This window comes from Coregonus lavaretus (assembly GCF_964263955.1).
Source record: "Coregonus lavaretus genome assembly, contig: HAP1_SCAFFOLD_711, whole genome shotgun sequence".
NCBI classification, from domain to species: Eukaryota; Metazoa; Chordata; class Actinopteri; order Salmoniformes; family Salmonidae; genus Coregonus; species Coregonus lavaretus.
In genome coordinates, this window is record NW_028161764.1 from 159,376 (window position 1) to 220,904 (window position 61,529).

General features: G+C 44.3%; 3 protein-coding genes across 6 annotated transcripts; 2 read left to right on the forward strand and 1 right to left on the reverse strand.

The window, feature by feature from the left end:
- Positions 1 to 8,608: 8,608 nt before the first annotated feature.
- On the reverse strand, positions 8,609 to 18,936 carry LOC311120119 (T-complex protein 1 subunit beta-like). Its single transcript, XM_084194738.1, has 15 exons — positions 18,872 to 18,936; positions 17,571 to 17,645; positions 16,063 to 16,128; positions 15,770 to 15,881; positions 12,863 to 12,939; positions 12,504 to 12,616; positions 12,087 to 12,289; positions 11,504 to 11,604; positions 11,109 to 11,236; positions 10,568 to 10,791; positions 10,122 to 10,250; positions 9,810 to 10,013; positions 9,450 to 9,591; positions 8,965 to 9,007; positions 8,609 to 8,920 (listed from the first exon to the last, which is right to left on the reverse strand). The coding sequence occupies exons 1-14, from the start codon at positions 18,872 to 18,874 to the stop codon at positions 8,977 to 8,979; spliced, it is 1,608 nt and encodes a 535-aa protein (XP_084050864.1). The 5' UTR covers positions 18,875 to 18,936; the 3' UTR covers positions 8,609 to 8,920; positions 8,965 to 8,976.
- Positions 18,937 to 19,428: 492 nt separating this feature from the next.
- On the forward strand, positions 19,429 to 44,066 carry LOC311120117 (cleavage and polyadenylation specificity factor subunit 6-like). Of its 4 annotated transcripts, none has more exons than XM_084194734.1 (12): positions 19,429 to 19,512; positions 23,296 to 23,505; positions 23,763 to 23,866; positions 24,100 to 24,242; positions 24,587 to 24,754; positions 27,424 to 27,537; positions 28,824 to 29,334; positions 29,752 to 29,889; positions 30,485 to 30,600; positions 34,336 to 34,489; positions 34,988 to 35,191; positions 43,462 to 44,066. In XM_084194734.1, exons 1-11 carry the CDS (start codon positions 19,453 to 19,455, stop codon positions 35,184 to 35,186), a joined length of 1,917 nt encoding a protein of 638 aa, XP_084050860.1. In that variant the 5' UTR covers positions 19,429 to 19,452; the 3' UTR covers positions 35,187 to 35,191; positions 43,462 to 44,066. The 4 variants fall into 4 exon arrangements, with proteins under 4 accessions (XP_084050860.1, XP_084050861.1, XP_084050862.1 ...); XM_084194735.1 differs by having other exon boundaries at positions 35,003 to 35,191; XM_084194736.1 differs by lacking the exon at positions 29,752 to 29,889.
- A 4,433-nt stretch (positions 44,067 to 48,499) lies between these two features.
- Positions 48,500 to 53,836, forward strand: LOC311120110 (YEATS domain-containing protein 4). Its single transcript, XM_084194725.1, has 7 exons — positions 48,500 to 48,721; positions 49,014 to 49,133; positions 49,227 to 49,293; positions 49,399 to 49,493; positions 49,826 to 49,915; positions 50,051 to 50,138; positions 52,171 to 53,836. Exons 1-7 carry the CDS (start codon positions 48,671 to 48,673, stop codon positions 52,338 to 52,340), a joined length of 681 nt encoding a protein of 226 aa, XP_084050851.1. The 5' UTR covers positions 48,500 to 48,670; the 3' UTR covers positions 52,341 to 53,836.
- Positions 53,837 to 61,529: the final 7,693 nt, after the last annotated feature.

Consider the following 61,529-nt stretch of genomic DNA (forward strand, 5'->3'; position numbering starts at 1 on the left):
TGAAAACCTGCTCCAGAGCACTCAGGACCTCAGACTGGGGTGAAGGTTCACCTTCCAACAGGACAACGACCCAAAGCACACAGCCAAGACAACACAGGAATGGCTTTGGGACAAGTCGCTGAATGTCCTTGAGTGGCCCAGCCAGAGCCCGGACTTGAACCTGATCGAACATCTCTGGAGAGACCTGAAAATAGCTGTGCAGCGACGCTCCCCATCCACTCTGACAGAGCTTGAGAGGATCTGCAGAGAAGAATGGGAGAAACTCCCCAAATACAAGTGTGCCAAACTTGTAGCATCATACCCAAGAAGACTCGAGGCTGTAATCGCTGCCAAAGGTGCTTCAACAAAGTACTGAGTAAAGGGTCTGAATACTTAAGTAAATGTGATATCAGTTTTTTATTTATAATACATTTGAAAAGATTTCTAAAACCCAGTTTTTGCTTTGTCATTATGGGGTATTGTTTGTAGATTGATGAGGGGAAAAAACATTTTAGAATAAGGTCGTAACATAACAAAATGTGGAAAAAGTCAAGGGGTCTGAATACTTTCCGAATGCACTGTGTGTGTGTGTGTGTATGTATGTGTATATATATATATATATATATATATATATATATATATATATATATACATACATACAGTGAGGGAAAAAAGTATTTGATCCCCTGCTGTTTTTGTACGTTTGCCCACTGACAAAGAAATGATCAGTCTATAATTTTAATGGGAGGTTTATTTGAACAGTCAGAGACAGAATAACAACAACAAAATCCAGAAAAACGCATGTCAAAAATGTTATAAATTGATTTGCATTTTAATGAGGGAAATAAGTATTTGACCCCTCTGCAAAACATGACTTAGTACTTGGTGGCAAAACCCTTGTTGGCAATCACAGAGGTCAGACGTTTCTTGTAGTTGGCCACCAGGTTTGCACACATCTCAGGAGGGATTTTGTCCCACTCCTCTTTGCAGTTCTTCTCCAAGTCATTAAGGTTTCGAGGCTGACGTTTGGCAACTCAAACCTTCAGCTCCCTCCACAGATTTTCTATGGGATTAAGGTCTGGAGACTGGCTAGGCCACTCCAGGACCTTAATGTGCTTCTTCTTGAGCCACTCCTTTGTTGCCTTGTCCGTGTGTTTTGGGTCATTGTCATGCTGGAATACCCATCCACGACCCACTTTCAATGCCCTGGCTGAGGGAAGGAGGTTCTCACCCAAGATTTGACGGTACATGGCCCCGTCCATCGTCCCTTTGATGCAGTGAAGTTGTCCTGTCCCCTTAGCAGAAAAACACCCCCAAAGTATAATGTTTCCACCTCCATGTTTGACGGTGGGGATGGTGTTCTTGGGGTCATAGGCAGCAATCCTCTTCCTCCAAACTCGGTGAGTTGAGTTGATGCCAAAGACCTCCATTTTGGTCTCATCTGACCACAACACTTTCACCCAGTTCTCCTCTGAATCATTCAGATGTTCATTGGCAAACTTCAGACGGGCATGTATACAGTGGGGAGAACAAGTATTTGATACACTGCCGATTTTGCAGGTTTTCCTACTTACAAAGCATGTAGAGGTCTGTCATTTGTATCATAGGTACACTTCAGCTGTGAGAGATGGAATCTAAAACAAAAATCCAGAAAATCACATTGTATGATTTTTAAGTAATTAATTTGCATTTTATTGCATGACATAAGTATTTGATACATCAGAAAAGCAGAACTTAATATTTGGTACAGAAACCTTTGTTTGCAATTACAGAGATCATACGTTTCCTGTAGGTCTTGACCAGGTTTGCACACACTGCAGCAGGGATTTTGGCCCACTCCTCCATACAGACCTTCTCCAGATCCTTCAGGTTTCGGGGCTGTCGCTGGGCAATACGGACTTTCAGCTCCCTCCAAAGATGTTCTATTGGGTTCAGGTCTGGAGACTGGCTAGGCCACTCCAGGACCTTGAGATGCTTCTTATGGAACCACTCCTTAGTTGCCCTGGCTGTGTGTTTCGGGTCGTTGTCATGCTGGAAGACCCAGCCACGACCCATCTTCAATGCTCTTACTGAGGGAAGGAGGTTGTTGGCCAAGATCTCGCGATACATGGCCCCATCCATCCTCCCCTCAATACGGTGCAGTCGTCCTGTCCCCTTTGCAGAAAAGCATCCCCAAATAATGATGTTTCCACCTCCATGCTTCACGGTTGGGATGGTGTTCTTGGGGTTATACTCATCCTTCTTCTTCCTCCAAACATGGCGAGTGGAGTTTAGACCAAAAAGCTATATTTTTGTCTCATCAGACCACATGACCTTCTCCCATTCCTCCTCTGGATCATCCAGATGGTCATTGGCAAACTTCAGACGGGCCTGGACATGCGCTGGCTTGTGTAGGGGGACCTTGCGTGCGCTACAGGATTTTAATCCATGACGGCGTAGTGTGTTACTAATGCTTTTCCTTGAGACTGTGGTCCCAGCTCTCTTCAGGTCATTGACCAGGTCCTGCCGTGTAGTTCTGGGCTGATCCCTCACCTTCCTCATGATCATTGATGCCCCACGAGGTGAGATCTTGCATGGAGCCCCAGACCGAGGGTGATTGACCGTCATCTTGAACTTCTTCCATTTTCTAATAATTGCGCCAACAGTTGTTGCCTTCTCACCAAGCTGCTTGCCTATTGTCCTGTAGCCCATCCCAACCTTGTGCAGGTCTACAATTGTATCCCTGATGTCCTTACACAGCTCTCTGGTCTTGGCCATTGTGGAGAGGTTAGAGTCTGTTTGATTGAGTGTGTGGACAGGTGTCTTTTATACAGGTAACGAGTTCAAACAGGTGCAGTTAATACAGGTAATGAGTGGAGAACAGGAGGGCTTCTTAAAGAAAAACTAACAGGTCTGTGAGAGCCGGAATTCTTACTGGTTGGTAGGAGATCAAATACTTATGTCATGCAATAAAATGCAAATTAATTACTTAAAAATCATACAATGTGATTTTCTGGATTTTTGTTTTAGATTCTGTCTCTCACAGTTGAAGTGTACCTATGATAAAAATTACAGACCTCTACATGCTTTGTAAGTAGGAAAACCTGCAAAATCGGCAGTGTATCAAATACTTGTTCTCACCACTGTATGTGCTTTCTTGAGCAGGGGGACCTTGCGGGCGCAGCAGGATTTCAGTCCTTCACGGCGTTGTGTGTTACCAATTGTTTTCTTGGTGACTATGGTCCCAGCTGCCTTGAGATCATTGACAAGATCCTCCTGTGTAGTTCTGGGCTGATTCCTCACCGTTCTCATGATCATTGCACCTCCACGAGGTGAGATCTTGCATGGAGCCCCAGGCCGAGGGAGATTGACAGTTATTTTGTGTTTCTTCCATTTGCGAATAATCGCACCAACTGTTGTCACCTTCTCACCAAGCTGCTTGGCGATGGTCTTGTAGCCCATTCCAGCCTTGTGTAGGTCTACAATCATGTCCCTGACATCCTTGGAGAGCTCTTTGGTCTTGGCCATGGTGGAGAGTTTGGAATCTGATTGATTGATTGCTTCTTTATACAGGTAACAAACTGAGATTAGGAGCACTCCCTTTAAGAGTGTGCTCCTAATCTCAGCTCGTTACCTGTATAAAAGACACCTGGGAGCCAGAATTCTTTCTGATTGAGAGGGGGTCAAATACTTATTTCCCTCATTAAAATGCAAATCAATTTATAACATTTTTGACATGCATTTTTCTGGATTTTTTTGTTGTTATTCTGTCGCTCAGTGTTCAAATAAACCTACCATTAAAATTATAGACTGATCATTTCTTTGTCAGTGGGCAAACGTACAAAATCAGCAGGGGATCAAATACTTTTTTCCCTCACTGTACAGTTGAAGTCGGAAGTTTACATACACTTAGGTTGGAGTCATTAAAACTCGTTTTTCAACCACTCCACAAATGTATTGTTAACGAACTATAGTTTTGGCAAGTCGGTTAGGACATCTACTTTGTGCATGACACAAGTAATTTTTACAACAATTGTTTACAGACAGATTATTTCACTAATAATTCACTGTATCACAATTCCAGTGGGTCAGAAGTTTACATACACTAAGTTGACTGTGCCTTTAAACAGCTTGAAAAATTCCAGAAAATGATGTCAAGGCTTTAGAAGCTTCTGATAGGCTAATTGACATCATTTGAGTCAATTGGAGGTGTACCTGTGGATGTATTTCAAGGCCTACCTTCAAACTCAGTGCCTCTTTGCTTGACATCATGGGAAAATCAAAATAAATCAGCCAAGACCTCAGAAAAGAAATGGTAGACCTCCACATGTCTGGTTCATCCAAGGGAGCAATTTCCAAACGCCTGAAGGTACCACGTTCATCTGTACAAACAATAGTACGCTAGTATAAACACTATGGGACCACGCAGCTGTCATACCACTCAGGAAGGAGACGTGTTCTGTCTCTCCTTGGAGAGTTCATCAATGAGCTTGACGCCTTGATAAGTTCCTTTCCTGAGGATGGCTCACCCCTCACAGTTCTGGGTGACTTTAACCTCCCTACGTCTACCTTTGACTCATTTCTCTCTGCCTCCTCCTTTCCACTCCTCTCCTCTTTTGACCTCACCCTCTCACCGTCCCCCCTTACTCACAAGGCAGGCAATACGCTTGACCTCATCTTTACTAGATGCTGTTCTTCTACTAATCTCACTGCAACTCCCCTCCACGTCTCCGACCACTATTTCGTATCCTTTTCTCTCTCGCTCTCCTCCAACACTACTCTCTCTGCCTCTACTCAGATGGTAATGCGCCGTCGGAACCTTCGCTCTCTCTCTCCCGCTACTCTCTCCTCTTCCATCCTATCATCTCTTCCGTCTGCTCAAACCTTCTCCCTCCAATCTCCTGATTCTGCCTCCTCAACCCTCCTCTCCTCCCTTTCTGCATCCTTTGACTCTCTATGTCCCCTATCCTCCCGGCCGGCTCGGTCCTCCCCTCCTGCTCCGTGGCTTGACGACTCATTGTGAGCTCACAGAACAGGGCTCCGGGCAGCCGAGCGGAAATGGAGGAAAACTAGACTCCCTGCGGACCTGGCATCTTTTCACTCCCTCCTATCTACATTTTCTTCCTCTGTTTCTGCTGCTAAAGCCACTTTCTACCACTCTAAATTCCAAGCATCTGCCTCTAACCCTAGGAAGCTCTTTGCCACCTTCTCCCCCCCGCATCTCTGCAAGTCTGGCAGACATATCAGTGTGGATGACGGATCACCACCTCAAGCTGAACCTTGGCAAGACGGAGCTACTCTTCCTCCCGGGGAGGGACTGCCCGTTCCATGATCTCGCCATCACGGTTGACAACTCCGTTGTGTCCTCCTCCCAGAGTGCAAAAAGCCTTGGCGTGACCCTGGACAACACCCTGTCGTTCTCCGCTAACATCAAGGCGGTGACCCGATCCTGTAGGTTCATGCTCTACAACATTCGGAGAGTACGACCCTGCCTTACACAGGAAGCGGCACAGGTCCTAATCCAGGCACTTGTCATCTCCCGTCTGGATTACTGCAACTCGCTGTTGGCTGGGCTCCCTGCCTGTGCCATTAAACCCCTACAACTCATCCAGAATGCCGCAACCCGTCTGGTGTTCAACCTTCCCAAGTTCTCTCACGTCACCCCGCTCCTCCGCACACTCCACTGGCTTCCAGTTGAAGCTCGCATCTGCTACAAGACCATGGTGCTTGCCTACGGAGCTGTGAGGGGAACGGCACCTCCGTACCTTCAGGCTCTGATCAGTCCCTACACCCAAACGAGGGCATTGCGTTCATCCACCTCTGGCCTGCTGGCCACCCTACCTCTGCGGAAGCACAGTTCCCGCTCAGCCCAGTCAAAACTGTTCGCTGCTCTGGCACCCCAATGGTGGAACAAGCTCCCTCACGACGCCAGGACAGCGGAGTCACTCACCACCTTCCGGAGACACTTGAAACCCCACCTCTTTAAGGAATACCTGGGATAGGATAAAGTAATCCTTCTACCCCCCCCCCCCCAAGCATACTTGACCCCAAGCATACTTCCAAAGTTGTAGCAAAATGGCTTAAGGACAACAAAGTCAAGGTATTGGAGTGGCCATCACAAAGCCCTGACCTCAATCCTATAGAAAATGTGTGGGCAGAACTGAAAAGGCGTGTGCGAGCAAGGAGGCCTACAAACCTGACTCAGTTACACCAGCTCTGTCAGGAGGAATGGGCAAAAATTCACCCAACTTATTGTGGGAAGGTTGTGGCAGGCTACCTGAAACGTTTGACCCAAGTTAAACAATTTAAAGGCAATGCTACCAAATACTAATTGACCCACTGGGAATGTGATGAAAGAAATAAAAGCTGAAATAAATCATTTTCTCTACTATCATTCTGACATTTCACATTCTTAAAATAAAGTGGTGATCCTAACTGCCCTAAGACAGGGCATTTTTGCTAGGATTAAATGTCAGGAGTTGTGAAAAACTGAGTTTAAATGTATTTGGCTAAGGTGTATGTAAACTTCCGACTTCAACTGTACATAACTTTTAAAAATATATTTTCCACTAACCCTACCACTCCTCCCCTAATTGGAGTAAACTAATGGACAACACTTAGGCTTCTACTTCCAGCTTATACATACTATATATATTTTACGGACACAATCTATTTTACAATAGTTATCTTTTGTTTTTACTCCTATCCTTTCGCTACCCTTATGGGGGCCCATAATACATACAAATACCCTCAACCCCTCCCATCCATTTCTGAAGACCATCCATTTTGATTTCTATTGACCATATATTTTTAACTTGTGCTGTTTCACAAAAGTTCTGAACCTTCCTATTCTCATAGTTTCTACAGATTGTAAATTTAAAGAAACATTTTTTGCTAAAAGTATTATATTATTGACCAATTGTCTATGACTTAACCCAGTAATGCTATCTGCAGTTAGCTCCAGGTAAATGTTGCAATTATTCAGCCATTCCTGGACCTGCAACCAAAAACAAGCTACATATGGACAGTACCAAAACAAATTATCGAATGATTCGGTCTCTTCGCAGCTAAATCTGTAGAGCTGGGATGGTTGTATCTCCCATATATACAGTATTACATTCTATTGGGTGCAAGAGTTTTGTATAATTTTAATTGAAATATTCTACGTTTTATATCCGGCGTCATTTTGCTTATCAGTTCATTATCCATGTGCCATGGAATCGGTACATCAAATCTCTTCCAAACTATTTTGCAATCTATATGGCTCAGCTGTCAATTTATTGGTCCTTAAAACGAAACTGGTACACTTTATCACAATTTTGGTCTTTATTGCAGGGCCAACAGACAAGTTCCTTAGGCATTCCCCCTTCCTCTTTTTTTGTGGTCATGCTGCAATCAGTTGGTTGTAATTTTGGGTAGAGCAGACTTCTCCATATATTTTTGTTAGCTGCATGTGTGACACCAGTCCTATTTATGCTATAATTTACAAAGATTAAACCTTTTTTTGTTGTTGTATATTTGAGTTTGAACCACAATATGTTTTATTTGTTCTGTCTTTTCTGGTGGATTCAACTGAAATTGCAACCAACTTTCTATGGCATGTTTTAAAAATAGCAATATTCTGGAGATTATTTATTTTTCAAATAACCTAAAGAGGTTGTAATCTGAATAAAGGGAAAAAGGCCATTCCTGAACATATGGTGAGACATTCTTACTAATCTGCTAGAGAACCAGTTCGGATTTAAGTATAACTTTTGTATGATTGACTCCTTTAGTGAGAGGTGTAATGCTTGAATATTTAAATAAAATTTCTACCCCCACAAATTCATATTCATTATATAAATAGGCCCATTTAATTTTGTCTGGCTTGCCGTTCCAAATAAAATGGAATCTTTTTTGCTCATATAATTTAAGAAACCGGTGGCTAGGTGTAGGCAAGACCATAAGCAAATTGGTAAACTGGGATATGACTAGAGAGTTTATCAGGGTGATTTTTCCAGACAGGTATTTTCCTTCCTATGGTAGCAAGATCTTATCTATTTTTGCTAACTTTTATAATTTTTTGTTGTTGTAAGAATTTATTTCTTTCGGGATATGTATACAGAGTACGTCCACCGTCCACCGTCAGACCATTTTATTGGTAAACTACACGGTAATGTAAAAGTAGTATTTTTTTAGTGATCCAAGACGTAACATAGTACACATCATAATTTGGTTGTAATCCAGAAGTATCTAGATCCTCCGAGGCTGTGGATCCAAAATGTGGATTTAAAACAACACATGACACATTTACATTTAAGTCATTTAGCAGACGCTCTTATCCAGAGCGACTTACAGTTAAGTGAGTGCATACATTTTCATACTGGCCCCGCCGTGGAAATCGAACCCACAACCCTGGCGTTGCAAACGCCATGCTCTACCAACTGGGCTACACGGGGGGCCACCTTTGTTTTAAAGCCCCGGATACATCAATATTCTTAATATAATGTTATAGTACATCTATACTCTTAATATAATGTTATAGTACATCAATATTCTTAATATGTTATAGCACATGAATACTCTTAATATAATGTTATAGTAGATCTATAAGTCTTCTAAATACACATTTCAAACTAAGGCTCACAAGGCATAAAACATTCCTCAGACATGGATTCAGAATGAGTTTTATTATTATAACAGTAAACATGCCCATACTGACGGTCTGACCTCTGCAGTGCTTCATAACACAGCATTACACCCCAACGGACTAAAGGAGCGTTTAGATTTGCACTAACCAAAACCAGACTGAAGCTTTTATTTTTGAGGTACGGTACAGAAAAGATGAGGATTTTTTATTTTGAAGTGACGAAGTACGGTACGTAGCCTTGGACAGGAATATCATAAATACAGGCTTCTCTGTTCCCCTTCCCCTACCAGCAACTCCTGTTACCCCTCTCTCCTCTTCCTCACCCTCCTCTTCCTCACCCTCCTCTTCCTCCTGGGGGTATTAACAGGGGTGGTGGCCTCCTGGGGGTATTAACAGGGGTGGTGGTCTGGTACTCGCTTCCTGCAAGGGGAAAGGGGGAGGAATCAGTAAAAGGAGGATGACAAATGTTTTCAAGGGATGAAACAATCTACTCACCATTTCAGAGAGGTAATCGAACGATCAACTTACAAAATGAGAACAACTGCACTTGCAAGTGGTATTTTTGACAGCCTACTGCAAAGCAGATTGGGATAACACTGATTCTCCAGCCTAGTGACTGCTAGCTGTAGACTTGACCTATCACAATGAACCAGCCACTGAGGATAGAACCAGAAGACAGGGAACATTCTGGCAGCGAAGACACTGGACCTGTCACCCCTCCATAACATACAGTACAGGTGAACAGGGAGACGGCGTGCATGCCAAGAATGGAGGTTTAAGTCAGGTATTTGGACTGTACCTACTGCAAGGATTGTGGGATATCTGGAACAATAAAAGATACGTGCAGGGTGTTTGTCCTCACCTGGGAGCGGACTTGATGATGTTGTCGACACGGAGGATCATCTCTGCAGCCTCCGCAGCAGACAGCAGAACCTGTCTCTTCACCTGGAAGCTCTCGGTCACCCCCATCTCTGACATGTCACCAATGGTGCCCTGGTTCATATCTGAGGGACAGACAACAGACAGAGACATAAGCCTAAGTGTGATGGTGCGATGCATCCGACTTGAGCATTCAAATCTGTTTTAATTCATCTGGCCCCCTGTTCAAATAAATGACGGGAAGAGGAAAAAGTAACAGGTCACAAACAGGAAGGAGAATGAGACACAGGCCAAAGCTAGGTCTGAAACATCTAGGAGTCCAGCTATAGTAGACTGCACTCACTCAGACCCATGGTGGTCTTCCCCTCCTGGTGAGCAGCTCTCAGCTGGGCCACCAGATCCGCACTGTCGTAACCGGCGTTGTCTGCGATGATGGTGGGCAGCATTCTAAGAGCTTTGGCGAAGGACTCCATGGCAACAGCCTCTTTGCCTGGCGTCCTGAGGGCCAGGTCTGTCACTACCTTAGCCATCAGCATCTCAGAGCAGCCTGGAGGGGACAGCAGCGTGGTTATTCTCACAGTGGGTTCAGACAGTACAGGGGGACTATTTCCCCCCACGGTATCCACGTAAATGGGCAGTGTGTATAGCCCCTCACCTCCTCCGTAGACGGTGCGTGTTTCCTTGACGGTCTGAGCCAGGACACAGAGGGCGTCATGGAGAGATCTCTCAGCCTCATCCAGGATCTGCTGTGTGGCTCCTCGCAGCACCACGGTACACGCCTCACCTGGGAGAGGAAAAACAAAAAAAGAGAAAGGAAGGAAGGAAGGAAGGAAGGAAGGAAGGAAGGAAGGAAGGAAGGAAGAGAGGAAGGAAGGAAGGAAGAGAGGAAGGAAGGAAGGAAGGAAGGAAGGAAGGAAGAGAGGAAGGAAGAGAGGAAGGAAGGAAGGAAGGAAGGAAGAGAGGGAAACCAAGAGAAAAAAAGAAACATGGTCAGTACTTACAATCAGAGAAAACACTACGAAGACAAAGTCTGACCATCGAGCCATTGTCCTACTATAAATCATTTCTAAAATCAGCCCGTTATGTTGTATCATCACTGACCCATGGCCACTCCCGAGAAGTGGATGAGGGTGTCCTCTCCGATCATCACCTCCTCTATCAGCTTGCAGTGGCCCAACTTCACCAGCTCAGGGTGGTCGAAGGTAGATGTGATCTCTCCCCCGGTGACGAGCGCCAGGCGCTCCACTCCTGAGAAGTCGGCGTGTTCTATGGCCATGACACCCGCTGCCGCAAACAGCTGCTCTGGGTAGTTGTAGATCAGCTGTCTGTTGATCCATCACTATTGGTTACTAAATGACTCAACTCACCCACGCATGCTGGAAACACCTTGTTGAATGGGTGTACTTCTACTTATTAAGTGTGTATTCTACTGTATCTTAGTTCATGCCGCTCTGTCATTGCTTGTCCATATATGTATATATTCTTAAATCCCATTCCTTACCTAGATTTGTGTGTATTGGGTACATGTTGTGAAATTGTTAGATATTACTGCACTGTCGGAGCTAGAAGCGCAAGCATTTCGCTACACCCGCTATAACATCTGCTAAACGCGTGCAGGTGACAAATAAAATGTGATTTGTACCTGTTGATGAAGCAGTTGATTCCGTGCTTGAGGATCCGCTCCACCTTCTCCTTCATCTTCTCTTTCTCAGCCATCTCGATCTCCGCCACCTTGGCCGTGGAGTCCACACGCACTCTGGAGCCAAAGATCTGACAGCGGATCACACAGCCGGTTGGTTAGAAACGGGACGGGAATTTTCATACGTTTCCACGACACTTCTTACAGGCTAATAAGGAGGTGAGAGTATCGGGGGGACGGATTTAATTCCGATTCTGTAAAAGGCAAAATTCAAAAATGTTCCTTGTTGCTTTTCAAAAGAGAAAAAATTTGGAAATGGGGAGTTTCAGTTTACTTCCTGAATGGATCAAGAATGGATCGTCTGTAACCCCAAGAGAAAAGCATATAACAAGACCAACCTTGATCTTATCCGTGTCCATGCCAGTGTTGGAGATGAGAATGTTAACGTTCTCTAGCCTCTTGGGCTGATTCACACCAATCTTCTTGTCCAGCAGAAAGCCTACAAAGAGAACATAGAAACACATGAAGCTACATTAGACACAACACAGAGTAGATGTTTGAAGAATCTGTCCTCTAACCAAGAGTGGTTTGTTTATACGGTACACTAGTTTTGTGCACAAACGCAACATTAGCTGTAATGACCGTCTCATATAGCCAGTTGTTGCATCGGCCCGATGTTGATTTAGGAGGTTATTAACCAGTTATAACAGCACAGTATGAAGCTGCTAAACCTTCTCAATCCTCCAAGAGCACTGGGTCAGACTAGAGCTCTCTGGACGTATTCATTAGGTCACACCGTAGCAAAGGTTTTGCAACGTGGGGGGGAAAAAACGGTTTCTTATTGGTCAACTTCAGGTAATCCCTCCCCTGTTTTCAGTCAGTTTTCTTCCGTGTGGTACCTAATGAATACCACCCAGATGAGACCAACTGCCGTTTTCTGTCAGAGGCAGAACACGCATCAGCACCCCCCAGTCGTCTCACCTTCGTCCAGGTAGGAGTCGATGAGGCTGCCCCCCAGCTTCTTGATGACGTGGATGGCTTCCAGGTTGCCTGAGCTCTTCAGCCTGAGCACAGCCTCCACGGCCAGCTTGGCAAAGTGGTCCTTGTGGTGGGTCAACAGCTTGGAAGACAGGGTGGTGCGGGAGATGTTCAGAAGGTCCTCCTGGAACTTCACCTGGTCGTTACTGAGAAGGGGGAGGGATGGTCATTTGGACAGCTTAGCAATGTGATGTGTGAAGTCTTTCTTTATGGCTTTGGATGGGTAATCACGCTTCTATGTAAGAGTTTATTAAAAACTCATAACATCTCATGACATCAGCTGAGTTCAGTTCTGTGCTAGTTACCTCGTAGTTAAACCTGCCATTATATTCTAGAAATGCTTCATCAGTGTAGGCCTACCCATGGTCCACAGCAGCCTCCTTCAGGGCCTCCCGGGCTGCCTGGGTTGCCTTCCTCCAGCCAGAGATGATGATCTGGGGGTGGATCTTCTTGGCGATGAGGAGCTCAGCTTCCTAAAAGACAGACACCAGGGTTGTATTCATTTGGGTACACCGTAGAAAAACGTTTTGCAAACGGGAAACGGAAACAAGCATTTCTTATTAGAGCATTGATAGCTAAAGGAATAGTTACCAAAACAATGCACTTTAGCTGGTGGTGATAATGGTTTTACTTTGAAGAGTTAATCACAAGTAGATAGCTATGTGAAATACAGTATTAGCTAGATGTGCTAAAGTGGTTAAGTAATCATCCACTCTTACCCTGAGCAGCTCAGCAGCCAGTACTGTGACAGAGGTTGTGCCGTCTCCAACCTCATCATCCTGGGTCTTGGACATGTCTGGAAGACAGGAGGACTAAAGGATCAGAGAGGGTCTTGGACATGTCTGGAAGACAGGAGGACTAAAGGATCAGAGAGGGTCTTGGACATGTCTGGAAGACAGGAGGACTAAAGGATCAGAGAGGGTCTTGGACATGTCTGGAAGACAGGAGGACTAAAGGATCAGAGAGGGTCTTGGACATGTCTGGAAGACAGGAGGACTAAAGGATCAGAGAGGGTCTTGGACATGTCTGGAAGACAGGAGGACTAAAGGATCAGAGAGGGTCTTGGACATGTCTGGAAGACAGGAGGACTAAAGGATCAGAGGAGGACTAAAGGATCAGAGAGGGTCTTGGACATGTCTGGAAGACAGGAGGACTAAAGGATCAGAGAGGGCCTTGGACATGTCTGGAAGACAGGAGGACTAAAGGATCAGAGAGGGTCTTGGACATGTCTGGAAGACAGGAGGACTAAAGGATCAGAGAGGGTCTGGGACATGTCTGGAAGACAGGAGGACTAAAGGATCAGAGAGGGTCTTGGACATGTCTGGAAGACAGGAGGACTAAAGGATCAGAGAGGGTCTTGGACATGTCTGGAAGACAGGAGGACTAAAGGATCAGAGAGGGTCTTGGACATGTCTGGAAGACAGGAGGACTAAAGGATCAGAGAGGGTCTTGGACATGGCTGGAAGACAGGAGGACTAAAGTATCAGAGAGGGTCTTGGACATGTCTGGAAGACAGGAGGACTAAAGGATCAGAGAGGGTCTTGGACATGTCTGGAAGACAGGAGGACTAAAGGATCAGAGAGGGTCTTGGACATGTCTGGAAGACAGGAGGACTAAAGGATCAGAGATGGTCTTGGACATGTCTGGAAGACAGGAGGACTAAAGGATCAGAGAGGGTCTTGGACATGTCTGGAAGACAGGAGGACTAAAGGATCAGAGAGGGTCTTGGACATGTCTGGAAGACAGGAGGACTAAAGGATCAGAGAGGGTCTTGGACATGTCTGGAAGACAGGAGGACTAAAGGATCAGAGATGGTCTTGGACATGTCTGGAAGACAGGAGGACTAAAGGATCAGAGAGGGTCTTGGACATGTCTGGAAGACAGGTGGACTAAAGGACAACAACAGTGTCCAGAAAGACAGCATAGCACTGCCTTGGGGAGCAGCATTATACCATGTGCAGGCCTTTCATGTATTTCTCTACAACTACATAGTTAAACTGGTGAACATCAACACTCACCAACCAACTACATAGTTAAACTGGTGAACATCAACACTCACCAACCAACTACATAGTTAAACTGGTGAACATCAACACTCACCAACCAACTACATAGTTAAACTGGTGAACATCAACACTCACCAACCAACTACATAGTTAAACTGGTGAACATCAACACTCACCAACCAACTACATAGTTAAACTGGTGAACATCAACACTCACCAACCAACTACATAGTTAAACTGGTGAACATCAACACTCACCAACCAACTACATAGTTAAACTGGTGAACATAAACACTCACCAACCAACTACATAGTTAAACTGGTGAACATCAACACTCACCAACCAACTACATAGTTAAACTGGTGAACATCAACACTCACCAACCAACTACATAGTTAAACTGGTGAACATCAACACTCACCAACCCACTACATAGTTAAACTGGTGAACATCAACACTCACCAACCCACTACATAGTTAAACATCAACACTCACCAACCAACTACATAGTTAAACTGGTGAACATCAACACTCACCAACCCACTACATAGTTAAACATCAACACTCACCAACCAACTACATAGTTAAACTGGTGAACATCAACACTCACCAACCAACTACATAGTTAAACTGGTGAACATAAACACTCACCAACCAACTACATAGTTAAACTGGTGAACATAAACACTCACCAACCAACTACATAGTTAAACTGGTGAACATCAACACTCACCAACCAACTACATAGTTAAACTGGTGAACATCAACACTCACCAACCAACTACATAGTTAAACTGGTGAACATCAACACTCACCAACCCACTACATAGTTAAACTGGTGAACATCAACACTCACCAACCCACTACATAGTTAAACATCAACACTCACCAACCAACTACATAGTTAAACTGGTGAACATCAACACTCACCAACCAACTACATAGTTAAACTGGTGAACATCAACACTCACCAACCAACTACATAGTTAAACTGGTGAACATAAACACTCACCAACCAACTACATAGTTAAACTGGTGAACATCAACACTCACCAACCAACTACATAGTTAAACTGGTGAACATCAACACTCACCAACCAACTACATAGTTAAACTGGTGAACATCAACACTCACCAACCAACTACATAGTTAAACTGGTGAACATCAACACTCACCAACCAACTACATAGTTAAACTGGTGAACATAAACACTCACCAACCAACTACATAGTTAAACTGGTGAACATCAACACTCACCAACCAACTACATAGTTAAACTGGTGAACATCAACACTCACCAACCAACTACATAGTTAAACTGGTGAACATCAACACTCACCAACCCACTACATAGTTAAACTGGTGAACATCAACACTCACCAACCCACTACATAGTTAAACATCAACACTCACCAACCAACTACATAGTTAAACTGGTGAACATCAACACTCACCAACCAACTACATAGTTAAACTGGTGAACATCAACACTCACCAACCAACTACATAGTTAAACTGGTGAACATCAACACTCACCAACCAACTACATAGTTAAACTGGTGAACATCAACACTCACCAACCAACTACATAGTTAAACTGGTGAACATCAACACTCACCAACCAACACTTTGGCAGCGGGGTTGTCCACTCCGATGGCTTTGAGGATGGTGGCCCCATCATTGGTGACTGTGACAGTTCCCTCCCTGCCACCTCCGATAAGGATCTTGTCCTGCAAGGTGGACAGTCAATGTGAGTTTTAGCCATGCAGATGATACATTTGGTCTAGTTGAGTTTATCAAGTCGTGCTACGCATTTAGGGCCTGATTTTTCTAGCGTTTTTATAATTGATATAAAGTAATGGCATTAATCATTAATTTATATCACTCGGCAAGTCTGCCGTTGACACATACCATTCCTTTTGGTCCCAAGGTACTCTTCACCAGATCTCCAATGGCGATGGCACCGATGAAGGAGGACTGGAGGAAACACAAAACATTAGTGTTGCATGGTATATTAGGTACCACGGTACCAAAACATCATACTTACGATACCAACATTTTTAGAATATGTTTCATATGATACAACATTTTTCCACCCTACAGCTGCCGCCTGTTATGAAATGTCAATAAAGTCAGTTGAATTTTTTAAGCAGCAGCCGCTAGTCTCTTGTATGTGCCGGTCCAACAATGTCCAGTTCACTTTCACACACACATCAGGCGTGGGAGCTGTAATCAGCCAGCCGCATCCCCTTCCAGCCATCACTCACCTGCTTCTCTCCGTCAGCTCTTCCTACGCATCTATTCCTCCATCAGTACTTAAAATATAATTTAGCCGCGATGGCGAGCAGGGATGCAGTCCCTAATGAGTCTTTCGTTGTTATATTGATACCTTCCAAGACATTGGCTATCTCCTTATATGCATGCAGATCATGATGCAGTGTTGTCCCCTTACTGCCACAATGACCTGCAGACCATGATGCAGTGTTGTCCCCTTACTGCCACAATGACCTGCAGATCATGATGCAGTGTTGTCCCCTTACTGCCACAATGACCTGCAGATCATGATGCAGTGTTGTCCCCTTACTGCCACAATGACCTGCAGATCATGATGCAGTGTTGTCCCCTTACTGCCACAATGGCCTGCAGATCATGATGCAGTGTTGTCCCCTTACTGCCACAATGACCTGCAGATCATGATGCAGTGTTGTCCCCTTACTGCCACAATGACCTACAGATCATGATGCAGTGTTGTCCCCTTACTGCCACAATGACCTGCAGATCATGATGCAGTGTTGTCCCCTTACTGCCACAATGACCTACAGATCATGATGCAGTGTTGTCCCCTTACTGCCACAATGACCTACAGATCATGATGCAGTGTTGTCCCCTTACTGCCACAATGACCTGCAGATCATGATGCAGTGTTGTCCCCTTACTGCCACAATGACCTACAGATCATGATGCAGTGCTGTCCCCTTACTGCCACAATGACCTGCAGATCATGATGCATGTATATTCCTTCGTCCCATTCTTCCAACTAAATCACAGGTAGGACTTTGCAAATATGAGCAAATTAGCCATTCTATGCAGTATTCTATTATACAGTGTGAAGTTAAATTCTACGTGACGTACTGAGTAGAGGTGTGAATATCAGTGACATGTTTTTTTGTGTAGCACATAATGAATGTTTAGAATATGGGAACAAGCGTAGGAGGGAAGGGAGGACACTAGGCCACTGACATTTTGTCCCCGTTGTATCGCGATACTTGGCCTGGTATCGTATCATAAGTAAAATGTTGGTATCGTGACAACATTACAAAACATTGTTATAAATGAATGGTACAGTAGAATAGCAACTATTAATGTAGTATAATATACTAACATAACATAAAGTAAACATCACAGAGCACTCAGCTCACCAGACGGGCTGTCTCAGCTTTCTCCTCGTCAGCTCCTTGCCTGAAGATGTTCACTGGGGCCATGGATAGGGACGCCTGCGAGACAGGTTAAAGATTTCAGACAACGCAATCTTGGCGTAGTCATACCCCACGCAAGGCAAACTGGTGAATGCTTGTGTCAAAAAAAAAAAAATGTTTTGATTTGACAATATCTAGGACAATTCATTATAGGTCACAGAAATATCCATAATCATGGTAGTGTCAAGATGTAGAACATGTGTAAGAAGCCAAGGGCTGCTGACATAATGTGACAGGTTTTGTGAAATTATACATTGAAATGTCTAGACTCGTGCTTACATATGTATCAAGAGCAATATAACAAGTGCCTTATTATCAAAGTCAAGAATGTACATCGCCGACCATACACGGTCATAGATGCACTTGCATGGATGAACAACAGACGGTTGGTAGCATTGGGCTAAGGCTGTAGCATTGGGCTAAGGCTGTAGCATTGGGCTAAGACTGTAGCATTGGGCTAAGGCTGTAGCATTGGGCTAAGGCTGTAACATTGGGCTAAGGCTGTAACATTGGGCTAAGGCTGTAACATTGGGCTAAGGCTGTAGCATTGGGCTAAGGCTGTAGCATTGGGCTAAGGCTGTAACAAGGACCAGTTGCCGACTCCACCCACTTCTCCTAAGAAAGCGCTAGAAGCTTTATGGCCCAAGCTAACTGCATTTTGACAAACGGTATAGCTAGCCATGTAGCCTTCATTGGTGTGTCATTGTGCAAGAACATGAACACTTTGAAATCTGGTGCGTCATACTAATGTTAGATGGCCAAGCCCAACAACTAGCTAGCTAACTACAACTCCAGGGAAACAGACGTGAGACAATGTAGCTTAGTTAGTTAGCTCCACCCCATAGCAAGTTGCCAGTTTGTTTAAAAAAATATAAAACGTCGTTTCTACTGCTACGTTCATTCAAAGCTTATCCAGTTTAAGGTGAAAATTAATTGTTTCTACATCGACTAATACCAGGATTGGTTTTTTGTTGATCACTTAATGCCATCCACATAAAATTACCACATGACGCTACTAGCTAACCGGCTAACTTAGCATGCTAGCTAGTTTGCTGCGTCCAGGGCCCATGTGCTTCCCCACTGTCAATGTTTCATCCGTTAGAATTAAAGAAATGAACAAAACCCATATTCATGCAAGATACTGCAAGTTTACGATCACGTTGCTTTTACTCAGTGTACGGTTAACGGTTACAATCATGTCGTCAAATAAAATGTTTATAAACGGAACAAAGAGGTTCGCTTACCATGATTTCTGTGAGTTGATCGCAGAAGCCGTGCACGCACCGGGAAAGAAGAAAGCGGAGTGACGCAGCTACGTAAGGACGCGCCCAGCAAAGAAAAGGTACACTCGATTTTGATCCCCGGGGGGGCAGCGATTACACTTTTGGTACAATTTCTTTGCTCTCTCTACTGATCCGGCATTTAGGATGAGCTAAATCAACTAAAAGAGTATTGTGCAGATTGTGCAAACTCACTGCACACCCCTCGCTACTCCTCAATCCAATGCAGAAGTACAGAGTAGATCATCATCTTCAATAATATTTTTTTATAAAGTAGCCTACTATACTCAGTAATAGGAATTGGTCTTCAATAAACCATTGGGTAAGAGAACATTTTGACAAAATAAGCATAAACGTCATGTTTATACATAATGTACATAGTTGCATGTATCCCAGACAAAACACTACTGTCATTCAAACAATTTGGCAATGTTTGTAATAGAAAATGTGATAATTTGATTATTCGCCCCAGATGTGACGTTTTCTGCTTTCCTGTTTGCATTTTGTCTTGTTCAGGTCGATCAGTGGAGGAGGTGGTCTGGAAAATGGCTGACGGAGTTGATCACATCGACATCTACGCCGATGTTGAAGAGGATTTCAACCAGGTATGCAAACAGTTACATTTGTTTAAATCCTACACCTTTATAGACGTATTTGTGGTTTGGGCCTAAAAAAAAATATCTCGCGAAAATGCTTATTGAAAGTTAAACCGAGCTATCTGCCGTCGGATGAGACCTGCAAAGCGTCGTCTGTGTTCGCCGCAGCGTTTTTGAATTGCAACTACGCAATAGTTTGTCAAATATGTAAAAAAAAAAAAAATAGTAACGTGGATGTTGTGTACGTCTAAGTTTTCGATCATGTTTGTTAGCTAATGTATACATTTCTAGGTAAAATATCACGTTTCACTTTGCAAGCCAACGTGCTCGTTCCATTGTTAATGACAGGAGGTTGTTGTACTGGAGGCGAAGTGGCGGGGAAGGCCTCGCCGTGGCCTGGTTTGCCGTCATGCGCTAGCGTATATTGGTATTCAACTACCTAGTTACACATTACCGTGTAACTGTTTCGGTAATAATATATAACAATATGGCCTGTTTGCTAATGAGGTTTTTTTTGGGGGGAATCGATGGTTAGTTTGTAGTTTCCCTTTTCCGTCGCGGCGTCACTCCCCCTGCTTGCTGGCTAGGCTAACGTTAGCTGTTATGTTGGCGTGTTGCTAGTTTTTCTAAAAACATAACGTATTCAAAATACCATATTGCACAAACATGAATGATTTTGTAAAAATAAATAAACTGCCTTTCTAAATCTGATACTTTAGTTAGTTATTTTTATGCATTTTTGTTGATGCCAGACAGTGCTTAATTTCTAAATCGGGAGGTCCCGGAACACATAGTGAGCGCGGGGGGGGGGGGCAGTGAGGTACCGGGGGGGTCTGAAGTACCTGGGGGGCTCTGAGGTACGGGGGGGGGGCTCTGAGGTATCGCGGGTGGGGGGCTCTGAGGTACTGGGGGTGGGATCTGGGGGGATCTGAGGTACCGGAACACATCGAGAGAGAAAAAATGTCAAACAACGTAGCAGCCAAGTAGCCTTCTATCTATGGTGGTGAAACTGACAGCACTCTCCAAGGTGCTAATTAATTCAAAGCATTTTAGACGTCATTGCAGTATGCCCACATACTTGAGTATAGCTGCGGGTTTCCCAATTTCTTATAGCCTCATTTTCTAGACATCAATGGTACAGCAACATTTTTAGACGACACTGCAGAACACCCGCCATATGCACACATACTCAGCTGTGGGGCTTACAAGACTCGAATTTCATATCATTTTCAAGACATCAATGTAGCAGTAGAACAAATATCACAATATCGGAACATCACTTCAAATAAAATAAATCAATGTAGGATACAGCAGAACACACATATGATAATATATAGGCCTCCTGCCTATGTGATAATATGAAGCACATATTCAGATTACAAACTTGTGCTGTGAAGGTAAAGGATTTTTTTTCCCCCTGCCTTAGTTTTCAAAACCTCATGCTGACTCTCCCCATGTCAAGTCCATTTAACTCCTGAGAGTCCTTCTTGCTCAAAGCCATGAGCGGGCATGTGGCTGTGATGTTTAGCCTCCTAAGGCTGTTCTGAAGACTAGCTGTAGTGTCTATTTTTGTTTAGTGTTAACCTGGGTGTCTACAAGGCTTCCTGCCACAAAATGCGCCTTTTGTGAGGGCTGACTATGTTACCCTTTGTAAAAAAAAAAAAAAAAAATTGGGCCTTTCCCACGATTAGAATTCAGTAGGGAGACGACTAGGCTACGTGACGTGATTATGTAGGGACCTCTTCACTAGCTGACCACCACTACCAAGACCTGTGTCAAGATCAGTTACTTACCCCACTGGCCCTCCCCATAACCTCTATGTACAAATAAGAGAGCAGGTCTGGAATCAGTGTGGCAGGATAGGATGATTGCGTAGAAGGATCACCATGCTTTTACATTATGGTCTTTCTTGGGGGCGGGAGAAATGACGAGGAGGCAACTTGATTTAATGCTGATCGCTGTTATTATAATGTCTACAGTGCGAACAGTGAAATAATTAATAAATCATGCCGAGAGAGGTACCGGATCTGGGCAAATAGGTGCCAGAACAAATAAAGTCAAATCTGAGAAGGGCCACGGTAGGATCCGGCTCAAATTCAGTACTGATGCCAGATGAAAATGCTACTGTATTCGTTTTGAGATGAGTTTGATTCTCATTGATCAATGTTAGCTCTGGTTAAGTTACGTGGGGGATATTTGACCCAGTTCACACATACAAATAGAATTGCAGATATCTCTATGGTTTCGCATATCAGCTTTCTGCAAAGATTGCCAACTGCACTCCTTTGATTCAGTGTGTGTAGACTAAAGTGCTGGGGCCCGTGTAGCTCAGTTGGTAGAGCATGGCGTTTGCAACGTCAGGGTTGTGGGTTCGATTCCCACGGGGGGCCAGTATGAAAAATGTTGCTCTGGATAAGAGCGTCTGCTAAATGACTAAAATGTAATATGTATTCTGTTGGTCATAGTTATGTAGTCTTTTCAATGTGTATCTGTGCACTTTTTTTAAAGGCACATAAAAAAAAAAAATCAGACATAATCATGATCTCCAGCACCACCCCCAACATCAATATATGTGAAAATGGTGCGTTTCTATGTTTTGTAGTTTAAAAAAAGATGGAGGAAGATGCGCGTTTCCATTTTTTTTCTTACATTTGAGTCATTTAGCAGACACTCTTATCCAGAGCGACTTACAAGAGCAATTAGGGTTAAGTGCCTTGCTCAAGGGCACATCAACAGATTTTTCACCTAATCGGCTCGGGGATTAGAACCAGCGACCTTTCGGTTACTGGCGCTACGCTCTTAACCACTAAGCTACCTGCCGCCTATTAATGACATCATCTGTGTGCATCGTGATTTTTAACCAATTGTGAAGGAGCCATTTCCTACTAATTGGTTGACGTCGTTGGAAACTCTTACCTTCCTTTCTTTATTAATACGGAACATAGAAATGCAACGTTTTCACATGTTGTTGGGGCGGTGCTGGAGGTGAATATGCAGTTCACAAAAACCCAATCCCTTTAAAGTGCTTGGCATATTACTCTTTTTTAAGCAGATTGAGTGAGTTTTAAAAGCAGTAAGAGCACAGGCCATTTGTACTGAACAAATCAGCATATTGCAAACACTCATTTGGACGTTTTACTTATCCAAGTTCTGTGTTGTTGACTCGAAGCAAAGTAACTAATAGTGTTTGTTAGGAACTCATTAACACTGTGGACTGTGCCAGATATGATATAACTGTTGGACTGAAAATAGAACCAGCTCTAGCTCAATAAACTGTTACTGTTGAAATGTTGGCTAGATAATGTGGATCACATTGTTTGCCTTCTATTCTTTGTATTTCCTGCCCTGAATATCACACGTTGTGTAACTGCAAAGCAGCTAAGACCTCATTCTGCTCGCAGACAATCACACGTGTCCTCTGTAGCTCAATGTGGTCCTCTGTAGCTCAATGTGGTCCTCTGTAGCTCAATTGGTAGAGCACGGCGCTTGTAACGCCAGGGTAGTGGGTTCGATCCCCGGGACCACCCATACGTAAAATGTATGCACACATGACTGTAAGTCGCTTTGGATAAAAGCGTCTGCTAAATGGCATATTATTATTATTATTATTATGTTGTTGTTGGGCACATTCCAGGTCGTCTTTATTGATATCACTGTGGGACCCAACATTAACACGAAAGAGCAATCTTTTAAAGTGTATTAAAGACAACCTGGAGCACAACTATTGATTGACAGACTGTGATGTAAGGTTTACCTTCATGTCCTCTCTCTTGTCCGTTCCCCCCCCCACAGGAATCAGACTACCCTGTCCATGATCAGATAGACCTGTATGACGATGTTATCTCTCCTTCGGCCAATAACGGAGACGCACCTGAGGACCGGGACTATCTGGACAACCTACCCCCACCTGCTGGCTCCGAGGGGAACAAGAGCACCCCTCCCAACGTGGTTTACACGTACACTGGCAAGAGGATCGCCCTGTACATAGGCAATCTCACATGGGTATGTTGTGGGTCTGGATAAGAGCGTCTGGTGAATAACAAAGATGAAATAAATGGGCCAGTTACTCAGACCCAGATTAAGTTTACTTCCGGAGTTAAAAAGCATGCTCAGTGGGTCTTTGAGAATCGTCATTAAAAGTGCTTTTTAGTCCAGGGATAAGCTTAATCAGGGTCAGGGAAACAAGCCCTTAGTGTGCCTCAATTATGTAATGTCTCTTGACAAAGGTCTTGATGTAAAAAGTGCTCACCCCCTTCCAGTGGACAACAGACGAAGATTTGACAGACGCCATTGGATCAATAGGCATTAAGGACCTGCTGGAGATCAAGTTCTTTGAGAACAGAGCCAACGGCCAGAGTAAAGGGTGAGCTTCCTCCTTGTCTTTCATGATCCTTCAAATGACACGCTAACACTCTGAACAGACAGTGTTTTTGTGGATGACTTTCCTAATACCTCTGAACTACACACAGGTAGTCGTTCTCTGAGCTTCATTATTCAATTATTTTAAAGACAAACACAGAAAGAAATACCCAAATAAAAGCCAAAAGGAAAGAAAGAGATGGTGACTTTGGTGGCTTGGTGTGTGTCCCCCGTTAGGTTTGCCTTGGTGTGCGTGGGCTCAGACGCGTCCTCTAGGAAGCTACTGGACCTTGCTAAACGGGAGCTACACGGACAGAACCCCATCGTTACCTCCTGCAACAAACAGTCCCTCAGCCAGTTCGAGATGCAGTCTCGGAAAAGTAGGTGAACCTGCGTGCCTCCCACGGGGGGACGGGCAATTAGTTCTAGAATAATTATTAGAAATTAGTTGTGTCTTTTCGGCACGGTTTACTGACAAAGTAGGTCTGATAACCTGGGAAGACCCAAATACACTGAAGCAGGACCCAAGTATTTGGGGCTTGGGTCTGCCTCTGATGTCAATGCAGAAATTCCAGAAAATTTATTGTACACATTTGATTTGAATAAATACGTTGATTTAGTTAATTAATTAGAGTTTTAGCACTCAGAAGGACCTAATTGGGTGAGCACAATGAGTTGGGGATTTGAATGTTCTCTCTGCCCTCTTCTCTCCCTTTATGCCCAGGTACATCGGGTGGGCAGATGTCTGGCGATGGGAAGGCGGGACCCCCCACCTTGGGCCCCCGCGGTGGCTTCCCCATGGGCCGGGGCCGCTTCCCTGGCCCACCTGGCCCCGGAGGAGAGCGATTCCCTGGGCCCATCGGACCCGGAGGTCCACCGCCACACTTCCCAGGTAAGTACTCTTCACTCCAGCGGCAGGGTCGGTCCGTTCACACTGCTCGCGGCCAAAACCGGGGTGTCCGCGGGTCCTTTAAAAAGTCAGTCTTAAATTCATTTGTAAGTCTTAAAGTCAGTTTTCAAATGTCTTAAAAAATGTGACGGAGATGACTACAGTGTTTCCATTGAATTGTGCCGCTGCTTAATTGTTGCCACGTGGCAAAGAAAAACAATTGGACATCAAATAATACTGGAGGCCACTTTCAAGATGTTGGAGAGGGGCCGTCCAGCCACATGTTGGAGAGGGGCCGTCCAGCCACATGTTGGAGAGGGGCCGTCCAGCCACATGTTGGAGAGGGGCCGTCCAGCCACATGTTGGAGAGGGGCCGTCCAGCCACATGTTGGAGAGGGGCCGTCCAGCCACATGTTGGAGAGGGGCCGTCCAGCCACATGTTGGAGAGGGGCCGTCCAGCCACATGTTGGAGAGGGGCCGTCCAGCCACATGTTGGAGAGGGGCCGTCCAGCCACATGTTGGGAGAGGGGCCGTCCAGCCACATGTTGGAGAGGGGCCGTCCAGCCACGTGTTGGAGAGGGGCCGTCCAGCCACGTGTTGGAGAGGGGCCGTCCAGCCACGTGTTGGAGAGGGGCCGTCCAGCCACGTGTTGGAGAGGGGCCGTCCAGCCACGTGTTGGAGAGGGGCCGTCCAGCCACGTGTTGGAGAGGGGCCGTCCAGCCACGTGTTGGAGAGGGGCCGTCCAGCCACGTGTTGGAGAGGGGCCGTCCAGCCACATGTTGGAGAGGGGCCGTCCAGCCACATGTTGGAGAGGGGCCGTCCAGCCACATGTTGGAGAGGGGCCGTCCAGCCACATGTTGGAGAGGGGCCGTCCAGCCACATGTTGGAGAGGGGCCGTCCAGCCACATGTTGGAGAGGGGCCGTCCAGCCACATGTTGGGAGAGGGGCCGTCCAGCCACGTGTTGGAGAGGGGCCGTCCAGCCACGTGTTGGAGAGGGGCCGTCCAGCCACGTGTTGGAGAGGGGCCGTCCAGCCACGTGTTGGAGAGGGGCCGTCCAGCCACGTGTTGGAGAGGGGCCGTCCAGCCACGTGTTGGAGAGGGGCCGTCCAGCCACGTGTTGGAGAGGGGCCGTCCAGCCACGTGTTGGAGAGGGGCCGTCCAGCCACGTGTTGGAGAGGGGCCGTCCAGCCACGTGTTGGAGAGGGGCCGTCCAGCCACGTGTTGGAGAGGGGCCGTCCAGCCACGTGTTGGAGAGGGGCCGTCCAGCCACGTGTTGGAGAGGGGCCGTCCAGCCACGTGTTGGAGAGGGGCCGTCCAGCCACGTGTTGGAGAGGGGCCGTCCAGCCACGTGTTGGAGAGGGGCCGTCCAGCCACATGTTGGAGAGGGGCCGTCCAGCCACATGTTGGAGAGGGGCCGTCCAGCCACATGATGGAGAGAGAGGGGCCGTCCAGCCACATGATGGAGAGGGAGGGGCCGTCCAGCCACATGTTGGAGAGGGAGGGGCCGTCCAGCCACATGTTGGAGAGGGAGGGGCCGTCCAGCCACATGTTGGAGAGGGAGGGGCCGTCACTCCCCCTCCACCCTTTGCACATGGCGTAAAGGGAGAGATGCATTCTGATAAGCGCAAGCATAGGCTACTGACAGTTGAGCAACATTTTGAAATGTAATTGCGGGAAAGACAGTTTTTAAAACAACGACTTACTGTTGTTAACCAATAAGAGTCTTAACCCCCCCCCCCCCCCACCCCCCCGGCTTGAGTTCCCACTTCCTCAGGTGGAGAATAGACTAGGTCAATAGACACAGAAAACATGCAGGCAAATTCATCTCTGAAGAGACAAAAAATATCTGATTATTTTGACATGTTGCACATGAAAAAAGAGCCATCATGTGTTCCCTGAATTGCTAGATGAAATGGCTAACTTTCATGTCTGTCTTGGCACTGGGAAAACAGCCAGTCCTAAAAATACTACTTTTTGCCAACATGGGCTCATTTCTGGAGGGGAATATAAGCAGGCGTGTGGCACGCGCAGACCTCAAAATCAGTATTACATTTCATTCCAAGTGGCATTTTAAAGGTTAAGTCTTAAATTCAACTAAATGGAACATGCAGATAGCATGAAAAACACTATGCCAGAAAGGATGCCCATTTTAATTGGTTCCATTGAAACTGTGCCCAGACTACAACCAATGAAATAGCTTCCTTTCTGGCAGTGTCTTTGCTGTAAGCCGTGTGAATGGACCTTCCACTGACTGCCAGGCCAGTACTGGTGGTATGCACTGCATAGAATGAACTGAAGATGGGTCTCCTGTCTGTATATTATCCTATCTTCCAAGTGGGCATATGTGGAAAGGATTGGCCACGCTCTAACTTCGTCTTGGTTGGAAAGCACCAACCTACCATCTCTATACACATGTGTCCATTTCAAAACAGTCTGACTCCTGTTCTCTGTCCCCTTGCTTTCAGAATGGTGTCAGAATCTAGTTGTGTGAAGTACTTGGATTGTGTTGGGAGGGGGGGGGGGGTAATATTCAACATTTGTTTTAGTCAGCTTGCCCACATCTTTACCCCCCTTTGAATAAATAAATAGTTAATTTATTTTAGCTTTGGCGACTTCTTCCTGTGGCCTCTGTGGCGCCAGCCTTGTTGTGATTGTGTTTTTCTCCCACTAGGGTCGGGGATGAGGCCACCTGAACTCATTAACCATAGACACCAAGAAGGCCACCTGATGGATATGAATTTCAATTGCTTCCCGCCGGGACGTGATGGGAATTGGCGACCCAGAGGTGAAATGCCTCGACTCCTGTTCACAACAGTGCTAGGGTTGACAAAATTCCCCAAATCTTCCCGAAGTTCCTGGTTTTCCAGAAATCTGGGGGAAAAAATCCTGGTTTTCCAGAAATCCCAGTTGGAAATCCAGTCCAACCTGGATTTGTTTTGGAATTTTGGTAATGTTTTGGAATTTTGCAACCCTTCACAGTGCTAATGTATTAAATAAGACTGATTACCCCGCCTCCTCTCCCCCCTGCGTACATGTTCTCTTTATTAAGGCCTCTGTCTATGGAGTCCTGGGCTGACTCTCTGACTGACCAACCAAGCCCCTTCTCTCCCCCCCCCCCCCCAGTTTAAGTCCTGGGTTATGGATCATTCGGTCTCAACTGTCCATCTTTAAATGCTGTGTTCGTTTTTCTGTTTCTATTGGCTGTTCTGGCCAGCACTCCTGAAGCTAGACAACAGAATGAGTATAGGAGGGGTGTCTTAGATGTCTGAACACTTAACAGCCATCCAGACCTGTCTGTCCTGTCTGACCTGTCTGTCCTGTCTGTCCTGTCTGACCTGTCTGCTTCATACCAAGCTGGTCTTTACTACTCCCGTGACTACTGTGTCCCCCTCTGCTCTGTCTGACTCTCTCCGCCTGCTCTGTCCTGTCTGTCCTGTCTGACCTGTCTGTCCTGTCTGACTCTCTCCGCCTGCTCTGTCCTGATACTCGGCCAACTGCTTCTTGGCTTTCATCGCTAATATCTTGCAAAATCTAAAATGTTGGTCTCGCTAAATCTTTAATTTTGATTGACAGGACACCTAGTCTCAAACAGCCAGAGAAATGTAAATGTATTCCTATACGTTGGACAATGTCAGTATTCACGGCTTCTGTTTTGAGTCCTTGCCTTCTAAGCATGCTTTAACTTTGATCCCACTAATTCAAGGTGGCCGTCAAGGCAATGACCGAAACATACAGGATCACACATTTAGCATTTTCCACATCTTCTCACCGAACGTCATGCACCATAAAATGTCACAATTCCTATCCATAAGGCATTCATTAAACAAACCCAAACTAAGACATTTGCTACAGTCCTTGAGTTCCCTGTTTGCGGTCTCTGGATTCCTAGAACTGCTCGGTGCCCCCTCCTGACACTGGGAACTGCTCGGTGCCCCTCCTGACACTGGGAACTGCTCGGTGCCCCCTCCTGACACTGGGACACCACAATGCTTTAATGTACTTAACAGCTTTCAAACAGTTGGTAGTGAATCTAAACTCAAGAAGGATCTGCTTTGTGTTTCTGTGTTCCAGGTGGTATGCAGGGCCCACCTCGACCCCCTCCTGGCCCCCTGGGTCCCCCCGGCCCTCTGGGCCCCCCTCCCCCAGGACAGGGCCTCCCCCCTCCCATGCAAGGCCCCCCCAACCGCGGCGACCGCCCCCCACCCCCAGTCATGTTCCCCGGCCAGTTCGGCCAGCCCCCCATGGGTCCTCTCCCCCCTGGCCCTCCCCCACACGGCTTCGGCCCTCCTCCGGGGCCCCCACCCCCCCAACAGGGCCCCCCACCCCCTGGTCTTTTTCCTCCTCGACCACCTGGTCCCCTTGGACCTCCACTGTCCCTCGCTCCCCCACCACACATGCCTGGGCCCCGACCCGGAGGCCCCCCACCTGCTCCCCATGTCAACCCAGCGTTCTTCCCTCCTCCTGGGGGTCCCAACAACATGGGGGGCCCTCCTGGAGGGGACGGCAGGGGCCCCAACGGGCCCAACGACCCCTATGGACGGCCGCCACCGTATGACCGGGGAGACTTCGGACCCGCCGGCAGGTAATATAACAGAACGTACTGACAGGTCTACAGAAAGTCAGTCTCCTCCTCCTCGTCTTTTGTTCTGTTCAAACTCCTTTACTGGACTCTAGGTGATGGTTAGTGTTTGATATGACCAAAACGGATCTATTGAATGTCAATTACTGCCATTGTTTTGTCTGAATTTATTTCAGTATGTAGAACAGCTGTAGTAGAAGCAACACAACTGAATCATCCAACACCTTGTATTATAGCACTGTCAGATTCCCTTAGCAACAGTCCTCCATCTTGTGTGTGTGTGTGGGAGGGGCGGGGCGTCTTTTAAAGGGGGGTCTTTTACCTTAGTATTTTGACTAAGAAGCGTGGTTTCTTTAGTGACCCTCCTTCCTGAATCTCCCTCCATCCTTCCCTCCCCCCCCCTCCTCTGGCTGCCTACAGTAACCAGCGTCCCCAGCTAATCTGTGAGTTTGACCTCAGGGCCCCCCTACCCCGCGGCTGTCCAGACCCCTGGATTAACGAGGGGTTGGTGGATCTGAAAAATGGCAGCCAACACTTGCACAATGCGAGTGACCCAGGGTTAGTAGAGATAATGGCCGACCGCTGAAAGCCCATTAGAGACTAGCTTCTCCTGTAATGACCTGGTGCCTGGCTTTGTTGTATTTTGAGAGTGGATGCTTGTTGTGGTTGATTGATGGATTGGCCCAGCTACCATTTTGATAAGCGTTTGTAAACTGTGTGTGTGTTAGTGCATTTCCTTAGATTAGCTAGTTATCACTGGAGTTAATTCCCACAGGCTTGGATGACGTGGTTTGCATCTGCTGTGTAGTTTTAGCTATCCATTAACAGTGTGTGTTCCTTGAATCATCCGATTTGACTCACCCCTCTCTGTTCTCTCAATCTCTCTGGGTCTTTCTCAATTCATCTTTTCTCGATTTCTTGCAACGTCGAAAAATTCATTGGTGGAGAACACCCATGGTTCCTCCCCTCTGACCTTCTCCTCCAATGGCTTTTGAGAAGGCGAGGAGTTAGGAAAGACTTATTGAAAAATAGCTTTTCCTTCCTCTTAAACGTCCTCTGTCCTTTATCTGGTGGTTCTGAGTTTGGGGTTGTTGTTGAGTTTGAAGACCTTAAGACATTGACGCCGTCTCCTTCCTGCTTGTCTCTGTCCCAGGGAGATGGAGTCAGCACGGACACCGCTGAGCGAGGCGGAGTTTGAGGAGATCATGAACCGGAACCGAGCCATTTCCAGCAGCGCCATCTCCAGGGCGGTGTCAGACGCTAGCGCAGGTATGGATCACGCCCTGAACACTCACACATCCCTCACAAATACTACCAACACTCTACAGAGGAGGAGAGGGGCTGAACACTCACACATCCCTCACAAATACAACAACACACTACAGAGGGAGAGAGGGGCTGAACACTCACACATCCCTCACAAATACTACCAACACTCTACAGAGGGAGAGAGGGGCTGAACACTCACACATCCCTCACAAATACAACAACACACTCTACAGAGGAGGAGAGGGGCTGAACACTCACACATCCCTCACAAATACAACAACACACTCTACAGAGGGAGAGAGGGGCTGAACACTCACACATCCCTCACAAATACAACAACACACTACAGAGGGAGAGAGGGGCTGAACACTCACACATCCCTCACAAATACAACAACACACTCTACAGAGGAGGAGAGGGGCTGAACACTCACACATCCCTCACAAATACTACCAACACTCTACAGAGGAGGAGAGGGGCTGAACACTCACACATCCCTCACAAATACTACCAACACTCTACAGAGGAGGAGAGGGGCTGAACACTCACACATCCCTCACAAATACTACCAACACTCTACAGAGGGAGAGAGGGGCTGAACACTCACACATCCCTCACAAATACAACAACACACTCTACAGAGGAGGAGAGGGGCTGAACACTCACACATCCCTCACAAATACAACAACACACTCTACAGAGGGAGAGAGGGGCTGAACACTCACACATCCCTCACAAATACAACAACACACTACAGAGGGAGAGAGGGGCTGAACACTCACACATCCCTCACAAATACAACAACACACTCTACAGAGGAGGAGAGGGGCTGAACACTCACACATCCCTCACAAATACTACCAACACTCTACAGAGGAGGAGAGGGGCTGAACACTCACACATCCCTCACAAATACTACCAACACTCTACAGAGGGAGAGAGGGGCTGAACACTCACACATCCCTCACAAATACAACAACACACTCTACAGAGGAGGAGAGGGGCTGAACACTCACACATCCCTCACAAATACAACAACACACTCTACAGAGGGAGAGAGGGGCTGAACACTCACACATCCCTCACAAATACAACAACACACTCTACAGAGGGAGAGAGGGGCTGAACACTCACACATCCCTCACATATACAACAACACACTCTACAGAGGGAGAGAGGGGCTGAACACTCACACATCCCTCACAAATACTACCAACACTCTACAGAGGAGGAGAGAGGGGCTGAACACTCACACATCCCTCACAAATACAACAACACACTCTACAGAGGAGGAGAGGGGCTGAACACTCACACATCCCTCACAAATACTACCAACACTCTACAGAGGGAGAGAAGGGCTGAATATATACACACACACAAATGCCCATTTTATGCATGTGTTGCTTGTAAATTGTATTGCTTACTTTCACAAGTGCCCCTTTTCTAAATGTCTGTGCTATACCCTGTGATGTTAATGGCTTCCTTTCTCCGTTAGCTGACTACGGCAGTGCGATAGAGACTCTGGTGACAGGATGTTAATGGCTTCCTCTGTCCGTCAGCTGACTACGGCAGTGCGATAGAGACTCTGGTGACAGGATGTTAATGGCTTCCTCTCTCCGTTAGCTGACTACGGCAGTGCGATAGAGACTCTGGTGACAGGATGTTAATGGCTTCCTCTCTCCGTTAGCTGACTACGGCAGTGCGATAGAGACTCTGGTGACAGGATGTTAATGGCTTCCTCTCTCCGTTAGCTGACTACGGCAGTGCGATAGAGACTCTGGTGACAGGATGTTAATGGCTTCCTCTCTCCGTTAGCTGACTACGGCAGTGCGATAGAGACTCTGGTGACAGGATGTTAATGGCTTCCTCTGTCCGTCAGCTGACTACGGCAGTGCGATAGAGACTCTGGTGACAGGATGTTAATGGCTTCCTCTCTCCGTCAGCTGACTACGGCAGTGCGATAGAGACTCTGGTGACAGGATGTTAATGGCTTCCTCTCTCCGTCAGCTGACTACGGCAGTGCGATAGAGACTCTGGTGACAGGATGTTAATGGCTTCCTCTCTCCGTTAGCTGACTACGGCAGTGCGATAGAGACTCTGGTGACAGGATGTTAATGGCTTCCTCTCTCCGTTAGCTGACTACGGCAGTGCGATAGAGACTCTGGTGACAGGATGTTAATGGCTTCCTCTCTCCGTTAGCTGACTACGGCAGTGCGATAGAGACTCTGGTGACAGGATGTTAATGGCTTCCTCTCTCCGTTAGCTGACTACGGCAGTGCGATAGAGACTCTGGTGACAGGATGTTAATGGCTTCCTCTCTCCGTTAGCTGACTACGGCAGTGCGATAGAGACTCTGGTGACAGGATGTTAATGGCTTCCTCTCTCCGTTAGCTGACTACGGCAGTGCGATAGAGACTCTGGTGACAGGATGTTAATGGCTTCCTCTCTCCGTCAGCTGACTACGGCAGTGCGATAGAGACTCTGGTGACAGGATGTTAATGGCTTCCTCTCTCCGTCAGCTGACTACGGCAGTGCGATAGAGACTCTGGTGACAGGATGTTAATGGCTTCCTCTCTCCGTCAGCTGACTACGGCAGTGCGATAGAGACTCTGGTGACAGGATGTTAATGGCTTCCTCTCTCCGTTAGCTGACTACGGCAGTGCGATAGAGACTCTGGTGACAGGATGTTAATGGCTTCCTCTCTCCGTTAGCTGACTACGGCAGTGCGATAGAGACTCTGGTGACAGGATGTTAATGGCTTCCTCTCTCCGTTAGCTGACTACGGCAGTGCGATAGAGACTCTGGTGACAGGATGTTAATGGCTTCCTCTCTCCGTCAGCTGACTACGGCAGTGCGATAGAGACTCTGGTGACAGGATGTTAATGGCTTCCTCTCTCCGTCAGCTGACTACGGCAGTGCGATAGAGACTCTGGTGACGGGATGTTAATGGCTTCCTCTCTCCGTTAGCTGACTACGGCAGTGCGATAGAGACTCTGGTGACAGGATGTTAATGGCTTCCTCTCTCCGTCAGCTGACTACGGCAGTGCGATAGAGACTCTGGTGACAGGATGTTAATGGCTTCCTCTCTCCGTTAGCTGACTACGGCAGTGCGATAGAGACTCTGGTGACAGGATGTTAATGGCTTCCTCTCTCCGTTAGCTGACTACGGCAGTGCGATAGAGACTCTGGTGACAGGATGTTAATGGCTTCCTCTCTCCGTTAGCTGACTACGGCAGTGCGATAGAGACTCTGGTGACAGGATGTTAATGGCTTCCTCTCTCCGTTAGCTGACTACGGCAGTGCGATAGAGACTCTGGTGACAGGATGTTAATGGCTTCCTCTCTCCGTTAGCTGACTACGGCAGTGCGATAGAGACTCTGGTGACAGGATGTTAATGGCTTCCTCTCTCCGTTAGCTGACTACGGCAGTGCGATAGAGACTCTGGTGACAGGATGTTAATGGCTTCCTCTCTCCGTTAGCTGACTACGGCAGTGCGATAGAGACTCTGGTGACAGGATGTTAATGGCTTCCTCTCTCCGTTAGCTGACTACGGCAGTGCGATAGAGACTCTGGTGACAGGATGTTAATGGCTTCCTCTCTCCGTCAGCTGACTACGGCAGTGCGATAGAGACTCTGGTGACGGGATGTTAATGGCTTCCTCTCTCCGTTAGCTGACTACGGCAGTGCGATAGAGACTCTGGTGACAGGATGTTAATGGCTTCCTCTCTCCGTTAGCTGACTACGGCAGTGCGATAGAGACTCTGGTGACAGCCATCTCTCTAATCAAGCAGTCTAAGGTGTCAGCGGATGACCGCTGCAAAGTTCTCATCAGCTCTCTACAGGACTGTCTCCACGGCATCGAGAACAAGTCCTACGGCTCTGCCTCCAGGTAAATACCAACCTCTTTCTCCTTCTCCTGTGGATCCTGTCAAGGTTGGGGTCAATTCCATTTCAATTCAGGAAGCACACAGAAATTCAAATTCTTCTGGAATTGGAATATGGTTTAATTTCTGAATTGACCGATTTTTGACCCCAACCCTGGTTCTTTATAATCGACAACTGAGAGAAGTGATATAAATGAATTGAAGGTGTCTGATAATATCAGGTTGATTTTGAGTACCTGCTAGTCATTGCGCTTGTATTCCTATACTGATCTGTTGTTATTTCCATGGAATGGTGGTGATATGTTTTACCAACTTTAGTTGAATGCACTTATTGTAAGACGTGCTGGATAATATTGTCTCCTAAATGACTCAAATGTAATTGATTGACTGTATCTCTAACTAGTTGTATTGGTGCTGTCATTATTGAAGATATTATTGATGATTTTGGCCGATGGACAGACCTGCTTTGGTGGTTGGTTAAGAGTTTGATGTATGAATGTAAGTTCTGCCCCCAAAAGACGCGAGAGGTCGAGGGAGCGAGACCACAGCCGATCCCGGGAGAAGAGCCGGCGCCACAAGTCCCGTAGCCGCGACCGCCACGAGGACTACTACCGGGAACGCAGCCGGGAGCGAGAACGGCACCGCGGGGACCGAGAACGCGAGCGCGAACGAGACCGCGAGCGGGAGTACCGGCACCGCTAGAGAAGGTGTGTATGCCCGTTCAAACTGGTTACCGATAACCGTGTTACCGCTCTTGTCCCTCAGCTTAGTGCAGGGCAGGGGCCAGGTCGCTATGGCCCAGAACAAGAGGCCCAGAGCGGGACATGACAGGCACTACAGAGCCTACGGTAGGTGGAGGAGGAAGGTAAGTCATTGTTGTACTCTTGACCAGAGCTGACTGTCATTGCTGGTGTGTGTATCTATTATTTGTCTGAGACTTGTTGTATGTTTTTGACTGTATTTTACTTTCATCCTCGTTAACATTTTGACTGTGTCAGTAGGCTTCTATTGCATGTGTGTTGTAGGGAGGTTTTTATATGCAAGTGCTGCTAAGCTTGAAAATGTTTTTAAACCTCTGAAGTTTAAAAAAAGTACTTTATATGACAAATGATCAACACCTGTGAAAGGTTGTTTGTAAAATACGGTAATTGTTTATTGAAGGGTTTCTTTGACACTGATGGCACAATGTGCCAAGAAATTATTTGGCAGTGTTCAAATGTTGTCAAGGTTGTGATGGTACAACTAAAGGGGGTTGTGTGAATTGTTTTGTAGGCCACCAAATGATTACCAAACTGCTTAGTCCCCTTCTGATTTTATTGAATCATGACATAATTCTGAAACATGTTATTGAATTGCTGATATTGAGTATTGGATTCTGTGCATTGTAAGGCCTTTTCTGACCATTGATGCATTGCGATACTTTCTTCTTTAAAAAAAGCTCACAGCAAAAATGTGGTTCTTCCTCTTGTTAACCTGAGGTAATGGTTACATGCAAATTGAAATGTGTAAAATATTTAACTATTTTAAAACCACTTTGTCAGTTCTCTGACCGCTCTAGTATAACTAATAGTATGGGTATGGGGTTATAAAATGGAAAGGATTTTGGTATACCATCTGTAAAAACCTGCCATGTCTTTGCCATGTTTTTCATTTTATCGCTCTGAAATTGATGGTCTTGAACAAAAGGATTTTGGTAATGTTTTTGTATGATAAATGGCATTGATATCAAGCTGGTAAAATGTTTTGTCTATATTAAATTTTAGGCAAAGAGTTAGCCCGTCATACTCCCTTAACGGTCAAACTGAATGTGGTAATCGGGTAACTAGCCCACTATGCCTCCTGTAGGTCAAACTGAATGTGGTAATCGGGTAACTAGCCCACTATGCCTCCTGTAGGTTAAACTGAATGTGGTAATCAGGTAACTAGCCCACTATGCCTCCTGTAGGTCAAACTGAATGTGGTAATCGGGTAACTAGCCCACTATGCCTCCTGTAGGTTAAACTGAATGTGGTAATCAGGTAACTAGCCCACTATGCCTCCTGTAGGTCAAACTGAATGTGGTAATCGGGTAACTAGCCCACTATGCCTCCTGTAGGTCAAACTGAATGTGGTAATCAGGTAACTAGCCCACTATGCCTCCTGTAGGTCAAACTGAATGTGGTAATCGGGTAACTAGCCCACTATGCCTCCTGTAGGTTAAACTGAATGTGGTAATCGGGTAACTAGCCCACTATGCCTCCTGTAGGTCAAACTGAATGTGGTAATCAGGTAACTAGCCCACTATGCCTCCTGTAGGTCAAACTGAATGTGGTAATCAGGTAACTAGCCCACTATGCCTCCTGTAGGTTAAACTGAATGTGGTAATCAGGTAACTAGCCCACTATGCCTCCTGTAGGTCAAACTGAATGTGGTAATCAGGTAACTAGCCCACTATGCCTCCTGTAGGTCAAACTGAATGTGGTAATCAGGTAACTAGCCCACTATGCCTCCTGTAGGTCAAACTGAATGTGGTAATCGGGTAACTAGCCCACTATGCCTCCTGTAGGTCAAACTGAATGTGGTAATCAGGTAACTAGCCCACTATGCCTCCTGTAGGTCAAACTGAATGTGGTAATCGGGTAACTAGCCCACTATGCCTCCTGTAGGTCAAACTGAATGTGGTAATCAGGTAACTAGCCCACTATGCCTCCTGTAGGTCAAACTGAATGTGGTAATCGGGTAACTAGCCCACTATGCCTCCTGTAGGTCAAACTGAATGTGGTAATCAGGTAACTAGCCCACTATGCCTCCTGTAGGTCAAACTGAATGTGGTAATCAGGTAACTAGCCCACTATGCCTCCTGTAGGTTAAACTGAATGTGGTAATCAGGTAACTAGCCCACTATGCCTCCTGTAGGTCAAACTGAATGTGGTAATCAGGTAACTAGCCCACTATGCCTCCTGTAGGTCAAACTGAATGTGGTAATCAGGTAACTAGCCCACTATGCCTCCTGTAGGTCAAACTGAATGTGGTAATCAGGTAACTAGCCCACTATGCCTCCTGTAGGTCAAACTGAATGTGGTAATCAGGTAACTAGCCCACTATGCCTCCTGTAGGTCAAACTGAATGTGGTAATCGGGTAACTAGCCCACTATGCCTCCTGTAGGTCAAACTGAATGTGGTAATCGGGTAACTAGCCCACTATGCCTCCTGTAGGTCAAACTGAATGTGGTAATCGGGTAACTAGCCCACTATGCCTCCTGTAGGTCAAACTGAATGTGGTAATCGGGTAACTAGCCCACTATGCCTCCTGTAGGTCAAACTGAATGTGGTAATCGGGTAACTAGCCCACTATGCCTCCTGTAGGTCAAACTGAATGTGGTAATCGGGTAACTAGCCCACTATGCCTCCTGTAGGTCAAACTGAATGTGGTAATCGGGTAACTAGCCCACTATGCCTCCTGTAGGTCAAACTGAATGTGGTAATCGGGTAACTAGCCCACTATGCCTCCTGTAGGTCAAACTGAATGTGGTAATCGGGTAACTAGCCCACTATGCCTCCTGTAGGTCAAACTGAATGTGGTAATCGGGTAACTAGCCCACTATGCCTCCTGTAGCAGAGGTTGGTCATGGTCTTTACTCTAATGCCCCATGTTTTGTAGAACAGACCATTTTGAGTCTTTTGATGCTGTTAACATCATATTAACACGGTTTTTACCTTTCACATATATCAATTCTGTATGTGCCGTTTTTTTTTTGCATTTGTTCCCTAATATTGAAGGCTTGAGTTTCATAAAGATTTGGCTCAGGTTTTGATCCATCTTGATGGTAACATTGGCTTATACATATTATATATATATATATATACCTCATGGCAATGTAGGGCCCTATAAAATCCACGTTGCGGTGAACGCGTACGCAATCACAGAATCCAGACATTAAAACGGAATTAATCAATATTAAAATGTTTATTGAAGTTAGTAGGAAATCTACTAAATGTGTTGAACTTGGCACAGAATCAACTAAATGTGTTGAAGTTAGTAGAGAATCGACTAAATGTATTGGAAGTTAGTAGGAAATCAACTAACTGTATTCAATTCATTAATTTCTACAAGATTATCATAAGAGATTAACTAAATGCATGAGTGATTCATATTTTACTTTCTGAAGAGGAAACGTCACAGCAATGCCCCAGTCTGTGTTGGGCGTATTTGTCTACCACTTTGTGTAGCCGTTAGCGATTGATGCTAGTGAAATGACATCACAAGCACATTAGAGGCTGATGCTGCCTATTGAAATCACTGATGCTGCCTATTGAAATCACTGGCCACTTTAAGAAATGGAACACTAGTCACCTTTTTAATAATGTTTACATATCTTGCATTACTCATCTCATATGTGTATATACTGTATTCTATAAAATTCTACTGTATCTTAGTCCATGCCGCTCTGTCATTGCTCGTCCCTATATGTATATATTCTTAATTCCATTCCTTACTTAGATTTGTGTGTATTGGGTATACAGTGGCTTGGGGAAAGTATTCACCCCCCTTGGCATTTTTCCTATTTTGTTACCTTACAACCTGGAATTAAAATTGAATTTTGGGGGGGTTTGTATCATTTGATTTACACAGCATGCCTACCACTTTGAAGATGCAAATTTTTTTTGTTGTTGAAACAAACAAACAGAACTTGAGCGTGCATACTCAATTTTAGTCTCATCTGACCAGAGTACCTTCTACCTTCGCCTTTTGGCGAACACCAAACATGTTTGCTTATTCTTTTCTTTAAGCAATGGCTTTTTTCTGGACACTCTTCCGTAAAGCCCAGCTCTGTGGAGTGTACGGCTTAAAGTGGTCCTATGGACAGATACTCCAATCTCCGCTGTGGAGCTTTGCAGCTCCTTCAGGGGTATCTTTGGTCTCTTTGTTGACTCTCTGATTAATGTTGCCTGGTCCGTGAGTTTTGGTGGGCGGCCCTCTCTTGGCCGGTTTGTTGTGGTGCCATATTCTTTCCATTTTTTTAATGGTGCTCCGTGGGATGTTCAAAGTTTCTGATATTTTTTTTATAACCCAACCATGATCTGTACTTCTCCACAACTTTGTCCCTGACCTGTTTGGAGAGTTCCTTGGTCTTCATGGTGCCGCTTGCTTGGTGGTGCCCCTTGCTTAGTGGTGTTGCAGACTCTGGGGCCTTTCAGAACAGGTGTTTGTGTATATATATACTGAGATCATGTGACACTTAGATTGCACACAGGTGGACTTTATTGAACTAATTATGTGACTTCTGAAGGTAATTGGTTGCACCAGATCTTATTTAGGGGCTTCATAGCAAAGGGGGTGAATACATATGCACGCACAACTTTTCCGTTATTTATTTTGTATAATTTTTTTGAAAAAAGTTTTTTTTTTTCACTTCACCAATTTGGACTATTTTGTGTATGTCCATTACATGAAATCCAAATTAAAAATCAATTAAAATTCCAGGTTGTAATGCAACAAAATAGGAAAGACGCCAAGGGGGATGAATACTTTTGCAAGGCACTGCATGTTGTGCAATTGTTAGATATTACTGCACTGTCGGAGCTAGAAGCACAAGCATTTCGCTACACCCGCAATAACATCTGCTAAACACGTGTATGTGACAAATAAAATGTTATTTAACTTGTGTAGCCGTTAGCGATGATGCTAATGTAATGACAACCGTCTTCCGGTAGATGGAAAGGCTTTCCCAAAAACCTTCTCAATTAAATGTTAACTACAAAGTATCTTATGCCCACCTGGCAGAATGATATCATGATTATTTGCATCAATCCAGTGGCCATTTTGTTTATCAAACTCTGAAATCACATGAGTGCTACAGAAACATCGCTAACCGAACCGCCGTCTCTTGCGGGTGCACAGTTGAATTAAAGGGTAACTACACCCAAAAATGTTTTAATTTCTTAGATTTTTCCCAGAACTCAAAAGTGGTCTCCTGATAAGGTTTAAGCATGGTTGTGGACTTTAGAACATACAATGGTGTTTTTATATATATTTTAAATTGATAATTTTTTTAGAGCAAAAAACTGAAAAACTAAATGGAATTAGGAAAGAGAAGAAGAAATATGGGCAAAAAATAAAACCGATTTTATAGGGCCCTTGCAATGTCGCTATGTTTGCCGGTACATTTTAGGTCAATTTGATGACTTTTCAGCCCTTACTACTGCGCATCACACTGTGTGCTGATGCTTTAAACGAATAAGAATACAATGAAAATATATTTGCCAGTGGTACAGTGCTTGAAAATATAAATCAATACAGGTACGGTACTTGTCTGAAAATATCACAATCTATTTCAATGAGGACTAAAATAATCATCATAATTGTCCACAATTCAATGGCAGCCATTTTGTAAATGCGGATATTTTAGGTTTCAAATGGTACACCTATTTGAAGTGAATCTCAAGATTTCACTGTCAGTTGTCTTGTTTTTAGGCTATAGTTTGAAATGGACAGCCAGACAATTCTGACACAATTCCTTGGTGAAATGGTACCTTGGCAATTATCTTGTAGGAATTGAAGGTCAATGGGTGTTTTATTGAAATGGCGTAGTCAAGAAAATAATGTTGTGGTATTTGTCCTTTTTTTTTTTAAATGGGTTGATGGTCACTCAAATTTAAGTTGCCATTGTAAATCCCAAAAGTGATTGCATGTATACCCCAAAATCTGATTGTATTACCGGTTATTAATATATATTTGGCCTATTTTTTTTTTTTTTTTGTATTTGATTGGTTAGTTTGCTGATTAGTAACTAATGCTTGCATTAAATGGGATAACTCCTTTGAATGTACATGTTTGATGAAGTAATTTCTCTGCATTTTTCCCCCCCCCATTTTATTAAATTACTAGCATTTGGTTAAATTATTAAAATAAACGTTATCATTTTAATAATACAACTGACAAATCAATCTAAAATATTAGTTTTAGTCAGTCATAACTTTTTAAATCACAAGGAAACAAACCTAAGGGTTGCTTTTATTATCCTCACTTCATGGTAAAATAAATGCTTTGATCTATGCTTACTACCTTTCAATGTTCACAGATCTTTAACATGGTTTCATTTAGCATTGGGATCGTATGTTCACGATACAGGGAAGCAATGACTAGCTATTTTTCCAATTTGTCTATAGGTGTCTGTGATGTTTTGCAGGCATGGAGAAAGCGGTCCTGATTTCCTGATAACATATTTCTTGCACTGTTTTAACTGTCTCTCTCTCTCTCTCTGGTGTATTCATCCTTCACAACTACGTATCATGTGGTTCCTGCAACACTCATTGGTGTCCACATCATCTCAAGAAGGTTCATTTTGATGAAGGTTCAACCACCTTAACTCTTTCAATATCTCTTGCAAAAATACTCTGAAGGAAGTTAGTACCAGGTCTTTTAAACAAAACAAAAAAATGCAACAACAAATGGTCATTCTTTAATCTATTAGTGATAATTATAAATTATCTGGTGTTTTGAGAACATGTCTTGATGATGCTGTGGCCCCATTGAGATGCTCAATGGAGCTGAAATGATTGTGGGGAGGGTGACGGGACATCTGTTCAATGAAATGTTGGTATTATTAACTTTTGAATTTGATATTCCCAACTATGCACCGTGTAAATTCACTCATTAAGCAATACTCAGCTTCTTTAATTTGATTTAAAATAGAATTGATAAACCAATTAAACTCAGAATTACTACTAGGCTAATAACTACAGTTATATGGAAATTGTCAAAAACAACCAAAATGTACAGCATATTCCTTTACCTGGTGGATGAGTTTGGAAACTGGCTGGGGTGATCTATGAACTGAAATATTATGAATGGTTATGGGGTTTGCAATTCCAATGAATTGTCACTGTAATGTTAATCATGTGCATGCAAGTCTACATTATTTTTTAGTTCTGTTTCAGAGTACTGAATTAAGTGTAGCTCTAGTAGAAGTCTGTCTATAGATTTATCCACATCCCTATGTAGCACCACTACTATTCCTCTCTGTAAAGTTGACCATGTTTGTCCTCTGCTTTTCCCAGTGCTCTGGGCCCAGTTTTTCAAAAGTGATCTATCCGTATTTCGCCTAGGATGAAATGCGTAGAAATATAATGAATAGAACGGGAGTCCACATTCCCGTCAATTAGTCGTCCGTTCTATTAATTGTATTTCTATGCATTTTTAATCCTATCCAATAGGCGAAATCCAGATAACTCTTGGAAAAACTGGGCCCTCGTCACCTCTCTCTTAGACTTGGGGACCAATCCCAAACCGACCGCATAGACCCCTTTTTGTCTTATGGACTTGAGATCTCAGAGGATTTGATAGGTGGAATTCTCACACATGACTTCCACCTATCAGAGGGCCAAGGTAGACTTAACAACCTATTGCTTCCACCTATCAGAGGGCCAAGGTAGACTTAACAACCTATTGCTTCCACCTATCAGAGGGCCAAGGTAGACTTAACAACCTATTGCTTCCGTCTGTCAAATCCTCTTGACGATATTGAAGAAGTGCGTAGGGTCTAGGGGTTGGGATTGGGCGTTCTTTCTATAGAGACCATTGTAGACTTTTCACCCTTGTTCTGCCCATTTTAACTTTTAGATTAGGTTATGAGATGTTTTGTGAACACCCTTAAACAGATTTTATCCTATCCACACACACTAATTGTAAATCTTTTTCTGAAATATATTAGTACTAAGTGCATTACACATTTGAGTACATACTAAATTCAGGGCTCAGCAGGATAGCAGGGTTTAGCCATTGTGGGCACTGCATTGTTCTTCCTTACTCACTGTAATGTGGAATCATTCTCTGACAAGTTGACTACCGTTAGAAAGAGAAGTACCTGCATGTCTTTGTTTTGGTTCCTCTCTGTGTGTGTACTGTACAGTTAGAGGGGGTATGATACAAACAAGAAACTGTATATTGTTGGGCTGCCCCAAACCAAACTCCACCCTTCGTTTTGACACATTTCAGCCTACGGAAGAGGACAGGGACGAGGACGCCGCGTCACAACCAGCAGGCCCTACTTCAGGATCGCCTTGACAACTAGTCCCCCCCCCCTCTCTCTCTGTCTGTCTCCATGGTTACCAGGGGACTGACTACCTGGGAATCGCTCACAGCTGTGTAAGGCTAGAAGAGTTCTTTAAAATCATACTCATGGTTTAAAAAAAAAAAAAAAAAAAAAACTCGACAGCTCTTTTTATTTTTACTGAAATTTTATTTGATGTGAATGAAAAAAAAAATATTACCTACCTGTGTTCACAGGGTTCTTCAAGCTTTGCGAAAATAACAAATTACTACATTTGCCTGTTCTATTCCAAAACAGAAAAGAAAACAGACAACTTTTTTTGACTGCTATAATGTGTACATTTGTCAGGTTAGAATTGTTTTTATAGGGAGGTTTGTTTTGGTTTTTCGTCTTTATTTCCTCATGTCCCTACATACTTTTCTCGTTAGGATAATGTTTGTAAATGTCTCTGCTTTGAATATTAAAATAGATTCTGTGTTGTAATAAACTGTTTACTGGGGTTTTGACACTTAGTAGGAATTGACATTAAATGTGTACGTTTTTGCCTGCATACATTTTTCATATTGAGTTTGACCAAATAGTTATTTTAAATCTACTATGTAGCTTAAGTTGCAAAGTTACGCTGTTATTGACCAACTTAAGCACGGTTGACCAAAAGGTTGTATTTGTCCTGATGCCCAGAATTGGTGAAATCTGGCTTTGAATTTAGCGTAACTACTTTATGCATTGAATAATAGTGTGGCAGATATTTTAATCTCTGACATATTAGTTTGTTCCAAAATGTAGCTACTTGTTTGCAAACATTTGTTTTCAATCACAGTATACTACTGTGTGCCATTTGGATTCAAAAAGTGAAAATCCATGTCTTTTACTAACTGATTGTAGTGGTGTTCAGGACGTTAGTTATATTTTTATTGATTTTTGTTTTATTCATTCATGTTACTAGGAAGTACATTCCAAGGATTCATTACCCTAATATTAATGACACAAGTAGAACAGATTATTGATTTATATGGATGTTTGAGTGATAGGTGATGCAAACGTCACAGATCTGTACAATACTACTACTTTTGTGAACAGAATTAGTCCCTTATCGGCAAACAGGTGCTCCTATTGGCTGGCTGATGTACTGCACTGATTTCTTATTGAGTAGCTTGCCTCACTGTTTTAGGCCAGGTAGGGGTGTGGTAGCCTGGTCCCAGATCTGTATATATTTTGGCCGAGTCTAGACTCATTGTCATGTCTACATTGAATGGCAATAACAAATGCTGGCCAGAGTAGTTGGCTAAAACACATACAGACCTGAGCGGTATACTACAAAGCAGGATCAACGTGTTAGCCAGCTAATTTGCCTAAATATTCGGAAATATTTTATTTGAATTTTTTTTAAATAGAAGCTTGACACTGGTATGGTGTAATGACTCAACAACCAAAAACTTATCAAATTTTAGTGTTCTTAATTAACCAGAAAATCTCAAGTTATTTCTGGTTGTTTATCAAAGTTAGCTGGTTAATTCATTGATCCTGTTATGTAGGATCCCTTTCTGGGACCAGGCCAAGCGGCTGGGACGTAGTAAATGGTTGATTACAATAGTAATAAGGTCCGGGACCAGGCCAAGGGGCTGGATGGGGATTACAGTAGTCTAAGGATATTCAAGTGATGTGTCCATTTTGTAAAGCATGAGAGCACAACCCTTCCCTGGCGTCTCGGGGTCTGTGCACTGACTGGTCTGCCAGATTGAAATAACTGCTATTGATGCCTGTTTTTAAGGCGGTAATGCCTGCCACCTTCCCGTGTATCTCCTCAACTGCCCTGATAGACATTAGCAGTGCTCTCCTGCTAGCGTTGTGTTGCCACGCCACTATCTTCAGATATTTAGGTGGTTATTGTGGCTTGAATCATTCACTGAAACCACTGCTTCAAAGTCAACTTAAAATGTGTGAATGTTACTGGTAAGCCTTTAAATCTAACTATTGGAACAAACATCTATTTTTTAATCAAAATGACTCACTAGCTAGAAAGAGCATTTTGAGGACTACAATGTGTTTGACATGGAATCTTATTAGATGGAACTTTAGTAAAGTACTCCTTCAGGTAAAGTTTGCATAACAAACACTTTGTTTTTATACATGGGACTTTTGCTTCGTGTTACGTTTTGTATTGCATTTATTGTATAAATGCACTGAGATGTTGAATATGTTGTAAAGCATTCATAATGCTCTGTAGCAATTATGCCATGTTTATTGTGCTAATGGGTAGGTTATGAATGCTTTGTTACCTATTCGCTGATCATTAAGAATTGCTTTCCAGTCCAACGTCTTTTCAAACAGAATGAATATTTGAGTAGAGCTGATTTGAAACAGGTTTGAAACGTCAATACTGTACATATATACAGTGTTACCCATACTCAATTAGTGTTGATTGTCATTTTGTACTTATAATGCATCCATCTTAGATATTACCTTGAATTATTTTTTTTACAGTCAGATCCAAGGTTTTGTGATCAAGTCTTTTACCTGATCAATTTATCTCTGTGACGTTTTCAGGAAATTGAACTTTTTTTAAGGTGCACTGTCTTGTTTTGAGTGTCTTCAATAAACTAGATTTCTCCGTCTGAAGTCAGTCTTCGTGAACCATTCGGCCGAATGTTACTTTTCCTGACATTGCTGATTGGTTTCATCAAATGTACACTTAATCAATAGAATGCAAAGTAAAGGATTGAATAAGACCATAGAATATGACTGAGGTGTCTGTCGTTGTTCTGTTTGTGAAAAGATTGTAATAGTCTAATTTACTCAGCAGAAACTTAAAGGCTTTTTTTTCCTCCGGTATGATTGACACAAATAATTTAAAGAAAGGCCTCCCTTCAAAGAGTTCGAGGCTCTTGTTTTTTTAAATATATATATACATGTAATTTACTCAATAGTTACACTTACACCAAATGCTGAATTGTAGGTTAGGCTGTAGTTCTTTTTGCCCTTATTTCATTTACAGCTCCATGACATTCACCAACGGCAGAAGGTAAGTCGTCGGTTCCAGATCCATGAAGAATGACCGGTGCAAATTTCTGATCGATTATTGAATTATTACACCATGCATACTAAAATGCTATCAATGTGTTTATTGATAGTTCAGATCATATTGCTCTTTCAATTATATGATTCATTAGACAGAATATTTGCATTAAGAATAAAGACAGTAGGTTCTCCTCTGAACTTGTACCACCTTGTGCCTTCCCAAAAATAAAATAATTGTAACTACTTTGTACCTCCATTATTCTGTTTATTACTTGGGATGTGAGGCTATTGGATACGTTTATTGAATTTGCAATGCTGATCGCAAACAAATAAGTATAGCTGATCAAGACCGTGTGTGAAGCAGTTGGTGTAGGCCATAGGCCTGCGGGTGGGGATGGTGATCTGGAATTGATGGTTTCATTTTACAAACGGCTCGGATATGGCCATCTGGTGGCCTTTGGGCTACAGTTTGTGAGAAATGCTTATGAAGGCAATAGTTCTAGTCCGAAATCTCGACTCATATTAACACATTTATGTTTATAAATATACATTTTATTAATTTCAGTAGCCTAGTTGGACGTCACATGTTTTGTATAAATGGCCTATCTTCGATGATCACTCAAACCCTGACTCGTGTCCAGACGAGAGCCTGCAGAATAATTCGGGACGGGTCGTACACCAGCTACCGGGTAAGCCCTCAGAATCATGTCCTTGGAGAGCGATCGGGAGCAGATCTGCCTGACATTTCATAAATCCCTGCAGAACTCCCAGTTTGCAGACTGGCTCCCCCCAACCAGACAGCAGACGACTGGACTGGCAACCCGCAACCGCCACAAACGGAACACTTACATGACACAGGTCCTGGTCCAGGCACTTGTCATCTCCCGTCTGGACTACTGCAACTCGCTGTTGGCTGGGCTCCCTGCCTGTGCCATTAAACCCCTACAACTCATCCAGAATGCCGCAGCCCGTCTGGTGTTCAACCTTCCCAAGTTCTCTCACGTCACCCCCCTCCTCCGCACACTCCACTGGCTTCCAGTTGAAGCTCGCATCCGCTACAAGACCATGGTGCTTGCCTATGGAGCAGTGAGGGGAACGGCACCTCTGTACCTTCAGGCTCTGATCAGTCCCTACACCCAAACGAGGACATTGCGTTCATCCACCTCTGGCCTGCTGGCTCCCCTTCCTCTGCGGAAGCACAGCTCCCGCTCAGCCCAGTCAAAACTGTTCGCTGCTCTGGCACCCCAATGGTGGAACAAGCTCCCTCACGACGCCAGGACAGCGGAGTCACTCACCACCTTCCGGAGACATTTGAAACCCCACCTCTTTAAGGAATACCTGGGATAGGATTAGTGTATTCCTTCTAACCCCCCCCCCCCCAAATTGTAAAGTGGTTATCCCACTGGCTATAGGGTGAACGCACCAATTTGTGAGTCGCTCTGGCTAAGAGCGTCTGCTAAATGACGTTAATGTGCCCTTGAGCAAGGCACTTAACCCTAATTGCTCCTGTAAGTCGCTCTGGTTAAGAGCGTCTGCTAAATGACTAAAATGTAAAATGTAAATGTAATGACACGCACAGGCTGCTTATCGGAACTCTCCCATTCCATACTTCACTAAATTGATCAATGCACACATCATATAGCACAGGGGCGTTAGAAACGCCTCCTTAAAAGTTCTAAAGATGTATTTTGTAAAGCTGCCACCCCAAACCTTGTCGTTGTAGTATTATTGTTTTGTATATACTATTGCATAGTTTAACATTTTATTACATGTTTTGCTAGTTTATGATTTTACTATTTGATGATTGTAAATTGGTTTACACAATTCAGTCTATATGACTGCAAGAAACCAATAAACCTACTACTACTACTACTACAGGGTACAAAGCAGAACATTAGACAAGAGGACCCTAATCGTGTTACGCTCTGAATGTTTCCCGTGTTCACATCGGACCACGAACAATGTAACGTACTTCCGGTGCTTGTTTGGCTGGCAATTTGAAATGTGTACATTGTAAAATCGTGTTGTTTTCATAGATCTAATGGCAATCTTATTAAATGACAGATTCCAAATCACTACTGCAAGAGTCCTATAGTGACATATACGAGTTTAACGTCACTTTCTACTCTCTATACTATGTTTAAAAGGATGGCTGAATTTGGACCAGATTCCGGGGGTAGAGTGAAGGTAGGGGGCGGATGTCAATAATATTTGATACCGGTAACTATAATATGATCAATAAAAAGTTGTATGTTTATAAGAGACAATTTGACTAACTGTGTAAGCTAGTTATATGTTACTTCCTTTTTAATAAGCCTACGGAAGCGTGTCAGTAAAGTGCTTGTCGTGAAGACGCGGTTGGCTTGGCAGGCAACAAACCGCATCACTTCTTACCGTCTAGGGTAGCCTGTTCACCATATTATCATCATCATTGATCTGCATTATGTTGCAGAAAATAGCATTTGTCTGTAACCCACAGGGTGTTACGATCGTGAAGCCCATCGTATTCGGAAACGTTGCTCGGTATTTTGGGAAGAAGAGAGAGGAGGATGGACACACTCACCAATGGTCTGTGTATGTGAAACCATACAGAAACGAGGTAAACTCAACTGTAATCTTGGAAAATGGTTGATGTTGACTTCAAGGTCTCATTGGGTAACTACAGTATTGACCTGACCCAATTATATTCCAGGATATGTCTGCATATGTGAAGAAGATACAGTTCAAACTACATGAAAGTTATGTGAATCCACTCAGAGGTAAATCAAGTTTGTAATGTATCCACATAATAACAGTGATGTAATTTGCCATGCATGTAGGGCCTCATGGAGGCCTAATGGTGTTCTCTTTCTGATCTGTTGTAGTCGTGACGAAGCCTCCGTACGAGATCACAGAGACAGGCTGGGGAGAGTTTGAGATCATCATCAAGATCTTTTTCATCGACCCCAATGAGCGGCCGGTGAGTGTTGCTTTATTATGGCATTTCATTCAAATCAAACTTTATTAATATAGCACCTTTTTTTTTTTATAACAGAAGATACATTTCAGAGTGCTTAACACAATCAAATAATAGAAAGGTGTGAAAGATAAAAACACAAGACGTTTTCTAAATTAGGAGACACATTAAAATAGTAAAACAATAGTTTAATAACAGTGGACGTGAGACTACGTGTTCATTGTACAATTACATTATTTTTATGACACTCTTCCCCCAGTTACATGATACTCTGTCTATCTACAGGTGACCTTCTTCCCCCAGTTACATGATACTGTCTGTCTGTCTGTCTACAGGTGACTCTCTACCACCTGCTGAAGCTCTTCCAGTCAGACTCCAGTGCCATGCCCAAGAAGACGGTGGTCTCTGAATTCTATGATGAAATGGTGAGCAAATTTATTTATTTTTCAAAAACAGTGAACCAAAGAGGACACGAGAAGCGAAGTGAAACAAGTTGCAAGGTGAGGAAAGAAACCAGAGAGGCCTGTCTCGACTCTCTGTCCTCCCTGTTACTCTCTCAGATCTTCCAGGACCCCACAGCCATGATGCAGCAGCTCCTTAGTACCTCTAGACAACTGACCCTGGGGGCCTATAAGCACGAGACTGAGTGTGAGTAACACACGTTTTCCTGTACTGTTCAGTAACACACGTGTGCATTTAGTACCTGTAGATTTATATTGTAACTACTGTATCTAGCAATGCCTTTTTTTTTTTTCCACCCTCATCAGGCAAATGTGTTTCAATGCAAATTATAGACATCATCAACTAGATTCAGCCGCGGGCCGATTTTTTTTTATTGAGAGGCTGGTCGGGGGCCAGGAACATAATTACAAATAATTTGTAGACTGCAAATTTTTATTTTTATTTTTATTTCACCTTTATTTAACCAGGTAAACCAGTTGAGAACAAGTTCTCATTTACAACTGCGACCTGGCCAAGATAAAGCAAAGCAGTGCGATAAAAACAACAACACAGAGTTACATATGGGGTAAAATAAAACAAAGTCAAAAAATACAACAGAAATACATATATATACAGTGTGTGCAAATTTAGCAAGTTATGGAGGTAAGGCAATAAAATAGGCTATAGTGCAAAATAATTACAATTAGTATTAACACTGGAATGATAGATGTGCAAGAGATGATGTGCAAATAGAGATACTGGGGTACAAATGAGCAAAATAAATAACAATATAGGGATGAGGTAGTTGGGCGGGCTAATTTCAGATGGGCTGTGTACAGGTGCAGTGATCGGTAAGGTGCTCTGACAACTGATGCTTAAAGTTAGTGAGGGAGATAAGTGTCTCCAGCTTCAGAGATTTTTGCAATTTGTTCCAGTCATTGGCAGCAGAGAACTGGAAGGAATTGCGGCCAAAGGAGTTGTTGGCTTTGGGGATGACCAGTGAGATATACCCGCTGGAGCGCAGACTACGGGTGGGTGTTGCTATGGTGACCAATGAGCTAAGATAAGGCGGGGATTTGCCTAGCAGTGATTTATAGATGGCCTGGAGCCAGTGGGTTTGGCGACGAATATGTAGTGAGGACCAGCCAACAAGAGCGTACAGGTCACAGTGGTGGGTATTATATGGGGCTTTGGAGACAAAACGGATGGCACTGTGATAGACTACATCCAATTTGCTGAGTAGAGTGTTGGAGGCTATTTTGTAAATGACATCGCCGAAGTCAAGGATCGGTAGGATAGTCAGTTTTACGAGGGCATGTTTGGCAGCATGAGTGAAGGAGGCTTTGTTGCGAAATAGGAAACCGATTCTAGATTTATCTTTGGATTGGAGATTCTTAATGTGAGTCTGGAAGGAGAGTTTACAGTCTAACCAGACACCTAGATATTTGTAGTTGTCCACATACTCTAGGTCAGACCCGTCGAGTGTAGTGATTCTAGTCGGGTGGGCGGGTGCTAGCAGCGTTCGGTTGAAGAGCATGCATTTAGTTTTACTAGTGTTTAAGAGCAGTTGGAGGCTACTGAAGGAGTGTTATATGGAATTGAAGCTCGTTTGGAGGTTTGTTAACAGTGTCCAATGAAGGGCCAGATGTATACAAAATGGACCTCAGAAGCCCCAAAAAAGATATAATATTTGACTGAAACATAATTTCAAACCTTGCTTACATTTGTATATGATCACGTGTCTCTCTATTATGCGTGGGAATACTTGAACAGATTTCCCAAATTAAAATCACTTGGAGCTGATTTCCCAAATTAAAATCACTTGGAGCTGATTTCCCAAATTAAAATCACTTGGAGCTGATTTCCTGGAGTTTAGTCTTTTATGTCCAACAATGAAAATGCAAAAAATAAATAAATAATTGTTAGTTTTTTTTTGTTGCTCAGAAAACTTGGGGGGCCAAATAAAACCGCCAGTTGGGGAACCCTGCAGTAGGGGCTTAGAGTAAAAGTTGATGGCTGTGTTTACACAGGCAGCCCAATTCTGATCTTTTGCCCAATTATTGGTATTTTGACCGATCAGACCAGATCCTTTGCCAATAAGATCAGAATTGGACTGCCTGTGTAAAGGCAGCCAATGAGACCCGATCTCTCTGTCGTCATTGTTCAGTGAAACACCACTGTGCAGTGCTATGAGTGGACAGTACCACCGGTGACTGACCATTCCTTCCTGTGTCTGTAGTTGCGGAGCTGGAGCTGCGGACGCGGGAGAAGCTGGAAGCAGCGAAGAAGAAGACCAGTCAGGAGATCACAGACCTAAAAGACAGACTGAAAGCCAGCAGAGAGACCATCAACTTCCTGAAGGGAGAGATACGCAAGCTGGAGGAGGAGGACCAGATCAAAGACCACTGAGACACACACTGGGTGAATCTCAATAGTATTTCCTTGATTCCTCATATCCTCATATCCTCTCTCCTTGCATCCTTCTCAAAACTCATTGGAGCAGACGATCTGAGGTTCCTCGCCTTGGATCTTCTCCTCCAATGTGTTTTGAGAAGGAGATGAGGAGAGAGGACGCAATGAATCATGGGTATACAATTGAGACACACCCTGAATTCCAAATCAACCTCTAGACCCTCTTCCAAAGGCACTCCTGTAGATCTGAAGGGTTTGGATAGGTGGATGCAATATGGTACTTGTGACTTGCTTCACCTTGTCTTCTGATTTCTGATAGGCTGGATGGAATTTCCTCCTTTTTGCTTCCACCTATCCAACCCCTTCATAGGCTACAGGAGGGGCTAGGGAGGAGGGGCTAGGGATGGATTTGGAATTGAGATATTCACTCTTGCCCAAGCCTGGAATCCACACCGAATATCACTCCGTTTTACGATTGTTTAATTTCATAATATAATATCTGCCATTTCGCAGATGCTTTCATCCAAAGCGACTTACAGTCACGCGTGCATACATTTGGCGTACGGGTGGTCCTGGGAATGGACACCATTATCCTGGCATTACTAGCACCAAGCTCATCCTTATAGAGGACCTCAACACCATTGCAATGGATGACATAACATTGCACTAACAATAGTGAAATGTAGCGGTATTCAGTTTGAATTCTAGACAACACTGCCTAGCAAAATGGTTTTAGATGATTAATGTACATAACAAGAAAACTGAAGATAATGAATGTTAGTTTCACTCCACTCTCAACTCAACTCACAGATAGGTCTCATTGCAACATGTCACATTTTTGTAGACTGGTCTGAATGTGAATAGGTTTTGTGCTTCTCTTTTTTTATTCATTTTATGCATTTTTATGTAAAACTCAAACCAGCTTTTCTTTGATTTCTCCTATGTACAAAATTATTAGAACACGATTGTAGAACTGATGGCTCAAACATGTCTTACAGATGCTATTCAGGGTTATTTGCAGATAATTTTTTGTCATAGATTGATCTCTTAACATCTGTAAAGCCTGGGCATGCCATCGTCAACTGTCTCAGTATCCAATACATGTGTCAACCCTTTTGATATGAGTTCAGTTCTTGACAGAAATGGTTATATTCTGATGGAGCGCTAAACTGTTGCTTCCATTGTAAGGAGATGGAGTGCTGTAATGTTTGATGGATATACAGCCTCTGCATTACCCTTCCACCACCACTAGAGAGCGGTGATGAGCAATTGTTTATTGTTTATATTGGAAGCGGGAGGTGGCAACAATTGTTTTATATTGGAAGAGAGGGAGTTGGCAACAATGTAAAAACATAGCAGCATTAATAGTGTATTGTATTATTACATATTGAACAGCTTTCCTTTATTCTACATTTCACTTCAATTGCCATTGTGGTTTTCTATTAAAACTAATTCCCTGGTCAAATCTAAATCTAATACATGGTGAAGGCTGCAGTGAGTTTAGTGGATGGGTAACTCATTTCATTTCAGGCTCTTGTCTTCACAACACAGAATACCACTGTAGCTAATTAGAGGTTACAACTGAACAGATTGTGTGGCCCTCAACCCACCCACACACACACACACACACACATCATCTCTCACTCTCTTTCTCTCTCTGCCTTGTTGAACGGTACATTTACATTTTAGTCATTTAGCAGACGCTCTTATCCAGAGCGACTTACAGTTAGTGAGTACATACATCTTTTTTTTTTTATACTGGCCCCCCATGGGAATCGAACCCACAACCCTGGCGTTGCAAACGCCATGCTCTACCAATTGAGCTACATCCCTGCCGGTCATTCCCTCCCCTACCCTGGACGACGCTGAGCCAATTGTGCACCGCCCCATGGGTCTCCCGGTCGCGGCCGGCTACGACAGAGCCTGGATAACATAACACTGAATTACAGTATATTTCAGAGATTGAAAAGGGAGAGCCATGTGATCACAGTGTGTGGTTAGGACAGGTATAATAGTAACTGATCTGTGACAGCTTGAAGCATCCAGTTTACGTCCCAAATGGTACCCTATTCCCTATGGCCTCTGGTCAAAAGTAGTGCACTATATAGGGAATAGGATGCCATTTGTGACGACACAGGCCACGTCTTGCCCTGGGGCTTGTCAGACCCCAGTCCTGTAATCTCCATCTTTCCCATCATTGGTTCTATGGAGATTTAGTCATTTTACTGTTAGGCTGACTTGTTAAATGTGCACATATTCTACTGACCACAGGCACACACACGAAACGATACAATGATTCTCTCTCACATACACAGGGAGATAAATCATTCCATGCATGCAGAGAGGCTGTCCTGGCCTCTGATCCTACAATGATCAGACATTAAATAAATAGAAGCTGAGCTCTGGAAGGAATGCTTGTTTAGATTCCAGCGTTTGCTTTAGAAATATCCGCAAGCTTTACACTGGCATACACTCACTATGGCCCACTTGTAATGTAGCCGACTGTCTGTCCTTTGTCAATTTGGTGCCATTCTGGAAATCCCTGGCTCTGACTAGAAGTTAGTTACTGCTTATACAGAGAAGGCTTTCAAAGATGACAGAATACGTTTTTGCAAGAAATAAACTTTGAAAATAATCTGACTGCGACCCGACCCGGATGCAGTCTCGGGATATTGGCGTGTTCGGGACGAGATCGAGGCACTGCACTGCCTGAGCTCTCCGAGGGGAGCTGCCTGCTGGAGACAGTTTCTGGGCGAGCGAGCGATTTACTACAAGGCAGGGCGAACAACTTCAGTACGCCTAACTAGTTACTAGTTATTTTCAAAACGAACAGAAAACAAGTTCGGAAGCCAACGCGGGAGCTATTTATAACATTTGTCGGCTGATAGAGTGCCAAATTGGTCACGTTCGTAAAGTGAGTTTTTTGCGGGCGGACAGAGCGGAGGAGGGACGGGAGTGTGTTAAACTCTTTGATGTGGGCTGCTGATGGTTGTAGCAGTGAGGAGAAGGGATTTAAAAACTTTCCTAAACACAAAAACAAGGGATTCGTGGCAATATTTCCCAAAATACAACTCTGGTTTTCCCACGAAGATTTTCCTCTGTAAGTATTTCCTAAACTTGCATGCTATTTTGTATTCCTCGCCAACTAGCACACGTATTAATTTAGATTCCTGTTTGTTCTAATGACATTTGATTCCTGTTTGATTAACAAGTTGACTGGTTAGCTGGCTAATTATATTAGTTTGCGAGCTAGAGTAACTAGCTATTATATACTAGAAATGTAGCTTACTAGCAACTGTATGAGGTTTACTCTTCTTTGGGAAGATAAGAACGAGCATGCATTATAATCGCTTATTTTTCTGGCCACACAATGTTCTATTATTTCACCCAGCTACTGTACGCTAGCAGCTAAACCACAAGAATCAGAGGAAAACATTCCGCATAACACTACCAGGTTTCAGTTTCAATACATGCATTGGAAAACTGAATAGCTAATATAATATTGCTATAACTAAATAAACCATAAAGTAGTCAATAAAAAAAAGTACCCATACACAAAAAAATATATAAAAAAATGTATGCACGCATGACTGTAAGTCGCTTTGGATAAAAGCGTCTGCTAAATGGCATATTATATTTATATTATTATATAATAAATAAAAAAGTAATCGTCTTTATAGCTGATCGCATTGCATTTTCTGTTTTCATACCAAATTGCATCTAGCTTTTTTTTTTATTGATCCTCATAGCTACACATGCACATAACACATCACATTACATCACCTGATAAGTAAGCTATGTGTCAATTGAAAGTTTATAACAGTTTTGTTGGTTTGTAGTGACAGTTTGGTAGCTGTGGTTTTTAAGGGTAATGTTTTCCATGATGTCCTCAGTGTGTTTACTCTGTGAGAGTGGCTTAGTTCTGTCGGAGAGCAACATCAGATGGCTAGGAACTTTGTTCAAATTGAGAACGCATCCATGCACTTTACTCAAAAAAATGATCCTAACAGAAAGGTAATGATTTCTAACAAACAAAGACATGCGATTTCAACCTGGACTAGACCATTCGCTCTGTTTGTCAAATTAAAGGACGTAGTGACTGGTTCACTGTGGCACTCGCTTAATCTGTACACCCTCTAGTCACTCCATTACCTGTCAATCATACCTGCCATTGACAACGAAGCCCTCAGAAAAAAGGCAGTCCGGGTGGCATTACGTCAGTCGAGTGATGTGGTAGGAAGAGCAGTAAAGAAACTTTGACGTTTTTGTCTGTCTGCCATCACATCAGGACAGTGACAACAGGTCTGGTCTCAGCAATGTGTCAAACCGATCTGTAGACAAACGAAAGACCAAAGGGGTTCAATGGATTATTTCTCCTGAATGTCCTACTAAACTGCACTTTCATCTGCGATGGTTGGTCAGTGTTTACCCCTTCTCAGTCATCTGAATTGTATATCTGGGAGACTATGCTGGTTATTTTAGCTAGTTATTAAAATCGTTCAACTCCCTCTCTCCAGTCCTGAGGGTCAGCTTGACATGGTGGCACCTTGTTACTGACTGAGCGACGCTTTGGGAGGGAAACGTTGTGCTGTCAGATGGTTTAAACTGACACAACACCCACTATAAACACTTTCAGCTCCAAATATGGGATTTGTCTGCTGTAGAATCATACCCTCTTAAATGTCAATCAGAAACTCCAGGTGTTTCAAAGCATCTCTGATGCAGAGACTGTTTTGTTCTCTCGCTCTCTTTACCGTTCTCTCTCTCTCTTTACCGTTCTCTCTCTCTCACTTTACCGTTCTCTCTCTCTCTTTACCGTTCTCTCTCTCTCACTTTACCGTTCTCTCTCTCTCTCTTTACCGTTCTCTCTCTCTCTTTACCGTTCTCTCTCTCTCTTTACCGTTCTCTCTCTCTCACTTTACCGTTCTCTCTCTCTCTCTTTACCGTTCTCTCTCTCTCTTTACCGTTCTCTCTCTCTCACTTTACCGTTCTCTCTCTCTCTTTACCGTTCTCTCTCTCTCTTTACCGTTCTCTCTCTCTCTTTACCGTTCTCTCTCTCTCTTTACCGTTCTCTCTCTCTCTTTACCGTTCTCTCTCTCTCTCTCTTTACCGTTCTCTCTCTCTCTTTACCGTTCTCTCTCTCTTTACCGTTCTCTCTCTCTCTTTACCGTTCTCTCTCTCTCTTTACCGTTCTCTCTCTCTCTTTACCGTTCTCTCTCTCTCTCTTTACCGTTCTCTCTCTCTCTTTACCGTTCTCTCTCTCTCTTTACCGTTCTCTCTCTCTCACTTTACCGTTCTCTCTCTCTCTTTACCGTTCTCTCTCTCTCTTTACCGTTCTCTCTCTCTCACTTTACCGTTCTCTCTCTCACTTTACCGTTCTCTCTCTCTCTTTACCGTTCTCTCTCTCTCTTTACCGTTCTCTCTCTCTCTTTACCGTTCTCTCACTTTCTCCCTTTCTCTCTTTTTCTCTCCTCCCCCAGGGCGGGCCATCTCGTCCCTACTGTTTGTCTAATGAGTCAACGCTCCCTTTATGATCGTGCTAATCGTCCGTTAACAACATTTGACGTGCTTTCTGACGCCATCCACTGCCACTTTATACTCGTAACTCTCCAGATGCACACCGCTTTGCTTCCTGCACAGCAGGGAAGTGAACACTGTACGCTATTAATACCATTACCTGGAACTCCCATCACCTGTCACCCATCTCTTTTATGTCATCATGGTTTTTCCTCCTGACCACTTGACCTTTCCAGGAAAGACTTGTCTGGATCCTATTTCTAGTCTATTTAATAGTTCGTTTATTGTAAACTCTCTCTTTCATTTCCTCATCCATTCCATGTTTCTTAACTTCATTGTAACACTCCCATACTCTTCTCTGCATCATCCTTCCTCTGTCAGAATAATGGAACAACACAAGCCCTTTCCATCATGTATGCATGTAGGATGTGTTTCTGACGCATCATTTCAGCCTGTTATTTCCCCTCTAGTATTCACGTAAATGGCTGTGTGTATGTGTGTGGTTGCGTGTTGCGGAGGCTCTCTCTCTGAGCTGCGTTAATGTTTAATGGGAGCGGTAAATGTGCGTCAGCAAGCACCCTCCAGAGAGGGGAGTCCTCGGCTGACTCTCTCTCTCACACACACACACACACACACACACACACACACACACACACACACACACACACACACACACACACACACACACACACACACACATATACACACACACACACACACACACACACACATATACACACACACACACACACACACACACACACACACACACACACACACACACACACACACACACACACACTGTACGCTCTGCCTTTGCTGTGAAGACTCACTGTATTCTACCAATGACACACTAACAGGAATATAGTCTCTCTCTGCCACTATATGGTTTTCCACTGGTAGTGGAAATGTGTGCTTGCTGTGTGGGGAATGGGAGAACCCAGTAGGTAGTGGACATTGTGCTACATAGAGGAGACCTGGACAGTAGTATGAGGCCTGTTATAACCTGCTGTTATAACCTCCTCAGGGTTTTTGTGACTGTCTCCCAACTGTTGTCTTTCATCTGCAATTGTTGTCTTTTATCAATTGTTCGTTTTTTATAATGAAGATGAATCAAGCAACCTCCTGGTCCGTCCGTCCGTCTGTCTGTCTTGTCTGATCATCACTGTCTGTCTCAGACCGCCTCTGTCTGACCTTGAGTAGTAAGAAGCTATGTGGTCAAATAATTGGTGTAAACGCCGTAAAGTAATATTCCCTATACTTTTAAAGACCCCATGCAGTCTTTGTAAAAACGTTTTTTTTTTAAATCATCACTGTAAGTCTAATAAATCACTGTGTGTTTATTGAATGAAAATAATGCAATAACGCCAAATATATTTATCATGTATTTCCCTGAGACTCCTTTGGCCCTTGAAATGCTCAGTCTGATCATGTGGGCTTCAGGAAACAAACGGGAAGCCCTGATTGGCTGATGGGATGGTCTAGGACAGGGATCATCGCCGCGGGACGATTCTTTCTTGAGCGGATGGATGGTCAAGGGCTGGAACAATAATTACAAATAATTTCTAGAACGCAAATTAACCGTAAGAAGCCCAAACAGATATAATATTTGACTATAACTATTATAACTAATATAATTTCAAACCTTGCTTACATTTTGTATACGATCACGTGTTTCTCTATTATGGGTGACAATACTTAAGGAACACATTTCCAAAATCAAAATCACTTGGAGCCGATTTCCTGGTGTTTGGGGAACCAGTTGGGGAACCCTGGTCTAGAGCCCACCCCCTTTACCCAGATGAACAGTCATTGGTCTATTATAATCAGATCACATTGTGACGTCATGATATGGGCCAAAAGTGCCACCCGTACAGGCTGAGATTCAGGCAGTGTTTTCTAACAGCTCTGACACAAAAAGGGAATTCAGGTGATTAGTCCTCATAGTGTGGAAATATTATAAAAAAACAGGAAAATCACATTTTTAACTGCACCTTTTTTAAGGCATTTTTTCCACCAATGCCACTACACCACTGGTAGTAAAGGATGACAGCCCTCCACTACACCACTGGTAGTAAGGATGACAGCCCTCCACTACCACCACTGGCTAGTAAGGATGACAGCCCTCCACTACACCACTGGTAGTAAGGATGACAGCCCTCCACTACACCACTGGTAGTAAGGGATGACAGCCCTCCACTACACCACTGGTAGTAAGGATGACAGCCCTCCACTACACCACTGGTAGTAAGGATGACAGCCCTCCCTACACCACTGGTAGTAAGGATGACAGCCCTCCCACTACACCACTGGTCAGTAAGGATGACAGCCCTCCCACTACACCACTGGTAGTAAGGATGACAGCCCTCCACTACACCACTGGTAGTAAGGATGACAGCCCTCCACTACACCACTGGTAGTAAGGATGACAGCCCTCCACTACACCACTGGTAGTAAGGATGACAGCCCTCCACTAACACCACTGGTAGTAAGGATGACAGCCCTCCACTACACCACTGGTAGTAAGGATGACAGCCCTCCACTACACCACTGGTAGTAAGGATGACAGCCCCTCCACTACACCACTGGTAGTAAGGATGACAGCCCTCCACTACACCACTGGTAGTAAGGATGACAGCCCTCCACTACACCACTGGTAGTAAGGATGACAGCCCTCCACTACACCACTGGTAGTAAGGATGACAACCCTCCACTACACCACTGGTAGTAAGGATGACAGCCCTCCACTACACCACTGGTAGTAAGGATGACAACCCCTCCACTACACCACTGGTAGTAAGGATGCCAGCCCTCCACTACACCACTGGTAGTAAGGATGACAGCCCTCCACTACACCACTGGTAGTAAGGATGACAGCCCTCCACTACACCACTGGTAGTAAGGATGACAGCCCGCCACTACACCACTGGTAGTAAGGATGACAGCCCTCCACTACACCACTGGTAGTAGGATGACAGCCCTCCACTACACCACTGGTAGTAAGGATGCACAGCCCTCCACTACACCACTGGTAGTAAGGATGCCAGCCCTCCACTACACCACTGGTAGTAAGGATGACAGCCCTCCACTACACCACTGGTAGTAAGGATGACAGCCCTCCACTACACCACTGGTAGTAAGGATGACAGCCCTCCACTACACCACTGGTAGTAAGGATGACAACCCTCCACTACACCACTGGTAGTAAGGATGACAGCCCTACCACTACACCACTGGTAGTAAGGATGACAGCCCTCCACTACACCACTGGTAGTAAGGATGACAGCCCTCCACTACACCACTGGTAGTAAGGATGACAGCCCTCCACTACACCACTGGTAGTAAGGATGACAGCCCTCCACTACACCACTGGTAGTAAGGATGACAGCCCTCCACTACACCACTGGTAGTAAGGATGACAGCCTCCACTACACCACTGGTAGTAAGGATGACAGCCCTCCACTACACCACTGGTAGTAAGGATGACAGCCCTCCACTACACCACTGGTAGTAAGGATGGACAGCCCTCCCACTACACCACTGGTAGTAAGGATGACAGCCCTCCACTACACCACTGGTAGTAAGGATGACAGCCCTCCACTACACCACTGGTAGTAAGGATGACAGCCCTCCACTACACCACTGGTAGTAAGGATGACAGCCCTCCAC

Bases quoted from the DNA above. Each gene is read 5' to 3' on its own strand.
- LOC311120119 (XM_084194738.1), bottom strand. The intron at 11,605-12,086 runs GTGAGACGACTG...TTCTCTTTGTAG, and splicing joins CGACTCCTACCTGGACGAAG to GCTTTCTGCTGGACAAGAAG. The intron at 11,237-11,503 runs GTTGGTCTTGTT...ATCCGCTGTCAG, and splicing joins TGGACACGGATAAGATCAAG to ATCTTTGGCTCCAGAGTGCG.
- LOC311120117 (XM_084194734.1), top strand. From the start codon at position 19,453: ATGGCTGACGGAGTTGATCACATCGACATCTACGCCGATGTTGAAGAG. The intron at 30,601-34,335 runs GTATGGATCACG...TCTCTCCGTTAG, and splicing joins GGTGTCAGACGCTAGCGCAG to CTGACTACGGCAGTGCGATA. The intron at 34,490-34,987 runs GTAAATACCAAC...TATGAATGTAAG, and splicing joins TCCTACGGCTCTGCCTCCAG to TTCTGCCCCCAAAAGACGCG.
- LOC311120110 (XM_084194725.1), top strand. From the start codon at position 48,671: ATGTTTAAAAGGATGGCTGAATTTGGACCAGATTCCGGGGGTAGAGTG. The intron at 49,916-50,050 runs GTGAGCAAATTT...TTACTCTCTCAG, and splicing joins CTGAATTCTATGATGAAATG to ATCTTCCAGGACCCCACAGC. The intron at 50,139-52,170 runs GTGAGTAACACA...CTGTGTCTGTAG, and splicing joins CTATAAGCACGAGACTGAGT to TTGCGGAGCTGGAGCTGCGG.